This window comes from Vigna angularis, chromosome 3, assembly GCF_016808095.1.
Source record: "Vigna angularis cultivar LongXiaoDou No.4 chromosome 3, ASM1680809v1, whole genome shotgun sequence".
In the NCBI taxonomy this organism is placed as follows: domain Eukaryota; kingdom Viridiplantae; phylum Streptophyta; class Magnoliopsida; order Fabales; family Fabaceae; genus Vigna; species Vigna angularis.
The window spans coordinates 19,299,386-19,368,943 of NC_068972.1; the positions used below are offsets into that span (position 1 = coordinate 19,299,386).

Below are 69,558 nucleotides of genomic sequence, written 5' to 3' on the forward strand. Positions count from 1 at the left end.
TGAAGTCTCTTTAACAAAGGATAAAAGGGTTATTTTAAAAAATTATGGGGTACCGTTAGAAATTATGGGTGACAGGTAGAAAAGGTTTTGTACCAATAAAAATCTTCACGTACTTCTGTTTTAACTTAGGACTGTATATTTTAGAATGTAACATATAAATTTTACATTTCAAATATTTAAGTCTTTAAATATAAAAATAGAGGAAGATTATAAGATACAAAATTTGGGATGAGAAAAAAAAATCTGATGGACAGATGGACGAGTCAAAGAAACATTAAAAGCTGTAGCTATCAAATATCTAACTCTTTAAAGCTATACCTTTGACTGATTGGTTCTTCCTTTGACTAAAATCCCCAATTCCCAGCACAACCAAACAACCCCATTTGTCTTCCACAAAATACTAAATAATGAAACTGTGAAAGAATTGGAACAAATAATGGTGCTAATTAAACTAATTAATCAGAATATACAATGCTAATTGATGCTAAGAAGAAGATGATGGTGTTGATTCAAATTTATAGTGCTTATCCACAGCAACTGAAACATCCCAAGTGCAATGGAGTCCCTTTGGGATGGTCACTAGGTCTCCAACACCAAACTCCACAAACTCTGATGACCCTTTTGGGTATGCCTTCACCTTCCCTTTCAACAAATAGCACGTCTCTTCAGCATCAAACTTTAATTGGTACTTCCCTGGAGAGCAACCCCATCTTTCATTTTTCGTTTTTTTTCCAACCCCACCAAAAGAAAAGAAGGAAGACCATAAATAATCATACATGGATGTTATGAATCTAAATGGAGACAGAAGAAAATATCATAAGAAAGAGGTGGAAAAGAGAAGAGAGCATGCATGCATACTTGGGCCAACACTTGATATTCAATTCAGCTAGACGTGACTCGGGAGGATTGCTTTCAATGGTGATTCTAAGATTTGAATTGGAATCGGAAGCCATGGAAGAATTGGAAGAGGTCGAGGAAGAGAATAAATATTATAAAGAACAAAGTTGACCACAGTAGAGCACTGAGAAAAACTAGGTTTGTGTTGGGTGGTGTTCACTGGGATTTTGAAGAGAAAAATAGAATATTTGGGATCGGAGAGATTCAATATTATGATATGAGGAAGTTGGGTATCCATATTTAACAACTACCAATCAAATCATGCCAAATTGTTTTTCAACGATATCATTTATTGCACTTTGCCTCAATGGAAATGAACCATCCAACTAGGGAGGTTTCGATTTGTTTAAAAAAACAATCATTAAGCACGAGAAATTAAAAATACTTGTTAATTAAAAATTTTAATTTCTAAGTAAAAAAAAGTATTAATAATTAAAAACTAAAAACTAAAATTACAGAAAATAACTTAGGAACTAAAGATTGCAGATTTTATAAAATGTAAGAATTTAAAGTACAAATAACATAAATCTTCTTAAATAAAATGTTTAAGGAACTCGTTGACAAAACTTAAGTGAAATTTATTTAACTTTCATAGGATAAAATCTACATTCTTAATTTTACTACAAATTTTTTCAAGCTTTTAACAAAATTAGGAATCAGATCCTTCATTTTATGAATGTTCAATCAACAACGCTGCGTTCCAAACAGTCGAGCTAATAGCATTCAAAACCTAATTTGCAAAAGTACTAGAAGCATCAAATGTACATAGCAGAACATGAGCTCCAATTACATGCCTGCTGCCAAGAACTTTTAGGTCATTAAACTCTCCTCAGCATGACACAAGCAGCTCTTGTCAACTAATACCAATGGAATGAGATGTAACCATCTTATCAGTCCGAACCAGTATGAGCAAAAAGTAGGGACGCATTTGTGCCTCCGAAACCGAAAGAGTTTGACATGGCTACTCTAATTGGCATTTCTTTTGAAGCAGACAATGGCATGAAACCATCATCGAAGACAGGATCTGGCTTAGTTAAATTAAGAGTTAATGGAGCAATTCCCTGTCATAAGAACATCATAGAAACAGTTATAATAGATTAAACATACAGGGTCTGGCTCTAGACTATGCGTAAAAGCAACAGTACGTACAAAAATACTTCCCCACAACTTCTTGAAAAAAGTGCATAAAAAAATTGCTTACATGTCGTATTGCTAAAACTGCGAAAATCGCTTCAACAGCTCCAGCTGCACCTAGGAGATGACCAATAGCCCCCTGAAAAAATTGTGTTAATTAATCATAGATATCCCCATCAAAATAAAATAAAAACTAAATGGCATCTGCCATAGGTGAGAGCTCACATCGAAGAAGCAACCGACACTTAGATTATACAGACAATCAGATAAGTAAAAAATCTGCAGCTTTACCTTTGTGGAGGAGAAGGCTAAAGCAGATGAGCTTGTTCGGTCAGAGAACATGGTTTTGATAGCATGACCTTCTATGGTATCGCCTATATAGAGAATTCTGGTGAGAAAATTTACGGCAAAAGCACAGACACACAGAGAGGTAGTATTAAAAAATAACAATATTCAAGCTTAAATTGCTGGAATCGGCATAGGTTCACTTCACTTGCCCAAAGGTGTAGATGTAGCATGTGCATTTATGTAATCCACATTAGAAGGATGGAGACCTGACTGCGTATCATGAAAATCGTTTAAAATTAGTATATCCGGACACGTCTAAGCCAATGCACAAAGCAAACGAAAATACAACATGGCAGAAGAATTTAATTCGTAATCATTAAGACTAAAGTTTTGCTAAAGAGGCGTGCAGATCTCTCAAATAATAAATGCTAAAAGCACCGAAGTATCTAGCATATGCTGATTATAATAATGGTTTGGCTATTTAGTGTGGATACTAACATAACAGAATCTTCACTTACATAATTTTGGGTAGCGCAGGTGATAGGACCCTAAGGGTATACGAAAGGAAGAAGGGAATTATAAACAAGACATGAGGGTTAGGAGGAGGGAAAGTTAGTTAGGTTGTTCGGGTAGGTGTGTTTGGGTTAAGGTGTTAGCTATAAAAGGGGGGGAGAGTGTCTCAAGGTTTCTGTTGTTAGTTGTTTGACAGGAATATTACATCCTGTGTGAAGGAAGAATTGCTTCCTTGGTGGCTATCGAACTTGTCCTTGTTCTTCAGAAATCAATACAGTTTACTGTTTTTGTGAGTTGTGTGTGTGTTGTGTGCTTAACCAAGGGTATCTTGGGTTTCTTGCTGCCAAGAAACCTATCAGCAGGTTTGGGCTTGGGTAAGTGTTCTACGATAATCGTCCTTAAACTTATATTTCATGGGTAGCTCCTAGTACTTGAATATCACCGACAACCATCGTGGGTAATTTTGATGGCTACCAATTTGACTGTCATCCCTACTCAGTGTCAATGAAATGAAACAGCGAGTATACCTTCTCATTTATATGCCAATACAATGTAAAAAACAAGGGGAAAGGTACACAGAATATGTTAGAACATGGAGAGTCTATGAGAGGAGGAAGGGGAAACAGAACACTTAACTACTTAACTGCTAATCAGTTAAGTGAGGGGGCGGGAAAAGGGCCTATATATTAGGACCCTTAGTGTTTCAGTTAGTTAGTTGAGTAGTTTGTATGTGTAGACCGGTCTTAGCACCAGGTGGAGGAGGTTAAGCTCCTAAGATACATTGTATTCTTGATTCATTGCTGTGAATACCATTCATACTATTCTTTCTTCTCCTATTCTTGATTGTGGTGTTTGAGTTAGAGAGAGAGCTGGTTAGGAATTCCTTTCAGAATCCCTAATAGAATAACAGCTCACACACCATCAGGACAGGTGTAGATCAAAAGTTGGCAGCTCAGCCGACAGAACCTCTAATGATGCATAACAAATGCAAACAATACAGGAAGATAAACGATACCTGTCTTATAGCATGAGTCATAGCCATAATGGCACCTCTTCCATCACTAGGAGGTTGAGTGATATGGTATGCATCACCTAGTTAAATTCCACATGAAAGAAGTCAACCAAATTTAAAATTAAGGCTAGAAGAAAATCCCATATCCTGCAACAAACTACCTGACATCCCATAGCCACGAATCTCTGCATAGACATTGGCTCCTCGATTTTTTGCATGCTCAAATTCCTTAAAGATAGGAGAACAAATAATTAAGAAAGGTCAAATATTATAAATAAAATATGAAACACAATAAAGTTCTTAACCAACCTCCAAGACCAAGACTCCAGAACCTTCACCTATCCTGAGTAAAAGTAACTTTGATATAAGCAGCAAGGCAAACAAACCAAATGAATCAATCACAACAAACATGATTACAATCAGAAACAAATGTTCAAAGCAAATATACTTACACAAACCCATCTCGACCACAATCAAATGGCCGTGATGCTTCCAGAGGGCTTGAATTATATTTTGTTGACAGAGCCCGAGACCTGCAAGTCTCCATAATCAGATTTAAAATGCAGAGGGAAAAAAGGACAACTGATTACTAAAGTTGTCAATAATAACAGAGGACACAGGGCATTGATCATAATTTACCTGCAGAATCCTGCAATTGATAATGCATCAATGCTGGACTCTGTGCCTCCAGCCAACATAACATCTGCATCCCCAAATTGAATCATTCTCATTGCATCACCAATAGAATGTGAACCAGTGGCACATGCAGTAACTGCAGCATGATTTGGTCCCTACATTCAAGAATTCCGGAATAGGAAATAACTTCTTCCATTGCTCAGGATTATTAAGGATAGAAAAAGTCATAGCATAACAACATCCTAATAGCTCCGAAACATTAGCTTTACTACTCCTTTTACTGATAATATTGTTGACATATGTTATAAACTAATAATTGTTCTACAGGGAGATATAACATTTTTCTTTGAGAATTTAAACTCTCAAAGCTGATGAACAGACAATTACTCATCCAAATTAACATGAAGGAATTTTTTGTCTCAGAAGGCTGTTACTTTTCATTGGATAATGATCTTAGAAATCATTATAACATGAAGAAACATGGAAGCAAGAAGATATATTTCCTACATCCATTCTATAGAAGGGAAAACAATTCTATAATATAGAAATAACTTTCATCTTAAAATTCACAACACACGTATTTATAAGCTAGCAGATGAAAATGTGGTTGCGTGTCCTGCGCTCCAGCAATTGAAGGAGGCCAGGAGCTCATTAATATTTGCACTTTGTAGTATAGAATATAACTCAGCAGAAAGTAGTCTCTTCACCTGGAACCCATATTTCATGCTCACATGACCCGATGCCATATTGATCAATATCCGTGGGATAAAAAATGGACTAAGGCGACGAAGACGCTGTATTCAGGGTAGAAGAAGTAAATATCAAATGCAGTATACTTTATTTAAATTACTAAATATTTCGCTGCCATAACTAAAAACTCTTGTTGAAAAACTTTGACAGGGAAAGATTCAAGACCAGTGAGTTTCAATTAACTGACCTTCTCACAGATCAGTTGAGCAGAATCTAGGACGTCACTAACGCTTCCAATTCCCCCACCAATAGACACTCCCTAATAGTTTTTGAAGTTTTAACACAACTTACAAGGCAAAATTAAAAAAAAAATGATTTGTTATTAACCAAATTCCAAAAACGCATACCGTTCTTTCCTTGTCTTCCTGCTCAGTGGGACACCAATTAGAATCTTTGAGAGCTTCATCAGCAGCACACAGTGCATATGCTATAAACCTTGCTATTGATCGATGGTCCTAAGGTAAATGTCACAGTACTACAATGACATCAATAAGCATAAAAGAAGTTCATCCCAGTTAAAAGTACAAAGTGTTGTATCTACGAAAAGTCATCTCATCAGGCAGTGTAGGAGATAACGATAACGATGATAATAAAAATATTACCTTAGAATTAAGCCAGATTTGATCGTTGAATTCACCTGGATTGGTTCCAGTAGGAACAAGAGCAGCAACTTTCGATGTCAAGTGATCGAAGGCACTCAACTGAGTTTCCTTATCAAAAGAACTCATCTTGAGGTCTTCCAAAGACAATGCCCTTACCCCACACTCCCCATCAATTAGGCGATTCCACGTTGTGCCCACTCCACAACCAAGAGGAGTCACCATACCTAAGCCTAAAACATCGTCAATTGAAATGGAATCTGAACTCAGCACCGAAAAACAAACATGATATGAAATGAAGGAACAGTTAGCTAGTTAGTTACCAGTAACAACTACTCTTCGGGAAGAAACAACGGGAGGAGGTGGAAAAGTTGCAGAGGAAATGGTTCGGTAAAAGGAAATCAAAAAATTTCTCGCAGTTCCACGCATAGTTGCCATAAATATATATAGCAAGAATCTGAAACTAGAACTTCGACAATCCTTTTCTTTCTACTACAACGCAGTAATCACTCTCTGTGGAAGAAACCAACCACTTCCAATGGCGCTGTGATATGAGGAATCTAAATAAATCCAATCGAATTAAACCCTAAACCCACTGTTTCAGATCATCTAAGAACAGACATTCACATTCACAATCTCTGTAATGTATGTGCTCTCATATTGTAGAAAAAAAAATTTTACAGACCTAAATTTTTTACTTATATTACCTTTTTTACTTTTTTTTTTCTTAAAAAATATAAAAATTTATATTTTTATAATTATTTTCCTTTTATATTCTTTGTCAAATAAAATATAAAAGCATCTCATGATACTTTTACTCCATATTATATAGTTCAGGATAGGTATTTTTATTTTATCACTTTATCAATCTTTAATTGCTTAAAATTAATAAACACAGCCATTTTGTTCTTCAAGACTTCACGTTCTACAATTTTAGATTTAATTTTTTTTTTACCTTTTTTTTTATTGAATAATGTTGATCACGATTAAATTATAGTATAATTTTTAAGAAGTTATCGGTGTGATGAACATGTTAAGATGAATGCATGTATTGGTGTGACAATGACCAAGCTATTAAAATAGATCGGTTTATACTATAAATTAGTCGTTTTAATCTAATTAATGAGTCTTTAAAATATTCACTTAATTTCTGAATATTTTGTAATTACTAAAGTAAATTTGTTTCTATTATGGATTGATTTAATAAGGTAGGTTATACACAGGCTTCTTTTAATCTAATATTTTATAAAATATATTTTGTATTCCATTCGATTTTTATAAAATAAATAAAAATATTTATTTTGTGTTTTCTGAATTTTATACTTAAATATCATGTGATATAAAATACTTTGTTACATTAATTCTTTTTACTTGTTATGGTTAGACTCAATATATATTTGATGAAATTGATGACATTGTTATAAAAGAATTTAAGAGAATTCATGAAAAATCTATTATATGTAATATTGTATGATAAGAGTGAGATGTCTGATTTTCACTAGGGAGAATCATGATCATTCTTCATATTTGTTCACTTTGACTTATCTACATTATTAGGAGAAAATGTTAATTAATGTTATAATTTTATTCTTGATTGACTTCCTTAAATCATATTTATACATGATATGATATGCGACATCAAATATATCATTATGTATTATCAGATCTTAAGTTCTTTATATATTAAGATTAAAACAAACGCAGATCTATGTATAATAAGAACGTAAATATCTTTTATATAGCAGAGTTAAAACAAGCATAGATCTATGTATCATTGTCATTGGTTTTGATTATTTAGTTCTAATGTCTTTGTCTAGAGTTAGTTTTTATAATTGAAAGTTTTGAAGCTTGAATTAGAAAATTGTGTTTTCATGTGCAATTTAGAGTTAGATTGGAAAATGAGTTAAATATATAAGTTTGTTTTTAGAATTTGTTATGTTTTTAGAAAGTTTAAAGATTGTTTCATTGTCTTGTCCAAGTGCAATAGTTCATGTGTAGGGATGTGATAAGTTCTTTATCTTTGAAGTTTTTCTTGAATAATTGCATTCTTTTGGGTAGGTTTAAGTTGTTAATTGTGAGTTTTTAACTTAGATTTAGTTTAAGGAGTATTTTAGGTTAGTTTTATAAGTTTAGCTTAATTAGGCTATTTTAGCGCATTTTTAGTGTAAGTCTTAGAATTAGCTTTGGAATATCCTAGGATCAGAGATTTTTAATTAAGATATTAGTGTCATAGTTTGTCAACTAGTATTCTAGCCTAAATAGATAGACTTGGATGTAGTTTTTAAAATAGGTCTAGTGTTGTTTTAGTTCTTAAGTGACATAATTAACTGAGTTCCTTAGTTTAGTTTAGTAGTTTAATTAGCATAAGTAGTCCTACAGTACATAAACCCCCTAAGTCTGAGCACGATTATAATGTACGAAGGGATTTTAGGTAGTATGCTTCCGATGTGAATTAATTTTACCTTCGACATGTGTCTTTGTGAGTTGTTGTACGTTTGACCAAGATTTTGAACTTCTTTGACCACTCGTTGCAAGTAAGGCAGGAATTGAAAAAGTTCATTGACCACTTTTTGAATGGGTGGACATGAGTTGAAAAACATTCCATGTCAGCTGGTTGAAGTTAAGTCAGGAGTTGAAAAACGTTCCCTAACCTCCTATGAAGGGCTCGACAAGAGTTGAAAAATGTTTCCTGTCGGCTAGTTGAAGGTAAGTCCGAAGTTGAAAAATGTTCTCTGACCACCTATGAAGGGCTCGACAGGAGTTAAAAAACGTTCCCTACCGGCTAGTTGAAGGTAAGTCAGGAGTTGAAAAATGTTACCTGCTGGTAGGTTGCTCAAAGTTATCCAAGTGGTTTGTATGCAGGATCTTGTCATTTGCACTGAAGAATAATAATTCGAATTTAAACGATAAAAAAAAATGTTAGACAATCAGACTAACACATTTATGACTTAAACAATTAATATTAATGTATTTTGTTACAAGTCGGACGATCAAGCAAGCGAGACCATTCGGTCTTAAGTTGAACGTTTGAAGACAAAAATGATAAATCCATATTAGGATGTCATGGCCGAGATATTAGTGCTTAATGCCTTGTGACCGAGCGGGAGAGAGACCAAGGTCTGTCTAGGCTATATCATGCACAAAAGAAAAATTGTTTACCATGAATGGCCTAAAACCATGAGATATGAAGGCTAACACGTTTTCGAGCAATTAACATTGGAGCATGTCCATGTTGAGATAATTGCATTAGGATGCGTTGAGACCGAAAGGTCACAACCATTTGAAGACCCCATTCTTGGAGGGTGCTTCTGGTGAGGGACTCCAATCACGGAGCCTTTCCCGTACTCAAGCCTTAGATTGACTATATAAATTATTTTAAGATATCCCTTATCATGTATGAATATTCCCCCCGCAGATATGAACATTAGAATGGAGACAAATAAGAAAGCATTTCGTATGAAGTACATTGAAAATCTTCCAGCATTCACTATTGAATTTAAAAATACCCTTTTTTTCATGAGGAAAGTAAGTGGCCAGTTCATCAATTAATTTATCATTTTTTTTTGCACTCAAACATAAAGGTTATTTAGTAGATGGAGAGGAGGATGGCGGTGCTACCCATTCGGAAAATGTAGTTGTAGAGGAGCATGGAGTAATCGTCACCGAAGTACTAATTGAGGGTTATGTTCTCTATATTGAGCACCAGGGTGTAGGAGTTAGGGTTGACTTTGAGAAGGTCCTTAGCCAGGTCAATAGAAATGAGTTCTGCACTGCATCCCATGTCGCCCAGGTTGTAGCTCTTGATGTTGTTCCTCAGCTTGTAGTGGTTAACAATGAGTTATGCACTGCATCCCATGCCACCCATGCCGACGAGATTTTCCGCTCCTTCTCCGACATGTTGTGAATTAAAAATGTTCTGATAATTTCTTCCAACTGTAGCTAAGGACAATAAAGCAAACTAAATCTCAAAAGCAAAAAGAAAGGGATTCATTTTCTCCCCTTGAAATATATATATCAGAAAAAGTTCATCCATATTTTGAAAGCAAATATAGAGTTTTGGACTTATCTGTTCTTATATTGGCTTTTGTAAAAACAATTTTTTATAACCTTGCACTTAGTGATAAATAGTATGAGAATAAGATGTAGGTGATGAAATTTTTATAACCAAAGCAACGATGTTGAGACCAAGCGCTCATCTGGTTCCTCGTGATTACACGGGATGTAGCTCAAGCCCCACGACGAGCGCCAAAATGTTTCTGCTGAATGGGACGAGGATGACTCCTGCTCAACTCTTCTTCCTAGATGATTGTCTGCTCTCCTCCGTGCTCTTGGTGTCCGATCGATTTTTAGGAGCGACCTGCATAATATACTCTGACGCTCAAGTCAGAATTTTTCTTTGGAGGATGTCTAAAGTAATGCAATTAGGAAAGCATAATTTATCTCTTAATGGTCACTAACACCGGTCAACCAGTCATCAATAGTCGCTAACATATTAATTACACTTTAACTCTATCTAATTGTTGTCGTAACCGAATGACTATGGAGTTATTTTAGATAACCTCACTGTTTAGTCTATTAAACGTGCCTTACCGAGCAATTCTAACATTTTCTAACCCTATAGTAATATATATATATATATATATATATATATATATATATATATATATATATATTAATTTTAAAATTTAAATAAATATAACCATTTAATTGGCTAATCCAAACCAAGCTAATATTTTTTCATTTACATCATAAGTGAGTCTAAACAGACTAGACTCACTTTTACAACTATATTATTACTTCTCTCCATTATTCCATTTACTTAACATGGCCGTATAATAAAATAATTAGTCATGAGATTTTTAAACAATATATTAAACCTCATTTTTAAAAGTAATTGAAATAAGTTTAATATTCTTTAATTTATAGTACCTATATATATAAAACAGAAGAATAACAATAAAAAACTTAAGTTTTTAATTCTTGATAAATTTGAGTATATTTATTAGGTTACAATTAAATTATAAATAACAAATTAGAAATAAAATTATGAATTATGAATTATGAATTAAAAATTATGAATTATTAATTAAAAATTAAAAATTAAAAATTGTAAATTATAAATTAAAAATTAATATAAATTATAAATTACACTGCCTAGAGCTTAATAAAACCTAAAAAGATATGAGTGTTTTTATTGTTTACATTATGTGATTTGGTCAGAACTCCCACTGTCAGTATCTGACTATATAAACCTGGTATATATAATCTTCAAACAATCTGATACCTCGTATCATAGACTGCGTTAGTGTCCATATCTCATTGAACCAATCTCAGCTCTTTTCTCTTCTCCTCCATGGCTACTCAAGGACAAGTCATTACCTGCAAAGGTCCCATTCTTTCATCTCAATACATATTTCAAATCCTCTCTCTCTCTTGTTATTATTAACATCTTTACATTTTGTGTATTCATACCTGAATCATTGATTGAAACTTTTGATTTCATGATGAAGCCGCGGTGGCCTGGGAACCAAACAAGCCATTGAGCATTGAGGACGTTCAGGTGGCTCCGCCGCAAAATGGAGAGGTCCGAATCAAAATTCTCTACACTGCTCTGTGTCACACCGATGCTTACACGTGGAGCGGCAAGGTACCTTATTTTTATTCTGTCCCACTATTTTTTTTTTCTTTTGGCTTGATTGGTGTTTTCTTCTTCTGGGTATGAACTTGATTGGCAATGTAGAAAAAAAAATTATCTTTTTGGTATTCACCTAAGTTTTTGCACTGCTAGGGTTAATTCAATGATATGTTTGATTGTGTGACATCCCAAAAATACAGCATAACACCATAAAATCAGAAAATCACATTTAATAATATTTCAATACAGTTTTCCAACTAAAAACAAAATAAAACCCGAACGAAAGCTCAAGGACGAACGTCCTTGAGTACAAATCCAACATAACGGACGAATGTGCAAAAGTCGCACGCCACACATAAGAGTTTTACAAATTTAAGATAAACGTACAAGAAACCTGACCGAACGGTTTTAAACAGGATAAATACCGAACGGTCGAATTAACTCAAAAGAAAACAAGAGATGGTCGAACGACCACTCAATTCAACTAAATACAATACTGGCCGAGCGATCTCACTGCTCGATCTTCACTTCAACATCAACCAGGCTCTCTTCATTCAATGCTTCTTCCAAACGCTCATCTCCCTCTGCTCACACCCACACGGATGATCATTGCAATGACAAGACGGACGTACAAGTACAATGGACAACACAAGGAAACGAAAGGGTAAGCTTACGTAATTTAACTCATGCATCAACATATAATTTCTAGCAAACAGTTCATTTCACGCATACATATCAACGTACGCATTCATCATACATCACATAATTTAACGCATGTACAAAATAAAACTCAACACGACTGACTGTCCGGACTGTATGAAATCTGCGTAGTTACAGGCGTTCACGCACCCGGGTGGTGTGGTAACTGGCATCCTCATCAGCTGCCACCCGAGGTTAGTCCGTTCTTACGTCGCCCATGTTAACTTATGGACTAAGGACCTCCTGCCGTTCCCACGCATGACGTGCATCCTCTACTTGAGAACGAGCACTCACGGAACATCAGGATGAACAGCCAGCATTAACTATCCACAGTCATACTTTACAACTTTCAACATTCAACCATGAGTCGTTCCTGCCTGGAACGCTCGTTCAATATTCATAACTTTCATATCATCGCAAATACTGTTCATCATTCATTATTCATCAATCCATGATCATTTTCATTATTCATAACCAAATCACCAAAAGCCGAACGTTCTGTCCCCAAAGACCGAGGACGAACGCTGTAAGTGAGACCAAAAGACGCTCGTTCGGAACGAAGACCGAACGTTAAAATCTGCAGAAAATTCCAATAGTACTGTTCATTGGACGAACGCTATTTAGTGGGAAAAGAGAACGAGCGCACAAAATAATACCGAGCGTCATTTAGGACGGACGCTCAGTTTTCAAAACCGAGCACTATTTGGACGAACGCTCATTTCAGAACCGAGCACTATTTGGACGAACGCTCATTTCAGAACCGAGCACTATTTGGACGAACGCTCTTTTCAAAACCGAGCACTATTTGGACGAACGCTCAGTTCAAAACCGAGCACTTTTTGGACGAACGCTCAGTTCAAAACCGAGCACTTTTTGGACGAACGCTCAGTGTAAGACCGAGCACCAATTTGATTGAGCATTCGGTTTAAGACCGAACACCATTTTGAGCGAGCGCTCATTATGAAACGAACACCAAACAGAACGAACGTTCAGTATAAGATTAGGACGAACGCTCAGTTGGAGACCGAGCACCAGGACGAACGCTCATACAAAGCATTTTAACATGAGGACGCTCGTCCTCGAACAGGGATCGATCCAAATGAACGAATCCCATTCTGCTAATTTATCAGGAAAACCGAACGGTCAAGGACCGTTCAGCAATGAACGCACATGATCATATGGAGGGTTCTTATTCAATATTCATTCATATTCCAGTTCATTTCTCATCATACAATATCATAGTTACGTTCGTTCATATCATCATTAACTTTCACATTTCATACGATCCATATCATGTAAATTCATATTTCTCATTTCACCAAGAAAACGAACGTTCATGCAGTTCAGTAAATCAAATATCATGCGTTTTACTCATACCATCAAATAACGGACGTACATATCAATTCATTCATAGCATCCATCATGCATTAATTCCATACAGTAAAATAACGAACGTTCACATACAGCATGCATCAAAAACAGTTAAATTAAATAAGCTTCCCTTACCCGGAAATGACGAACGTTCACAGATTCTCTACTCAAATTCCAATAACAAGCGCTCGTTAATCTACTGTTCAGACGAACCCCAATAATGAAAAATCAGAACCGCTCTACTCTAAGAAATACGAACGTACAACTCAAACACAGCTAAGGACGAACGTCAGAGAGGAAGGGAGAACCTACCAGCTTCACCAGTCGAACGTTCTCTCTGGAACTCCTACGCCGAGCGTCCTTCAATCTTGCCGGAGTGTGGAATGGAGGAGGTGCAGTGGTGATTTCTTAGAGAGAGAAGGGTGCAGAGAGTGAAGAGAGAAGGAGGAGAGAATTGAATCTGAGAAACTGAAGGAAAGAGGGTGAAGAGAGAGATCTATCAGAATTAAATTAAGAGGTGAGTGCTCCACTCAGCCGAACGCACGTCTCCACTATACCAGTGCGCGCTCGGCCGGACGCACTACACCAACCCACTATGGACGGTCGACCACTGTACTTTTGCCACGCGTCTTCCACCATCGCCGATGCTCGTTCAGCTGGCCGACCCACTGTTCCCCACTACCGGACGTGTGGCGGCTGGCGTCCAGCAGTGGCTGTCGGGCACTGCTGTCGGCCATGTACACTACTGACGTGGCGCGCTCTCCTGCCGCCACGTGGACGCACGTTTTTTTTTTTTTTTTTTTTTTTTTTTTTGAGTCCTCACAGATTGCTGCATGGAGATTTTTTGTCTCATGAATTTATTTTATATTGATTTTGCAGGATCCAGAAGGTCTTTTTCCATGTATACTGGGTCATGAGGCTGCAGGGTATAATATATAATAGAAAAAGTTTTGATGGACAGGATAAAATATTATAATTTATTGTTAAATATGTTTTGGTGCAGGATTGTGGAAAGTGTTGGAGAAGGTGTTACTGAAGTTGAGGCTGGTGATCATGTGATACCTTGTTACCAGGCTGAGTGTGGAGAGTGCAAGTTTTGTAAATCTGGGAAAACGAATCTGTGTGGGAAAGTTCGAGCTGCAACTGGAGTAGGGGTGATGTTGAGCGATCGCAAAAGTCGCTTCTCTATTAACGGAAAACCCCTCTATCATTTTATGGGAACTTCCACATTTAGTCAATACACTGTTGTTCATGATGTTAGTGTAGCCAAGATTCATCCCAAAGCTCCTTTGGACAAAGTTTGTCTTCTTGGATGTGGTGTTCCAACTGGTATGTTAATTATTTTTATAATAAATACTCTTCACTACAATTTATAACTTGTTATCTGCTCATGTGTTAAAAATAATTCGTCACTGTCTGTCACCGTTCGCTATTCGCCACCGTTCGTCATCATTTTTTTGTCGTCGGACGTCTTGGACTGATGCACCTCAGCGCGACCCAACCCCTATGAGAATGTCTCCTAGGCTGCCTTTCCGAGGTCAAAATTTGAGAGCCAAGCACAATCCTTCACTCATTCTATTTTTGTCAAAAACTTGCATTTCTCAAGCCTTGGAGCGTAAAAATTCATGGATAATTAGTTTAGGTGCTTTGATCATATTTCTAGTGATGTTTCATTACTTTCTTTCTATTTCTTATTCTAAAATTCCTCGAGTAATTACTTTAGCCGATGAATCTAAAGTTACTTTTTAATGATCAAATCTCCCTTTCTCCATCCTTAAACCTAAATCATCTTCTTATTGTCTGTAATTGTCCTTTCAATCTAATTTTTCTAAGTCAATTAAACAAATCCTTGAATTGTTCCATTACCTTTGATGCAAATTCTTTTGTCTTACAAGAATGTAGTATTGGTCAATTGATTGGGGAAAGGATAAGAAGACTCTACTATCTTGGTTCTAGAACATCAATGTCTTGTTTAGTATCATCATTTCCTAAACTTTTGCATGATTACTTAGGTCATCTACATTTGTCAAAATTAAAAAAATAAATAAAGATTCTTGAACTTAGAAAAATTCAAACCTTAGAATGTGAGTTAAGTAAATTTGGAAAACATGTTCATTCTTTTTTTTTTTCAAAAAGAATTGAAACATGATGCAATTCTATCTTTTCTATAATTTATTCTTGGGGTTATAGTCGAGTCATTTCCTTTGAGTTTGACTATATTATCACTTTTATTGATGAATATTCTCGTTGCACTAAGGTTTACTTAATGAAAGTAATATCTGAATTTCATAATATCTTTGAGTCTTTCCTTAATAAAATTAAAAACCAATTTGGCAAAATGATATTAAAGGACTGATAATGCCAAAAAAATATATTTTTCTTCTTGTGTTTCTACTCTTTTACATTAGTCTACTTATTCTTATACACTCTATGAAAATGTTATAGCAAAAAGAAAGAATAGACATTTAGTTGAAACTTCCCGTACTTTACTGATTTTGGCCAATTTACTTATCTATCATTAGATTGATGTTATCCTTATTGTTTGTCATCTTATTAATCAAATGTATTCTTTTTATTTGAACAATCAAGTTCCATATTCCATTGTATTTCCAAATGAACCTCTTTTATCAATTACTCTTCAAGTCTTTGGTTATGTTTGTTTTTGTACATGATGTGTCTCCATGGACAAACTTTCAGCCCAAGCCATCAAATGTGTCTTCTTACCGTATTCTTGTCTTCAAAAATGATATCAATGTTATTCACTGAAAAATATTACATGTATACAAGTGTCACATATTTTTAAGAAACTTTTTTATTCTCTTCATCTACACAAGATGTTAACTTTGTTCAACAAGTGTTGTCTATGCCTTTAGTTGAACCTTTTATCTATCCAATTACAAATATGGTTCCAACTTTTCCTACTAATTCAAATACTATAATATAGGGAGCAAATACTAATTAAGCCAGAAATTTATTTTCTTTAATGACAATCCGAGTGTAATTTATTTTTTACTAAAGATCAAGGTCATTGTGAATAAACCAAATGCATTGATGTTAGATATCATTTTCTTCATACTAAAGAACGAATTGAAGTGCTGAAGAATCTTATGAAGGAGAATCTTGTTACTATGTTCACCAAGTTTGTGAAGCAAGTTCATGCCGTGTTTGAAATTTCTCAATGGTGATTGTTGGTGGTAATCTCTGACAACATTGACGTAGAAGAAGAATCAAGTCAAGGAGGATATTTATTGAGTTTTTTCTTATTTCTTATTCGTCAGGTAGATTGTCTAATGGCAACGTCTAGTTGATGCTTCCAATAGAGTGTGTCGTGTCTAGTAAATATCCTTTAAGAAACATTGTCTAGTTTATCTTCTAAAGTATTAGCATCTGCTTGTAACTGCTATTAGATCATTTTTAAATTTTGTTGGGTTCAGATTGTCATTATTTCTCTCTCTCTCTCTCTCTCTCTTTTTTATGTAGTTAGCTATATATGCTAACTACAACTATATACATATACTTGATTACGTGTGATTGTATTCATGTTAATTTGTTATAATTTTTATTTTATTTTTGTCTAAGTGTGTACTCTGAAATTATTATCCGTTATTTATGTATTCACAAAACCCTTCAACAGAGAACCATCTTCATATTCTCTTCCTAAGTTTTCATATCTCTCTTTTATCCAACGAAGAGATTATGGATGAACAAACAAGTTTCATCACTAAATACTAATCGTGATATTACTCTCCTAGTTTGGTTGAACTCAAAATTATCCATGTCCGTTTTGTATGAGTTCTAAAAACAATATTGCTTGCTTAATATTGTACCCAATACAATTATTATTTTGTATGAAATTTTAGGTCTTGGAGCTGTCTGGAACACTGCAAAGGTGGAAAAGGGGTCAATTGTTGCTATTTTTGGCCTTGGAACTGTTGGGCTTGCTGTGAGTTTGTAAAATAACAGTAGTCAACTTTGGCAAATTTTTTCTTGGAGTCAGTGCTACCATTATGAGATGTGACTCAAAATTTGCACTTGCAGGTAGCAGAGGGTGCAAAAGCTGTTGGTGCATCAAGGATTATTGGCATAGATATTGATAGCAATAAGTTTGAAAGAGGTACACCTTAAGCTTATTGACATAGTTTTGACATGAGTGTGCCTTTAATGCTGTAAGTATCTCTATTATGTATTTTGACTAATACTTGTCAAATTCAGTGTATTAACCATCATCTGTGGATCCAATCATACAAAAACCACATTTTTTTTATGTTGTCTGATAAAGATGGTTTCATTTTTACAAGTGGGATAATTATAGCCCCAAATATGATCTGAGTATCTTTGTTCTTTGGGTTTGTAATTGTATTTATCGATTGTTGCTTCATGATTTTTCTTCTGTGTGCTACTTTAACCTATTGTTTATTTTCAGCCTTCGTTTTATTCATTTTCTACATAAAAAGCTGCATTTCTTCTTTTATTTACTTGTCTTGCTTCACTTGCAGCAAAGAACTTTGGAGTGACCGAATTTCTTAATCCAAAAGAACACGAGAAACTAATTCAGCAGGTCATAGTTGATCTCACAGATGGTGGAGTTGATTACAGTTTTGAGTGTATTGGAAATGTCACTGTGATGAGAGCTGCTTTGGAATGCTGCCATAAGGTGACTCTGCTGCATTCCTTCTAGTGCTATACCTCAATTTTTTGGCTCAATCCCTCATGCATAATACCATCATGGATGTAAAAAATAAGTAGATTTAATTAATTATTTAGTCTTTAATCATTTACAAATTTACGATTTAGTCCTTGTTCAAGCATTTTTTTTTTTTATCTTTTAGCTCTTACCGTTTGCCTAAAGTGTGTTTTAGTATATATGATAGTGTCAGAACATCTTATGTTAAGTAAAGTAAAAGTATTGAAACATGTATATAATTAAAATTGATACTGTAAAACCCTTATAACTTCTTCTGATAGTTGTCTAACAATCAAAGTTGGTTTCAGAGTTAACTGAAATTAAAAAGTGAAGATGTTTCTGACATATTTTGGGCATGGTGAAACCATTTTAGTGCTGAAGGTTTTACATTATCAAACTGAAATTAGTGACAGTATTAAAACATCTAAAGTTAACAAAGTTAGTTGAACATTGATAGCAGAAAGTAATACATAAAACAAAGTTGTTAGTAAGTTTAAGGTCTAAGTTTAAGGTTGTTGAAAAATTGCAGGGTTGGGGGACATCAGTTATTGTGGGGGTTGCAGCATCAGGTCAGGAAATATGTACTCGACCTTTCCAGCTGGTGACTGGACGTGTATGGAAGGGAACAGCATTTGGTGGCTTCAAGAGCCGATCACAAGTGCCTTGGCTTGTAGAAAAGTACATGAATAAGGTAAAGGTTTTGAACCAGTGTTTGCATTAAGCTTAAATGTAAATATGAAAGTGAAAATGCATGATTAGTTTTATGGACAAAATATATAAGCTTGACTGAATCATTTTGCAGGAAATCAAGGTTGATGAGTACGTCACCCACAGTTTGACTCTTGCGGAGATCAATAAGGCATTTGACCTCATGCATGAAGGAGGATGTCTCCGTTGTGTGCTTGCAATGCATGAGTGATGATGAAATCAAGTAAAATCAATTATGACTATGTAGACTTCATAAAGACGTGCATGCATGCATGCCTTGATAATAATATGAATGTTATCTTCTCATGTCAGTTGGCATGAAAACTAGCTAGCTATCAGAATTCTTTTTGCGGTGGATTTAGTTTTAACTGTGCCAAATGTTGATACTGAATAACATTCGAATGTATGCTGTCACGGTAGCAAATATCTGCCAAAAAAGTGTGGAGTGAGTTATCACCCATACCAATTCTTCTTAAATAATCCTAGAGTGCAAACAGAGACACTGGATGACTCATGTCATTCTCCTTCTGTCATAAAGTACAAACTGTTTATAAATAAATTTTTACAAGTTTAACTAGGAAGGCCAAATCTTTACAAAGTTTCGAAATTAAAACACCAAATGGGAAAGTCTAGTCCTCTTGCACTTCTTTTTTTCCTTTACCAAATCATGCTCACACAAAAAGTGAATAATTTTTTTTCAGAAACCTTGCCATAATCAAATTTGATTAATTACATATATAATGGTTAAAATAAAAACTTAGTGATCACGTTATTTATGTACTTTTTTTTTCAACTTTTAATTATGTGAATAAAATGTAATAGTTTATCTTTGTTTTCATTTTTTAAAATAATAGGTTATTCTGACCTGAATAACTACACTATATATAATCCATCATCTCTTTGCTGCTAAATTAGTCCCTATTGCACTGTTTTTATCTAGTTTTATATTTATTGATTGTACAAAGGATTATAAGGAAGATGACGAAAGGCAATCGAGTGGAAAACAAAAATAAACAAACCACGTATAGCCAACAGTGGTGTGCTTAAGTGAAAATATAACCAGGACATTCTGCATAATGAAAACTATTATGCACCAAGAACTTATAAAAGTCTATAACAAAACTTATCAAATTATACATTTGTGCCAAAAAAATACATGCTACATAACATTGTACTTTGTTGACTACGTAATAAGGGAGAAGATTTGGACTCATTCAAGGGAGATTCCTCGTATTTTAGTACTATCATTGGCCACTAGACCTGCCTAACATCTTTCACTAACCAAACAATTTCAATAATGGGAAGGTAACTCTAGTTTAAAAGGAAGTCCATACAGTTGGAAGAACTACAAGCAATCTTCAAGACTTTCAGTTTGAAACATTCAACCTTTAAACCATGCTTGTTTCTTCCTTCATACATTTGGAGGAGCCCACTTTCCAGCTTTGAACTTGTTGTAAAAGCTGGATCTCTTCGATATAACATAGAAGACTGCAAATACATCACAGAGGAAATTCTAAACAAAACCAATGATAAAGGAGACAATACATTTTCGTGCACTATATTTTACCTGGGATTCCAAGAATGATGAAATTAGGCTCTTTGAGAACATCATGGAGTGTCCTCCTTTCATTCACTTTGATCCATTTTGGGGAACCTGTGAACATAAAAGATCACATCAAGTTTTCAACTGATCCTGATGTTTTATCTCGCAGGTTATATTTTGAAAAATCAAACAACAAAATCCATGTAATCAAATGGTTAAAATTTGCTTATATATATATATATATATATATATATATATATATATATATATATATTCTGCTAATCTTACACAAGCACTGCTTTATTTTTCAGACAAACTACTATTAATAATCACTTAACATTGATATGGTTTGAGATATCCATTTTAGAAAACATATAAAACCATTGGCTTCATCTGACAGCTTAAGCTTTTGGAATAGTTTACATCTAAAGCCTTCATGACCAATCACTGAGATGATTTTTGTTGTCCTCATTCCTCTAACAAAAGGTTGAGTTTTAGTACACAGTAGATGGGTCTGTGAATTATCCCCGCTTCAGTCCTAAAGGGCTCTTATGTGGGGTATCAGCAAAGTAATATAAAAAGCATTCAGTCGTCTTCACACTTTGGGTACGGTTGTTTCATGACAATATCATTCAAGAATTATTTGATCAATCCAAGAACATAAGACCTAAGAATTTAGACAAGGGAGGAGGATTCACCATTCATGTGCATATAATTAATCATAATTTTAACAGTTGACTTTTCAATCAATAGTTAGAAGTCCTCACTTTTCTCTGGGTATTCAATCCTTACTCTAAGAGAAGTCAAATAGAAGTCCTAATTTAGCCAAGGATTAATTATTTGATCAATCCAAGAACATAAGACCTAAGAATTTAGCCAAGGAAGGAGGATTCACCATTCATGTGCATATAATTAATCATAATTTTAACAGTTGACTTTTCAATCAATAGTTAGAAGTCCTCACTTTTCTCTGGGTATTCAATCCTTATTCTAAGAGAAGTCAAATAGAAGACATAAATTTGGCAAAACAAAAGAAGTTTTTAACGTACATTATGCAGACGTTTTGCCTTGCTAAGTGTGATGCGGCTGTTTTCTTTAAGTGTTATGTATTGTAATCACTTGAGCTTTTAAATAAGTTCTTATTTGATCAATTTTGCAGCGACCAGTTAAATATCCATTATAACATTGGTATTAAACTAACTATGTTTATTTTAACTGAAAATTTCTTCGTTGTTGCTTTTTAATTTATTTGAATTTTAAAAAAGGATTAACCAAAATTTACCAAAGATATTGAACAGTTCAAAATCAAATTTAAGAAAAGCCATGTATCAAATATTACAATGTCAGTTTGAACTCAAACATTTCCGAAATACTTATTTCTTATCCAAACCAAACACCTTCTGAAGCATAATTATAAAGATTAGACAAGTTCGAAAAGTTTTATCATACATCACAAAAATGGTTCACCGAAAATTAGAGCAATACATGCTTTCCTCGTATTTAGATTGCAATACTTCATACATTATAAATCACTAAAGAAGGAGAAACTAGTAAGACTCAAACATCAACAGCAAAGGAGGAAAAGTAGTTCAGAAGTAACATACCCGTTTGTTGCTTATAATCCTCAACAGCATCTTTCTCTTCATCACCAAGACTATCACTGTGAGCAGCTGCAGTTCCTTCTAATAGACAACAAAGAAGTTTTTCCTTCGATAGACAATGTCCAGAACCAGCCTTATAAATCAGAAACCAAAGGTGAGAAAAAATGCTTTGAAATTGTCAAACATCCGATACATAATACATCAAATTAGAACTATGCTCCCAAAAATTGATGTTGCAAATATAATCTTAGTAGTCCAAGTTAGTAACAGAAAAAAAATGTTTATAAAAGAAAACGTGGAATGTGATGATAACTACTCAACAAAGAGTCAAAATGAATTGAAGATTGGGCTTATGACAACAACAATTATGTACTTAAGTTGTATCCAAAGCCAACTTTTACTTTCATTTACAATTTCCCATTCAGATTTGATCACCATTGGGACCATTTGACACATTTTGAGATCTATATGTGCAAACTGAAGCGACATTTTTTTTATTTTTTTTATTTTAAGATCCAGAACACAAGCTTGAGTATTTATGTAAATAACCACAAATTTTGCATGCCCAAAGTCCCCAAGTGCTGATTCCATAAAGCATCCCCTGCAGTATCCCATCCTTAAGTAAGACAAAATACAGATGAACTGTTTACAGTTGATATATACTACATACTGATATGATCTTGCCCCATGTGAAATTCAAAATTACAATTTACATTCAGAAAAACAAACACAGTCAAACGGCAAAAGAATTTCAAGAGCTTACCTCATAGTATAATTCAATAAATTCACGTTTGTAGTTGTTTTCAACATCCCATGACAAAGGCTGATCTTCTGCAAATATGTTTGATAGCTAAGGGTGCATGTAACACATTCATATTCATAAAAAATTGCTTTCCTATCACCCAATTCTCAGAAAAGGATATCATATCAAGGTGAACCGAAAACATGTCAGTCTCGCAGAAATCCTCAATGAAGTCACTAGACATAACCTCTGCATACAGAAGTACAACAGGCCAATGAAGGATATTACTTTTATCCAACACAGGTTTCTTTAATCCAGTAAGTTCTCGATACATTGCCTTTCCGATCTTCAAGCCTCTATATTCTATAGCAGACACAAGGTCCTGCATGTTTTTTGTTTAGTAAACAAGGGCATTGGCATTCATACATCCAAAACAGATATCAAACACACAAGAAAACAATTCAAAATTCAAATTCGATACTTTTGCCTCTGCAACAGCCTTCAAGACTTGAGCCTCATGTTTTTCCTTCTCTGATATCTTCAGACCAATCTGTCTGTCAAGCTTCTTCAAATCCTCATTATTGGGGTCCAACTGAAGACCCTTCAGACAATATTCTCTTGCTTCAGCCAACATATTTAGTGAAAGGGAAGCTTTGGCAGCTCTATAAATTGCCTAGTCACAGTTGGTAACACTTTCAGACAACAAACCAGGCAATTATAATCATAAAGAAACAATCAAACAACCACAAACCTTCAACAGAAATACCTTAATATTTGAAGGGCACAACTTGAGGGCCTCTTGAGAATCTACGAGAGCACGTCTAAGATTTCCTAGCAGCAAATTAACATGGGCTCTATTTGAAAAAAGAATAGAGGTCTCAGAGTCACCCAAGGCCTTCTGATCAATTGCCCTTGTGTAGCAATCAATGGCATCAGAATAATGCTTCTTACCCATCTTCACATATTGGTTACCCTTTTCCTGAATTTGAAGGTTGAACTGGAATCAAAAGCCAACAAGAGAAAAATAATGTTTATTTAGCATTCCCAAAACATTAATATATACCTTGAATTCAAAGGCAGCAGACTCTTTGAGTGCAGCAATGGCTTCAAGGTCAGCCTTCTCGCTTTCTGTTAAGGGCTCCGAACCCTTTTCCATCCACAGCGCCATCTTCAATTTCTTCGGCTACTGCCTCTCAAAGCTTAAAGTTTAAAGTTCAACTCTTTCTGCAGTTTCTCTGTTGGAGACGAATTCTACGGTGTGGACGAGTTTTCCTGCTCCGTTAGATATGTCATTAGAATATTCTGTGGTTCAGATTTATCAAGGGCAACTTGTATGTATTAAAAAAGTTGTTATTCTTCTTTTCGGCTTAATTACATTTTAAACATAGGCTATTATTATTACATTTTGGATTTGGGGTAACAATTAAAACAATCCTTTATATTTTTTTTTTCTAAGTTCTCTGACATTGAATGAATACTTGTAAAAAATATTTGATGATCTATTTATAAAGTAAAATATTAAATTCATAATAAAGATATAAATATATTTTACTTGTAAAAATATTTAATTTATGATGTGATCAACTAATATATATTTAACCGATATGTTGTTTATTTTTCAGTGCACCCATTCGACCTAAAAAAATAAATAAGATTGAAAACGTTAACAGTCATATATCAAAGATCAATCGGTCATACAATATATTAAGATTTTTGTATCAAATAAATAAAGTAATAACTAAATGGTATTTTATCATTAATCTACAAAAGTTATGATAATTAATCTACAATTACATCTCAACCCTTGTTCAAATCAAGTATTATACTGAACAACCACTGCATTATGCTAAATTAGAAAGACAAATGTTAGACCAAGTGTAAATACGATTTCGATTAAATTTATTTATTTAAAATAATATAAAATAATACGATTTCGGTTCATCTAAAAAAAATTGAAACAAGCTGTAACAAAGTGAAGAATTTTAAACCTTCAATAAGCTATGAACATTGCATAGCTTCTTCACAAGTCAGATTTCATTCTTCAAAATTTCCATTCGTTTGGTTTTAGGTGTGGATGCTCACGAAGGTTATTGTTTTGGTTATGGGCTGAGTTACTACATTCTTTCATAATTTGTTTTTTTTCGTCCGGTTTCATTCTAAGCTTTATTGTCTTACTCTTTCGTTCGGGAAAGATCCTGTCAAAAATTCTCGGATGTTAAAGTCAGTATACGAACCGTTTGACAATTCAATAGAACAGTAATAAATATGCAGTAAATGCAATCTATCTACCACTTACATTTGACATGTATTTATAATTTTCGTTATGGGCTTAGGATTAGTGAAAAGTTAATCACGACCCAATGGTTCTAATCGATATTTACCTTAATCATGATCTTAATGCCCAGAGAACCTACCGGTCGGTCTTAGTCTCCGTCTGGTTAGGTTGATTCGACATTGTCCTCTTTGGACCGTCCGGTCCGTATGGTACACAAGCCCCCCAAGCTCTAATGCACATAGTGAACCTTGGGTTTAAGGCCGACTAATATCTTGGTTATGGGTGTGGGGGCTCCTGTTGTCGACCGTCCGTCCTCGAGGGCGTGCAACTTGGCTACTGGCCCAACTCTGTTGGGCTTCTGCTCACCAATTTTTGAAAATGAGTTTAGGCGGGAATACAAGTATCGTACGCATAGAGGCGGAAGTTGAAGTGTCCCCGCATCTGGACCGTTAATCGTGACAATTTTTGACGGTGAAGATGCATCGACGGTTACAAAAATTTTCCTATAAATAGAAGCGTGAAAACGATGTCATTTTCACTCTTTCCTCTTCTTTTGTCCTTAGAGCATTCTTTTTTCCCTTAGGTAATAAATGGCAGTCATCCATGTTGAGTCTTCTTTGGAGTCGTCAGGCAGAAATGGCGGGGGGTTGACGAGCGGTGAAGGCGAGCGTAGTTCTTCTCCGAGCTCGGTGTCGTCCTCTTTTTTGGAAGCGTCCGACCGGTCACCGGGATTACGCTCTGTTGTAAATAATGACGATTAGTCGCTGGAGCCTAACTCCCCCATGAGTGTGGATAAAAGGATTATCTTCGGGATACCCATCCATCTTCTCAAGGGTGGTATTCCTGTAGATGATGCGCCATTGGAACCGGACGGTGACAGGACCGTTATTCCGGGGTACGACTGGGCACCACACGATGCCAGTTTGTTCGCATCAGAGTATGGTACTGAAAAGGCGTTAACGTGGAGAATCGGTCGGCTCTACATTGTCAAAGACGTGGAGGATTCCCGATTGATATGGGCATGAGTCAGCCTGAGGAACGAGTAGGTTTATCACGGGAAGGGGTCGAGTCCGGATGATTTCTTCTTTATGTACGTCAATTTTTTCGATCAACTCTGTATTCGGGTGCCTTTTACTAAGTTTCAAATGGTCGTTCTCCAGGAGTTGAACGTGGCCCCTGTACAACTACATCGAATGCTTGGGCAGCCGTCCAGGCATTTTTGGCGATGTGTTCGGCGATTGGAATAACCCCAACGATCCCGATTTTCTTTCATTACTTCGACGTCCGCCCACTCCAGAAGGGTGGTTGGGTTTCTTTGACGTCCATCAAAGATAAGACCCTATTCCGTCCTTATTCTAATTCGTAAGGGAATTTTAAGAATCAATTTTTCAAAGTCATCATTGACGAGGCCGGTCGTCATGAGTTTCATGATGCGGCGGGAAATCCTTTGTTCCCTTTTTATTGGATAAGGAACACCAAGAAAATAAAAGCCTACTCAGTTGGTACGATGAACCCGGTCGATTTGAAAGTCGTTCGAACCATCAACGCTCTCCCTCGCTGCCTCTCTGCCCGCAACTTAGTTCAATGCCTTAGTCATGTGGATTGTGAACGAAAGACGTTCGGTATGGTATTTTATGTTCAATTTGTCTTTTTCAATAGGTCGATGTTAACTTAGCTTAATTTTCATGTTTTTGTCAGATATCATGTCTGCTCCTCTTCCCCGCAAATCCAACTTCATGGCTTCGAGGAAAGAAGCTGGTGCTAGCTCTTCGAGCGTCCAGGAACGGGTTCCCTCGACCACTCTCCGTCCTCCTATTATCAAACGTGCATCTTTTACCAGTCGGATACCGGCAGTTCCTCCGGCCGGCTCCAAGGTCGCTCCAACCGTTAATGTCCCTGAAGGCGTTGCTGCTGCTGCGGGAAGTGAGCCCCCACATAGCCTTTTGGCCGTATTCGTAGACCCTTCTTCTGAAGCGGCCACCACTTTCGCTTAGCCCTTTGTTAGGAAGAGGAAGGTGCACAAAGAAGAGAAATATGCCTCCAAGAAGGGGCGTAAGGAGAAAGAAGGGTCCTCCTCCCGATCATCCTCCAAGAAGAGGCGCAAAGGAAAATAGGGGTACTCCTCCCACCCGCTTCCGGATGGAGTTTTTAGCCATGCGTTCAACATGAGTGAACCAACGAAATTTCATGAGTTCAACACACCGGGTGTTAATCGAGCCAATGTCGGAGGCAGAGTTGACTAATGCTATGCTGGAAATGTCTACTCGGGCAGCTTCTATGGCTTGGTATCTCAGGGAGTTTGTTGATCGTAGGGGAGCTGGGGACGTCCGGGCCGAGCTGCTCGTCGAGAAGAAGGTTACTGAGGATCTTCGAGCGGCCATGGAGCAGGTGTTGATGGCTTAAGACGAGTCCGATAAGAAGAATGACGAGCTCCAAGCCGAACTTGATGAAATCAAGGAGGAGTTAGCCGAAGCATGAATCGGCTTCGCAACACTTGGGCGAACTACGACCGGTTGGTGGATGAGTGCGGGCAGTTGAAGGTGGTAGTTGCCCGCCATAAGAAAATGGAGGACAGATTCCTCTAGAAGAACCGAGCACTAGCGGACGACTTGGCGAAGGCCAAAGAGAAGATATTTGAGTTGAACGCGGGTATCGTGTTTGAGCATGAGGAAGGTTTCAACTAGTGTCGTCAAAATAGGTTGAAACCCGTGAGCCAACCCGGCTCACCATGGGTTTGAGCCGGGTTGGGTTGGAAAAAAATGCAAAATTTTTTATGCGAGCCAATTTTGACCCGGCTCACTAAGAACCCAGCTCACACGGGTTGAACCCGTGGTGTGTCGGGTTGGCTCACCAACCCACCTAATTTTTTTAATTAAATTAATTATTCAAATCCTATTTTTTTATTGAAACCAAATTAATTATTCAAAATGCACAACCTTTACTTAGTAATAGAGTCTTTCGTGATGTTGTCGTTCCAAAAGTTCCCCTCTACAAATGAAACCCTAAGATTATAGATTGGATAATATTATAGATGGAGATAAGGAAGAAGATGTTTCAGGAGAGCATAATATTGTGGATTTATCCATTCAGGACTCAAATTTAATAGATGGATAATATTATAGATTTGATAATTCAGGAATATATCATTTGTTTTATCTTGTTTTTAGACCTATGTACAAACATGACAATTTTATCTTGTGCTATATATTTTTGTTAACGGCTATATGTAGTTTCTTAGTCAAATAGTTGTGTATGTATCATTAAACTAAATTGGCAAAATTTTATGCTTGATAGCTTAGAATATATATATATATATATAACAATATATTTCTTTTCTTTCATTTTCTTTTATATCAATTGGTCCAATTATTACTGTTTCAATTTGATCGATCAAAGTAACATGTTATAAGAATTTGAGAAGAAGAGAGTGAAAAAAAGTTAATTAAGTGAGTCAATGAGCCAACCCGTTTAACCCACCAACCCGTGGTGGGTCGGGTCGAGTTCGATTTTTTTTGGCTCGCTAATAAATGAGTCGGGTTGGGTTGGCTCCCTAAGTGACCACCCCGTGGTGGGTCGAGTCGGGTCGGGCCGGGTTACCCGTTTTGATAGCTCTAGTTTCAACAAAGCTCTCCGCCAAGCGTCCGTCCTAATGGGAGTCAAGGAGTCGTTCGCCCTGGGTTTCGACATGGAAAAGGACGTGTTCGATGGGGTCTTGGTCCCACTCGAGTCGCCAGCCGCCGAGGAGCATCAACCGGAGTTGGAGAATGCTGATGCTGTAGAGCAAGGGGTTGGGGTTGAAGACAAAGATATCGGGGATGCCGAAAGGGTTAATGCTGCCGACAATGTTGACGGCCGTGGTGCCAGATAGGGTTTTTAGTTTTGTTAGGGGTTGGTTTTTGGTTAGAAACAATTTTTTGATGTAACCATACATGTGGCCGGGCGACCAACATCATAATGTTTGCTAGGTGTTGTCTTTACCGGTCCACTATTGACTTTTTATATACCCTCTTTGCGTTAATATAATTTCTTTCCGATTAGCTTGTTATTATTATTTTCCTACCGCTCGTTTGATTTTATTATCTTGTTATCTTTATCAATAACTTTTATCGATAGAAAGTCATCAACTCGGGATTTTGTTTGGTTTGGGCGACAGTGGTTCTTCAGAAAGAACTCGTTGTTCACCGCCGATCAAGTTGATAGTGGTTCAGTTTCGAACTCTCCGTTCATCAACTTGGACTTTCACACAATCCGGGCGGCAGTGGTTCTTCGGGAAGAACTCGTTGTTCACCACCCAACCAAGTTGACATTGGCTCCGTTTGGAACTCTCCGTTCATCAACTTGGATTTCTTTTTTATTAAGCGCTTACAGGATTATGTCCTTATCGTAGAAATCTTTGCCAAAAGTGGGATGCCCTGTCACTGTATTAACCATCTCCTCCACCCTTATCTCATCAGCTACCCTCTCTCGTAGTTCTTCCATGGTCTTGAGCGCTCGTCGGCAGACGCTATCCTTGAATGGTCCGGGCTTGAGAGCAGGTAGGATGTACTACAAGGCAAGTTTTGGCCTCAAACCTTTCACTCGTCGGACAGTCTTCTGGTAGCGATCCATGAATGCTCTCAAAGTTTCTTCCTTTCCCTGTTTCAGGGTGACCAACTCGAAAATGGTCAAGTCCTGAGTGCTACTGCCAACGAACTGACGATTGAACATACACTACAGTTCAGCAAAATTCTCGATGGAGTTGGGAGGAAGTGAGTTAAACCACTTAAGCGCCTCCCCCTCCAATGATAAGGAAAACGCTCGGCACCAGATGGCGTCGTTGCCCGTTCGAAACGCCATTGTGTTCGAAAAGGTCTTGATGTGGGCCTTCGGGTCCGTCGTCCCGTCGTATATATTAAACTGTGGCGGGATGAACTGCTCTGATATCTGGACATCCATGATTTCCTAAACGAAGGGGAGTAATGTTGACGAGGTCTCGATTCTTACTACCAATTGCTTGTCCCCCGCGACACTCTCCGTGTGTACTGATTTGACTTTGCTTCCATCGACCTCCGATTCTGTGGGTTTCCACGTTTTGTCCGGCCCACTACTGTGTTCGGCTTGATCTTCCAGTACGGCCTTGCCGTGTTCCTTAGCCAGTTCTCCTTTCCCTTTCTCTCTTGCCCCCTCTCGGGTAATCCGCGTCGAACATTCAACCCTGACGGCTATGAATTCCGCCTCATGGCACTGCTGCATCTCCTCCATCTTTTGTTGTAGCATCCGGATCATCTCCACTAGGTCGTCAATGCTCATGTTTCTCGTGGTTAGCATTGGGTTTTACAAGTAACTCGGCCCCACGGTGGGCGCCAAAATGTTTTGGTTATGGGGTTGAGTCACCACGCTCCTTCACAATTTGCCTTCTTGTCGTCCGATCTCGCTCCAAACTCCGTTGTCTTGCTCTTCCATCCGGGAGAGAATCTGTCAAAGATCCTCCGATGTCAAAGTCAGTATACGAATCGTTCGACAATTCAATAGAACAATAATAATGTGCAGTAAATGTAACCTATCTACCACTTACCTTTGACCTGTATTTATAGTTTTCGCCATGGGCTTGGGGTTAGTGAAAAGTTAATCATGGTCTTAATAACCCAAAGAACCTACCTGCCAATCTTAGTCCCCGTCCGGTTAGGTTGATTCAGCGTTGTCCTCTTTGAACCGTCTGATCCGTATAGTACAATTATCATGATAAAGTCGTACAAAATATGAAAATTGTCTTACCTTGAACTTGTATACAACTTTTTTAGTTATATTATTATAATTAAACTGATTAAGTTTTTAAAATAAATTTAACTAAAATTGTATTTTCAATTTTAAAAACAACAAATTTAACTGAAGTGGTATTTGATTCTTAAAAAAATCCTTAACTGTACGCTAATTTAACTTCAAATATGCAAAGGATAGTTATAATGTTCAAATAGGGGTGTAAAGATAACTGTAAAAAGCAACCCCAAACTTAAAATTAAAATTCTTAACTAGTAAAAAAGGCTAGTGTCACCATGGTTCACAATACACCAAATCTTTCTGATAAAAAACAAAACAAAACAAAACCAAAAAACAAAAAAACAATACACCAAATGTTTATCTTATTTCGTTTTTTCTCATTTACCATAGAAATTTCTTTGGTCATCTATATATTTTTAACTTCTTCCTACATCTCCGTACATTACATTTTTAACCCTTTTAACCTGCACCTTCGTAAAGTGTACCCTCATAGAATTGTGAAATTATTTGCTCTTAACTTCTTTCATCTCCACCCTCTTCCACCAACATACCCTTCTCCCCCTTCTTCCTCCTCCACCACCGCCTCCTCTTAGTCCTTCCTCTTTTCCCTTATTCTTCCATGGGCGTTCCTTTCAACAGAATATATATATATATATATAGCCAACAAGGGAAATTTTATTTGGACTAATATTAATTATAAAACTCCTAGTAAGGACGAAGACCAGAACACAGGAAACTTCATGAGGGAAAATGTTACTCAGCTTGTAACAATTATGATATGCTGTCACCTAACAATACAAAATAATTTGAAATTATAGTTGAGTTAAATTTGGAGACCAACCTAAGGAATATTACTCGTGAAACAAAACTGCTATGAAATTTGCTTTAGTATTGCTCAAACCACTACTAATGAATAAAAGGTTGTTTAATACTTAACTTCAATTGGAAACATAGTTTTGTACCTGATTCTATTGCTCAGAAAAAACATTTTAAGAATTTGACTGTCTATCGTTTTTACAATGCGAAGCAAACCAAAGCCAGGCGTCACTACTTATCCCGTCTTTGTCCAGTTATATCTGTCACTCTGCATCTTCCGCAATGCCTAGCTTGTAACATCCACATAATTATTTCATAATTTTCTATATATAAATGAATAAAATAGACGAGTCATTGGTTGCAACAAGAGAAAATGTGTTTTTAATAAGCAAAACAATACATCAACGATGAGAAGGCTAAAATTTAGCCCATGAAGTACCAAACCCAAGACTTACAAGGCTGACACATCAAAGAAATGTGAAAACAAAAAGACGTGTTCCTATGCTGAGGGTGTTAATGACAGTAACCCAATAATTCTCTGCGTCCATAAGCTCCATAAAACTAGCCAACCATGGTGCATCCACCAGGAAATGTGTGAATCCTTCCATCATTTTATAGTATATATACAGATAGACATGCATAATAGATTTAGATAACCGGTAAAACAGGGCAAGTGAAATTAACAATAAATGCGGAACACGGGGAGAGGTTTTGCAAATAGACCCACCAACAAACGGCTGATATTTAACTGGAGCCCAATTCCAGAAGAAAAGAATACTATGGTCTCTAATTTGTTACATGAACTTGTATTAATTTCTACAAAACTTAGCAGCCAGTCAGTTTGGATATAAGACAACAATCTCTGCCAAACTGGAAGGATCGAAGGTTGCCTAACTTTCACCGTGCGAATTGCATCAATGACGCAACATCTGCTGTAGCTGCAGCACTTGGTTTCTTTGCTCTGGAGGCAGGAGATTTATCTGCTCTGGTGTGAGGCTCATGACCTGTTGAAGCAGAGCTTTCTCCATCTCTGGTGTCAACTGAATGTACCAAGAAAAGAATATCAACAGACTGAGCAGAAATATCTACACAAACTAAACTGTAATTCAAAACAACTACCGCAGGAGGTCGAAGAGCCTGATTAGCAGCACCCATCGGACCAGAAACTACATATGGAGGTCCAGGGGGACCAGAAAGATGTGCTAGGTTATCTGAGGGACCAGGTATCAAAGAAGACCCTCTGTCAACTTGCATAGCATTTCCAGCTTGATTGCCAAAATCAGGCCCTAAAGGCATATTCCCAACCTAACAAAATAAATATAGATTCACTTTCTTATAATCAAATAACCAAAATAAATTTACGATTAGGTGAAATGCCAGCGCGTTAATCAATTAACCAAGCTGATTAAGTACCTTCGAATGAAGCAACGATAAATATTATCAGTTATGTACAGAGAAGGCTAAAAATGGCAGGAAAAAGAAATGATATCTGAAAAAAAAAACGTTTCAAGTGTGGAAAATCTTCTAACTCCAAATAAAAAATAGTTGTTCTAGAAACAATTGTATGAGAAAACTAGGATAGAAAACAAACGAACTACTTTCCTGTTCTACCATTACCACCATAATTCGATTGTCAAATATATTCTTTTTAAGGGTATCTTTAGAAGTTGAATATTGAAGAGAAAATAAAGACAGGGAACATTTTATTTATTTAAATTATAATTCAAAAATAAACAAAAAAATTTGCAAATTTAGTTTAACATAATTTGTTATTTTATTTCTTTGATTGTTAAATTAAAGAATGCTTATTAGAAATCACAAACTTCTCATTCCATTTCCCTTCAATAACACTTCTAAATGTAGCCAATAAAAATAAAAATATAATTTTTCTGATGTAAAAGCTAGTCTATAAGACAGCATGGGAGAAACAGTGCTATTCATTAAAACTAGCAGATAGTTTAATGACTAATAACTTAGGGGGGGAAGGCCTATATTTAAAACAAAAGACTAAGCTTTAATGCAGACAAGTTAGGATTAACTATTCAATGAAGCAAGGAATCATACATTCATAATAGTAATAGAAAGCCCTACACAAACCAATAATGCAGGTGCACTAGTGCCTAGTTGTTCCCCCTCACAATTCAAGGTGCCAAAACGCAGTCTTTAAGTCTTAATCATCAGGAAACCTCAACATACCTGATAAGGTGGCCGAGATGATTTTTGACTTGGAAGTTGTGTCTGACCCTGTGGGAATGCAGATCCAACACTAGCAGTGGGTTTTGAACCTGGCTGAAAATTTAATCAATAAACAATATTCAACTTACATGAAACATCTCATTCAATTATGAATTGTTAACTGAAGCTCATCATCTTACATGAAACATAGACTGTGAAAGGTTGTGAGATGCACCAGCATGTTGAAAACCTAAGTTTGCACCCATTTGGGGGGGATATTGGGGATGGAAGGTTGGCACTGCAGGTGGTGGTCTAATCTGCGGTGGCAGTTGTTGTTGCATAGGTATATGGGGAAATCCAGGTGACTGCAATGGTTGCTGTAACTGACTGGAAGCAGTTGGCATTTGAGTAGGATGAAGAGGTTGTGACAATGAATGAAGTGAAGGAGGAGGTATGTTTGGAAGTTGTGATGATTGTGGAAGCGATGCAAGAGCCACTTGGGGAGCAAGATGTCCTTTAGGCTGTTGTGGCATTGGCAAAGAATGTGCAGAAATGGGCTGAGATTGATGACTCATTGCAGGAACAGCAGATGAAACCGGCACTGAAGATTGATTATGGTGTTTCCTCATAGGAGTCTGTGTTTGAGATACACCTGCTTGATCCTGTGCCCCACCATGCCCGGGCAATAATGGAGCAGGCTGAGTATTTGGTTGTTGTACTGGTTGTACTGACTGCTGATTGTTCTGCAAAACCATTGGCTGGACTTTTGGAACCTAGAAACAAACAAAATTTATCATCCAAAATTCTATCGAGGGATGGTAGTGACCACATCAAAAGAAAGTAAGTGCATACCACTTGAGGAGCTTGCACCATTCCAAGCATAATTTGGGCCTGATTGAACAAACAAAATAGACAAAAATGTCAAAGAGCTTTGAGTAGCCGAAGACCCTCAATTGAATACTACGGTTACTGAACAATAACTCCAAATAAAAAAGACACGACTACTGTTTTCATTAAAGAATTCCGAACTGCCCCAGAAACAAATAAGTTGATTCTCCTACACTTGCAGATATTAATGCTTCAGTGAGACCACAACTAGAACAGTTCTAAAACAAACAAATACAAATCTGATTGTTCTGAATATAATTCAAATGAAGTCCAAGTAATAGATACACTGACACACGTACATGAAAAATTACGACTTGATGATGACAAAACATTAGGGAAAATATCTCATGTAAATCACCAGAAAATAACTGCATGACCTTACCTAACTAATAAGTATCAAATACAGACGTGCCTTGGTAAATGAAATGAACTCATGTTTAGAAGTTATATGTGTGAAATTCGAAGCATTCAGTGAAGCAACAAAAAGAGAAAAATAAAAGCAAGACATTCAGAAACCCTAAGAACCTGGAAAAGCGCTTTGGTCAACGTAGGGTTTTGGATTAGGATCTGCCTGGCCTGTTGCTGGTTCTGTTCTATCAGACTCTGAGGGACGACAACAAACAAAACGGTTAGCATGGTGTTCTCCATGACTGAAGAAGAAGATGAAGAAGAGATATATGCACCTTCATCTGAGACACGATATCGTAGAGCTGGTTCTTCGACATTCCAGCTAGGTTAACCGACAAGTCCTCGCCGCCACCCTGTTTTCCAGCCATTGCTTCACCAAAATGCCGCAAACCACCGGGGCCAATTAGCCTTGATTAAAAATAATTGTTCAATTCTTCGTCTAAATAAACCACCATTATCAAACATAAGTTTTGATACATAGTCTAGAAAAGTGGAGAATGCCATAAGAAGCAATTACAGAGCCATTTTGATAAGCCCTTTTGTTTTGCAAAAAGCAGATTCTGAGTTCTTACATATATCTCAGAATACATTATTTGGGTTGCCGTTTGCCCTAGTGCTCTAGGTTAAGAATTATAACATGATGAACAAACTTTGAATTTTTATATTAATTTAACAAGTACCTGTAACACTTGTTGCTACTGATATTAAATTCGTACTAGGTCGCAATTAAAGACATACGCATGAAGAGGACGGACCCGCTATGCGATTCGACGATTCTGCGAACAGAGGAGAGAAACACCAGGAGGACCGACTACCTCCGGCGACGAGGAGAAACGGTGATGGCGGTTGCCGGAATCAGGGCGTAAGGGGATCGACGACGCGACGGTGACGGTGGCCTTGAGGGGATTAATGAGTCGCAACGACAACAGAAAGGAAGAAGGAACTAATTAGGTTTTCATGTTTACACGATCAAACGTCAAAACCGGCGTCGTTTTATGCTCAATTAAAATGGTAGGTTTCATACATTTCCTTTTCAAACAACACATTTGAATTCGCATTAGATATTAAAATCTAAATAGGATAAGTACACATGTCTAATTCAAAATCTATGGCAAAATTTAAACCAACATAATATATTATTAATAAAAATTTCAAGATTTAAAAATAAATTGGTATTTTATCTCATTAAATATTCATTAAAACTATAAGAATTAAACTTTCAAATATACAAACCATGCTATAATTATAATTTATTAGAAAACAAAAGTACCATTTTATACTATGTATAAAAGAAAAATAATAGAAATTAATATGATTTTATTCCTTGAAACGTAAAATTAGAATTTATCATTTAATTAAATTTTAATACAATTTGATATCCAACCTTTATAAATAAATATAGTTAGTTTAATTTAATAACATTAATTTATTTTTATGTTTTAAATACAATTTTTAATTTTAAAATACAATTTAAGTAATTTGAAATATAATATATATATATATATATATTATTTCTTTTTAATTTTAAAATATAGGCTTAATACCTGTTTTTGTCCCTCTTTTTAAGGGAAATGTTCACTTTCGTCCTACCTTTTTCAAAAAGTTCAATTTGGTCCCACGTTGTGAAAAAAGTGTCCAAGTTAATCCTTTTTGGTCACGGCGTTAAATATTTAACGATTCTACTGCCGGCTAGGAGTGTGGTGTGCAACGTGGCTTTTTACTTGCGTAACGTGGCAGTGACAGTTTAGGGTTTAACTGAGAACGTGGCAGTGGCAGTGAGATTAAAATTCTGAGTGTTAGGGTTTGATTTGGGAGCCTATTTCGAAATTGGTCTTTGAGGATAAGCATTTTGGAGAACCTGCAAATCAAATTTGGGTGATCTTGAAGGTGAAATCTGCAGAGGATATCGAATTCCGCAAATCAAATCTGCGTGTTGGAGGGCATAGGAAAAAGTGTAGCATTTGCCGTCAGACAAAGCACAACAGGAATAACTGCCCTTTACGGCCCCAACCAGCAGAAGCAAACCACCCACCAGAAGCAACCCAGCCACCAGAACCAACTCAGCCAACACAAACAACCCAGTCATCAGAAGCAACCCAGCCAGCAGAAGCAACCCAGCCAGCAGAAGCTGTAAGGACCGAGCGTCCGTCCTTAGCTGGAAAGGGGGAGGAACGGCTGCATCTTGAAGTGGTGAGGAAGGGTTTCAAAAGGGGGCTGCATTTTGGTAGTGGGAGAAGAAGCTTAGTGGGCGGCTGCAGCTGAGGTAGTGGGCGGCTAGTGGAGCTTTAAGTGGGCAGCAGTGGATGGTGGTGGGTCTCCCCACCTTGGAGTGTTCCAGCCACCAAGAAGTGCTCCAAGCACCATCATCACTTACCTTCATAGTGGGATTGAGCACTGAGGATGGAGAAGGGGACGGCTGAGCTGGCACCAGCAGTGGAGTACACCAATTCCTTTCTTCTTAAAGAGAGAACCAGGGATTGAAGGGAGTTTTGGATTCTGCATCTGGAGGAAGGAGAAAACTTACTGCACGTACGGGAGAAGGAGAAGAGGAAGCTTGCTGCATCCAGTGGTGAGGCAGAGAACGTTTGGAATTTCACTGCATTCAAGATTTGCTAGGAGGTCTTCAAGAGGTAAGGGGAGTTGGATTTTCTGGATGTTGATAGTGGTTGCATGAGTAGGATGCTAGAAAATTGTGGTTGTATGTATGGTTGGACTGAAATTGATGTGTTGATTCATGTATGTAATCTTGTATGTTTTAGAATTGAAGGAAATTGGAATTTCATAGCTTTTTAGTCTTTTGGAGAGGAAGTGAGATAGTGATTTTGAGTATTTGGGGTCTAGAGTGTTATTGAGCCTTGGGAACAGTTTCACCCACTGTATTGTGACTTGTTAGAACCATCAAATTGATCAAAATAGGTGTAAAGTGGTAGAATTGGATTTTGGATATCTAAGTTGTGAAAATTGGTGTTTTATGGTTGAATTTGAGTATGAATCCCTTAAGAATTGAATATGGAACGTTTATAATCAATTAGATAAGTTCAATCTAGTATAAAACATGAATTTAGGGTGTTAGAAGTTAATAAAAAAGGTTGAAAATGGTAAAACGAGGTTCTGGCCTCAAATCTGCAGAATTCTGCATTCTGCAGAATTCTCGCCCGGGCGCCCCTGTCGCGCCCAGGCGCCCCAGCCTCTGGAAATGCCGCGCACAGCATCTCGCGCCGGAGCGCGAGATGCAGCGGAACGCGTTCGTTCGAGCTGAATTGGACGTTCGTCCAATTTGCTCGACCAATTCGGCCTTTATTCTAAGTCGAGCGTTCGGTCTTTTCTTCTGTTGAGCGTTCGTCCTTAAGTTGTATATTGAGCGTTCGTCCTTAAGTTGTATGTTGAGCGTTCGTCCTTAAGTTGTATGTTGAGCGTTCGTCCTTAAGTTTTATGTTGAGCGTTCGTCCTTAAGTTGTATGTTGAGCGTTCGTCCTTAAGTTGTATGTTGAGCGTTCGTCCTTAAGTTGTATGTTGAGCGTTCGTCCTTAAGTTGTAAGTTGAGCGTTCGTCCTTAAGTTGTATGTTGAGCGTTCGTCCTTAAGTTGTATGTTGAGCGTTCGTCCTTAAGTTATATATTGAGTGTTCGTCCTGATGAGTGTGGCGTTCGGTCAGGAGAGTTAGTACCGTTCGGTTAAGTTGAAATCATTTGTCCTCAGTTCTAAGACAATCGGCCAATATTTAGGTGTTCGGCAAAGTGATCTAGTTATCTAACTAGGCTCTAAACGTCCGTCTTATATAGCGTTCGGTTGTTGAGGAAGTTTAATCTTTGAGCGTTCGTCCAAGACAGTGAGGAATTCGATAGGGTGTTCAATGGTCTAACGTTCGGCCTAGGTACTTGATATTAGCGTACGGCTCAGTAGTGTTGAATCCAACTTGGTGTTGCTGTGATTATGATCGTTCGGCCTAGGATCTAATAACGTCCGTTCTTATAGTATTCTGGAATTAGCGTTCGGCAGAGAGCGTTCGGTCATTTTGTTAAATTTCTTAGCGTTCGTCCTAAGTATCAATATAAGCGTTCGTCCTGATTGGGTGATCAGTAAAATAGCGTTCGGCCTGTTAATAAATAGCGTTCGTCCTAAGTATCAATCAGCGTTCGGCCACATAGTGTTGAATCCAATTTGACGTTCGGTTTTAGCGTTCGGCCTAGTTGTGTTCAAACTTTGAGCGTTCGTTCAATTGGCATAGTTTGCGTTCGGTTTATAACGCTCGGTGAATAGTGTTCGTCCATCCAATGGTCTGCAAATGGTGATGGGTTTTAAGTTCATTTCTCTTGAATTGAATTATGTGCAAAATGTTTGAAAAATATATACTGTGATGGGATTTATGTGAATGTATGAAATACGTTGGATTTAATGTGATATTGTGGAGGTATCTAGTCATTCATAATTTGGGATAAGGTTTAACGTAACAGTATAATTCATGGACGTAATTCCATGATCCTCAAGGAGAGGATACATGGTGGTGTTTTGGGGTTGTATAGAATGATTACATGGTAGCTCAGTTTTGGGGGTCATCCTGAATCTCCAATGGTCTTTCTTCTCATGTAGAGAGGATTGAACATGTGGTGAGGAGTAGCAGGAGGTCCTAGTCTTGGATGCTTCCATATGATCCAAGGTGAGTAATAACGGATTAACCTCGTGATTGTGGCCGGGCAGGAGTGCCCAAAGTTCCACCGGGCGGGAGTGCCCAAAGTTTCACCAGGCGGGAGTGCCAGAGCGGTAGTGCTCAAGTTCCATAAAGCCATCACGAGTGCAAGACCCGCCATAGCTCGGTAATCATTCTAGTCCGGACGAGTCGGGGTATAAAGTAACAAGTCTTTAGATGTCAATTTACCATGTTTGGATGACTTTTGCATGTTGTATGAGTGGGTGGAATTATGGTTAATGAACATGCTATAATTGCTCTTTTATACGAATCTAAGTATGATAACATTGAATTAACTGTGTTATATGTATAACATGCTTTTATATCTAGCTCACCCTTGCATTGTTTTTGTTATGTGTTGTTTGGGTATGTTTCTTTGGCGATGATCATCCACTTGGATGGGAGCAGATGTTGTCGCGGAGTTTCCCTTGAAGCAAGAGCTGGAGGTTGCTGATGTGGCGGAATAGTCTTCTTATAGTTTCCTGATTAAACACTTGTAGTGTTAAATCCTTTCCATTGTTCAAGTTTAAATTTTCAGTTTCTGTTATTGATGAATGACTGTAATTTCATATTTAATTACACGTCATACTCCGACTGTTCTCTATATTTGGATGTTAACGTCTTTATTATATAATATTGGTTATTATATAATCGGGATGTTACATTAATGGTATCAGAGCAGTTCGTCCTTAGGATGACCTTTGTGTTGTGGGTTTGCCGTGTCTTCTCTGTGAAGACTTGGGTGTAGATGGTATGATTTACCATTTCTTCAAGTCTATATTGTGAGGTGTGTATCTGACTAGAAGTTTTAAGAACAGAAAACGTCTTGATAAGAGTAATGGGGGTGCACACTCATGACTTTTATCGTAGATGATTTTCCTTTCTTAATTCTGAAGGTTTGAGGTGAGAAAGAGTTAGAGTTTCAGTGTTGTTTCCCTTAGAAATTCCTGTCTTGTTCTTGTTTTGTGGTAGTGTTATGTGCTCTATAGTAGTATTGGAATGCATATTCGAGGACGACTTGAGTTGTATACCTTTATTGGAATTGGGTTAAGCCTTTGAGACAAGTTCTTGCCTTGAAGATAGGAGATTGAAGACTAAAAAGTTAAGCTTCGGAGGGCTAGTGAAGATATTAGAGTTTGGAAGTAATGTTATGGATGAAGAAAATTTCAAGAAAACAAAGTCAGAAGGTCAGATACCGTGTATTCCACAAGAAGAGTTGGGTTTGAAGGTTAGAATAAGATGAGCTTTGGGTAAGCATGGGTGTGACAAAGTTTGAGAGATCAGTTTAAGTTCAGTGTATCAATAACGTCAGAGGTTAGAAGAAAAGGGTTTGAGGAGCAGTGTGTAAAACATAGAACGAATTTAGGGAGGGTGTAATAGAAGCCGGATCTCCAAGTTAAGGGAACATGAAGTGTGTGAGGAGAATTGGAGTATTATAGGACTGTGAGTTGAATAACCAAATGGAGTGGTTAAGCATTAATCGCTATTGGAGAATGCATAGTCAAGTTCAGAAGAATGTTTCAAGATTAGTGGTTCGTATAGAATAAATGTTTGATCATTGGCTGAGATGAGAGATTTCAAAGGTTAAAGGAAGGAGTACACCAGAATGCCAGTTTGGTAAGAAAGTATAAGGTCAGAGAATTAAGAGCACAGTGGATGGAGAAAGGTTTTAGAATAGATGATAAAGGGTGGCTGTAGTATAAGTTGCTAAAGGAGGTATCGAGAATAATTAGAGAAGTTTGGGTTGGTTGAGATGTTTAGAGTTATGAAGTTGCAGATTGTGATAAAGTTAATTTTCTTCAGGTATGGTTTTATAGTGATGTTCAGTGTTCGGCTGAGTTTGATCAAGAGAGAAGTGGATGTTGAATGATGGATTGTAGAAGGCAGTGAGTTGGTAAGTTCAGATAAGGTCAGAGTATTGGTGTTGTTAGTTAAGAGTATCTTGAGGTTTAGAGAATTAAAGATAGGGTTGGTATTTTGATGATTCCGAGTTGAAGAGGGCAATTCTTGACGAAGCAGGTTTTTAGTTAATCTGGACGGGATGAGTGCAAGAAGAATTATGAGTGTTGTGGCGTTTGTGGAGTTAATCTAAGGGCTCAAGTTTGAAGTTTATTTGGAGTGGTTTCTTGACATGGAAGGAGAACGAAGGTGGTGCATCAAGTATAGTTGAGCGAAAGGTGGAAGCAAGTGTTATGAGAATTCAAGATGTCTGTAAATTGCAAATGAAGAAGAGATGATGATGTTCTTTCGTAAGTTTGAGGTGTGATTCAAGGGAGGTTTGTTGTTTCAAACAAATTCTCTAGTGCTTTATAGTCTTTAATAGAAGCTTCATATTTCAAGAAGAAAAATCACCGGTTATATATATATCAATTGTGGATCAAATTAGAAGTGAAGAAAAAGGGGTGTGGGAATCAAAAGAGATTAGCATGGATATGTGAAAAAAAGAAGATAAATCTTTATGGTGTAAAGGTTTTGGTTGGTTTTCTGCAACAAGTAATTGAGCGTTCGGCCTTGTGATAATTATGAGCGTTCGGCTTTTGGGGTATAACGAGCGTTCGGTTTTTGAGTATGAGTGAACGTTCGGTTTTTGGATATAAGGGAACGTTCGGTTTTAAGTGTTCGGTGTGGATCTTGGACGTTCGTCCTTGGTTTCAGTGAGCGTTCGTCCTTGTTTTATGGGAGCGTTCGTCCTTGGTTTCAGTGAGCGTTCGTCCTTGTTTTCTGGGAGCGTTCGTCCTTGGTTTCAGTGAGCGTTCGTCCTTGTTTTCTGGGAGCGTTCGTCCTTGTTTTCTGGGAGCGTTCGTCCTTGGTTTCAGTGAGCGTTCGTCCTTGTTTTCTGGGAGCGTTCGTCCTTGTTTTCTGGGAGCGTTCGTCCTTGATTTTGAGAGCGTTCGTCCTTGGTTTTATGAGCGTTCGTCCTTGGAGCTCGGCAGCGTTCGGTTTTGATGAGGATTGATTTCAGGACGTTCGTTCAGACAGCATCAGAGTTGGAAATAGCGTTCGGTAATAATGCATGAATCCGTGGGAGTATTTTGAAGCAATTATTGAGAATTGTTGGTTATTTTCCTTGATCCAATATTGGTTTAGTTATACATATTATTGAGAATATGTATGACTTCGTGATTGAGCACGTATATTCTAGTTATACATATTATTGAGAATATGTATGACTTCGTGATTGAGCACGTTTATTCTAGTTATATATATTATTGAGAATATGTATGACTTCGTGATTGAGCACGTTTATTCGGTTGGAGGTGGTACATACACTATGTTATTTACTTGTAACTTCGTCGGTCTTTTTAGCATTTTTGCTAGTCTCATGCGTGAGACGGAGATTCGAGTGTCACCTTCTTCTGCACGAGGAGGTGAATGTCTCGCCCACTGACTTCGGCTCGTGTTGAGTATAGTGCATCGTTACGCGTAGTATCGATGTTTTTACTCGTTAGTCCTTGAGGAGTCGGGGAGATAGGTCTGAAGTCGCGATGGATGACGGCTCGGGTCGCCTGTTATTGAGAGCAGGTTATGACGACGAATTACAAGTAAACGACATCAGTTTATGAAAGACTAGTATGCAGTGTCATGTGAGTCGATTTATCATGGGAATTATTATAGTATATGTAGTGGGTTTATAATGTGATAATTCTGGTTATTCATTCTTGCATGTGGTGGCTGTGGTTTCTAACCGTGATGGTCGTACGGATACAGGAGAGATGGTAGTGCAGATAAAGTTGGATTTGGAATACTTCGAGAGAGAGACGGGAAGTAAACTTGTTGGATCTATAGGTAGTAACGAGCGTTCTTACTAGTGACGTTCGGTCTTGGTGTTATTTATTTCCAGGTAGCGAGTGTTATTAGGTAACAGTTGATCTTGATGTTAGTGGATCTGAGGTAGCTAGCGTCCGATCTTAATTTGGTAACCTGAGGTTTAGTTTGATTACGTTCGGTCAGTACTGAGGTGTTCAGTAGAGTACTCTAGGCGTTTAACCCAGACTCAAGCGTTCTTTATTATAGTGTTCTGTCTTGTAGCGAGGGTTCATAGGGAATGATCTTTATTGGTGATGTTGCTCTGAGGTTGTAATCATTTATAGGGAGTGACCAGCCTTGATAGTCGTTGAGGTAACGATTGATTAATAAATAGTGATTAGTTGTGATGATGCATGATTCAGGAAGTGATCATTCATAGGTAATGCTCGGGTCAGATGATGATTGTCTCAGGTAGGGATCATTAATAGTCAGTGGTTGTACGTAGGGAACATCCAATCTCGATGAGGTTACCCTCAGATAGAATTAAATCCAGTAAAGTGATCAATAAAGTGTTCGTCTGAATGGTACTTAATCTGTGGTGTGCGAGATTTGATCTTTGAGCAATCGTTCGAATAGTGTTTGAAATAATAGTAATTGTTCTAGCAGAGTACACTGTTTTAACGTGAAGTCTAAGTACTTAATCTTAATCAGCGTTTGATCTTTTGGTATTCGACCTAATGGTAATCGGTATAATAGCGGTTGATGTTTAGTTTCGAGCTTAAGTGATCAATCTTAATGTTCGTGTAAACAGTATCCGATGTAATATAAGTTCGTTGTTTTATCGTTTGATTCAGTAATGATATGATATCTGGGTATGTATTGAGGTTGAGGGTACTGTAGTAGGATGTCTTGATTTGTGGTTGATTGTGGACATATTGAGGGGACTAAGAATGAAATTACAAGTGGGGCACTTTCCGTTGATTTGTTCATCAACGTATCGTCCGGATGAGAGTTTATTGTGTACTGGGTTGATTATTAGGTACTATGGAATGAGTGTCCAACAGGAATTGTGGTACGTTGGCTTGAGGATGTCTGATTTAATTATTATATGATATTTGTATTGAAATAACTATGCACGTTTTATAAATGATGTGTTTCAGGTTAGCTCACCCTTACTTTGCTTGTTTGTGCATGTGAATGCGATGATCGTATAATGTGTGATGTTATACGGGAGCAGTTGAAGGATTGTCACGTGATCCTGTGCAAATGGAGGAAGAGATGGAAGATCGATTTAGAAGGATTCAAGGTTATCTTTGCAGTTGCGTCTGAGCTTAAAACTGATGTTTAGATTTTAGTTTATGTTCGCGATGTTATGTATTATTACAACATTTAAGTTTTGAATATAAATTTTAATTTTTAGGGTGATTTTTTTGGGATGTTACAATATCACTCAAGGGCAGAAGGGTGGTTGGCTATAAATAGGAGTGGGCCTTCCACATCAATTTTCACCATTCTCTTCAACCTTATCTGCCTATTGAGTGATATTCTTTCCTTTAGGTAATAATGGAAATTGTTAACCCCTTTTTTCTGCAATCGTTGTGTCGACGTCAGGATAGTGCTGGTGAAGAGGGTGGTGGTTGACGGATTACATTGTTGCGAGGGGGCTGTTCGAAGGTGTTTGTTGACGAGGTTGTTGTCGTGGCGTTACGACGGTGTTGTGGCGACCTGACGACGATGTTGTCGTGGTGTGACGCCGGTGCTGTGGCGACGTGACGACGGTGTTGTGGCGGCCTGACCAGGGCTTCCACTATCCGGGGTGAGGCCAATGTAGGGGGTTTGTGACGAGGTAAGGTCCTTCTGTGTGAATGAACAGTGTGCAAATGTATAATGAAAACCCTTAATTCACTTCCATTCCAAAAAACATAAGGTTAGGTTGAGAAGGAATTGGAATTGCAGCGGGGAAGGGAGGAATAGAGTCTTGGGAGCAAACGTGACTAGGCAAGGAAAGCAAAGCCCAAGGTATGGGTTGGTGCTGCAAAGTCGTGGTGAATTTGATGTGCTCTGTCATTTTATTTTGCTATAAAGGCTAAATTGAATTTGCATGATGTGATGTACTTTGTCATTTTATTTTGATTCTTGTTTCCTGAATTTGACGTTGTTCTAAAATGTTGTGAATGTTCATTTTGAGTTTGAGGTTCTGTTGATTGGAGTTTTATCATTTTGTATAGTGTGAGGTTTGACAAACTTGATTATGAATGGTTTGAAACTGATTATGATAAATGAAAGAGGTGTGCTCTGAACTTGAAATTCACTGAAACAAAGATTAACAAAAGTAATGAATTAGGCATTGGTGTAATTGCATTGTGGTTGGTGTTGTGATTGCATTAAGCATTGATGTATATATTGCTTATATGATGTTCTTAGAAACTTTATTGACTCTTGTAGACGTAGGTCTAAAAGTGAAAAAAAAAAGCTTAACAGATTTCATCCGTCACAACATTACTCGGGTCATTGCTTGTTGCTTTCTTATATTGCCCTATTCCTTTTTTCCATGCCTTAATTATGTTCAATCAGGTTTCAAGAGTACTTATATCATATGATTGTTCCTATTATAGATAGATTATAATGTGGAGATTTCTCTCATGTTGAATTATCAACATTATAATAATTAGAATAACTTAATCAATCTTGTACAACATTATAATGACTATGAACAAAATTTAGTATCAAACATAGTAACCTATAATAATATCATGCAGAATTTGGAAACATTATAACTATATAGTTTGTGAATGTTTTATCTACATTCTATAAATTGGACTCACCAAGTGTACTCATTCTGCTAGATAATGATAGACTTGAAATGGGAGATAAGTAGGTGTGAGATACTTGAATTGTTGTTTCTAATAGTTTTGATATTGTGAGAGCTTTATGAGGCTGACTTGGCCTATTTTCTTTGGTAAATTGAGAGATAAAATTTAGTTTTTAGTCTAACAATTTTGTTGAATGTTATTTGCTTGATCAAGGAATTGAAAATTGTGAACGTTTAAGTTGGAGTGAAATCAAGAGAGAAAGTTGCTCCCACATTCATTGTAAGCTTTAAATTGATTACTGCAGTCCTGTTTCCAAATCTTGGTTTAAGTCAATTTGCAAATTCTGTTTCTGAATGCATTAGTATCATTGAATTCTTGCTTATTCTTGAATGCCACCTACTTGATTCATTGTTAAATAGGTGTGTGTGTATGTGTGTGTGTGTGTGTGTATATATATATATATATATATATATATATATATATATATATATATCTGTTGTGGTGGCATAGTTGTGCACGAGGTGATCTGTTTGGAGTAATTAGGCTTGTGGATGGATAAGACCAGTTGATTAAATATGATGCATGATGATGATTGTCGTTAATAGGCACATAGTTGATTGGGAGAGGAAATTGATCATTGGTTTTACTTTGTCCCAACCAATTTAAGTTAGATTATGTTTTAGTTGGTGCAACAGATTTATTTTTAAATGCTTTTAAGTTGAGCCCCTATTCTTGGTAACAGAGTGTTTGATGAATAATCTTTTGTTGTTGTTGTTGTGTTTTGCTAATTAAAATTGTTTATTATTGTACAAGGTTTTGGGGTTTCGATCAGGGGCACAAAACATTTGGAAGCTTCGAACACAATGGGTTAAAGCTGGTTGCAAAAGTCTCATTGTTGAAGGGCTACACTCAAGTGTCGAAGACTTCATCATTTCTAGGTAGGTAAATGATGTCTTATTCTGTTTCCCTTGCTTTATTTTGCTCCTGATTGATCTTTCTAAAAGCTAATAGCCATGCAACGATTTGATAAATAAACATGTTGGCCCCTCCTTTTGATAAAGAAAATTCAAGAGGAGGTACTCTGAAGCACCAACCTTCTTCTTCCACCACTACTATTGACAAAGCCATTGAGCGCTTGACACAACTACTACAACAACGTGACCAGGAAAATCGTGATTTGAGAGAAGAATATAGTGACTTGAGAAACGAGTTTACAAACTTCAAGTCCCTAGTCATGAGAGCGTTTCCTGATGCTTCAGACATTCATTCCACCATCCCTCCGACCTAGCCACGACCCTCCCTGTCACCCACCGTCCCTCAGTAGCCCACATCAGTCCAACTCACATCAATCTAGCCCACACCAGTCCAGTCATCTACAAAGTAGCAGGATGATGAAGATCATTCTGATGATGACTATATAGATTATTAGTTTTATTTTGTTATTGAACATAGTTGTTAGAACATTTGGATGTTAGAACATTATGTTTCATGTCTAGATGATATTGTTTTATGTTTCGTGTTTCATTTATAAATAGAAGTTCTTAAATTTGAAGAATACAAATGATGTTATAAAGTTGTTTTTGTCATCAATGATTGGATGATTTTGGGATGCATATTATGGAGGTCTGTCTGTGGTTTGAAAATGTTATGCAGGTCTATATGTGCTGTGAATATTTTATGCAGGTTTGTTTGGTTGGATAACTGTCGCAACCGGAATCGCGACGGGACGACGATCCGAAAAAATAACGAAACAAAGGGTTTTGAAAAAGAGATTGGAGTCGCCACCATAGTTTATTCTGGAAAACTACGGAAAAACCATAAAATGATAAGGCATGGTCTATTAAAACCAGATTCTTGGTTCGGGAGTCGGTTACGTGTAGGGAAGGTATTAGCACCCTACAACGCCTGCCCTAAAGCAGTACCTTTAACTAAATACGCGAATATGATGTGGTTTTTAAAATGTTTAACTTTCCCTTAAAATAAAACTCTAATGAAACAAACAATATTTTTTAGCTTTTTGGGCCCGACAAGGATTGACCTTGCTCCTACGTATTCTCATTCAGAATGAGAAATCAGGGTTCCGTAGTTCGTTTAGAAACTGCTTGAGAAATTTGTTTGGAAAATTGTTTAAGAATTTGTTATGGATAAATTTGGATTTTTGGGAGAGTGAACCTGACAAGGACTAGCCTTGCTCCTACGTATCTCCATTTTTGATGGAGAATCAAGGATCACGTAGTTCTAGCTGAGAAATTGTTTGTTGTTTGAAAATGTGGATGTTTTTAGTTTTTGAAGATTTTTATATTTTTTTGGTATTTTTTGATGTAATATTTAGATTTTTTGCGTAATGAGCACTAGGCTGATGCGTACGATCGCACGAGCACTCACACGGCTTTTTCCTCTTATTGTTTTGTGTAATGAGTACTAGGCTGATGCGTACGATCGCACGAGCACTCACACGGCTTTTTATTTATTTTATATTTGGGCAATAAGTACTAGGCTGATGCGTACGATCGCACGAGTACTGATACCGATATTTATATCATTAAATGTTTTTTAAAGTTTTATATGTTTTTTATTATTATTATTTTTTTTGTAATTTTTATGCAAAACGAAACAAATTAATCTAATAGATATAAATAAAACAAAGGGATGGGAGTTACTATACAAAGGGGTTATATGCAATAAAAACATAAAAATAAAAGCCAAAGAGACAAAAGGGTACAGAGATAAAAACCAGAGGTGCGTGCATAATAAAACTGAGGTTCCTCAATTTCGGTCCAAATCCGCTTTCTTCAACTTTGTATCTGTCCAAGTGTAAATATGAAAACGGAAGTGCATCCTGAAATGTGTGTTCGGTCCAATTCTTCTCCTTCTTCATTTTTTTTTTGGCAGAAAAGACCTAAGCCCAAATTGAAGGGGAGTACAAGTGAGAAACGGGGTGTGTGAAGGAGAAATGATTTTTATTTTATTTTATTTTATTTGTTTTTTTTTTTGTTTTATTAGTGAGAGTTGGGTCAGAAAAAGAAAAGGGTCCAAGGCCGTATTATTCTTCAACTCTTAGGAGACGGGTCTCCCTCATTTCATTCTCATTTTTCATCTCCCCAGACCCAAATCTCGCTTCTCCCTCTGCTAGGAATTCGAACCAAAGGGTGCATTCCCTGTGTGCTACCGAACCTGCCACCACGCCCAAACCGGCCACCGCACCATTACCCTCGTTCAGTCTCCGCGCCACCACTTCCTCGAGCCAGCCACCGCACCACAGCTTTCTTGGTCTTCTCTCTCCGACACCGGCAAACCAGGACGCCACCCGTTGCCGCGCCGAGCTTCTCCCCTCCTTCTCTTCTCCGCTTCACACTGTTATCTTAATCTAGGACTCAAGATGGGTCTGGAGGTGGTTGCGATGAAGGAATGGGTTTCTATGTAGCTGTAGGTGGTGATTTGGGAATGGGTTGGGTTGTCTGTTACATTTCTTGCAGGTTTGATGTGGTTCATGGTGGTCAGAGGCTGAATTGCATGGTAGCTTGCTGGGGAGGAACTGGATTTTGCAGTTAATCGTATGGGTTGTGGATGATCAAGGGGTTCTTAGGGTTGGAGTGTGCTGAAGGAAATGAGATTTTTTGTTGCGCGTGAGAGGGATACGGGTTATTGGTCACGCCGTGGTATAGGGTGTTGAGAATGAAGAAGGTAAGGGATGAAAATGATGGGTTGGTCGTGAGGTGTTTATAGTAGTGTTGGAAATGATGATGCTGGAGGTGATAGAGTTTGAAGTTTGGCAGTGGCCTTGAGGTGTTTGATGAATGAATGAAAGTGAAGAAGAAAAGGTACTGATCGTGAGGCGTAGGGATGAAGAGATGGATCTGGGTTGTGATGGAGAATGGTCGGAGGGATTCTCATGCCCCCCCCCAGAGGGAGCCAGTGCCATGCCCTTAAATTGGCAGAAGATTGAGAATTGTCGGCAGCTCTGATTGGAGTTCGTCTGTCGGCAGCTTTAATTGGAGGATGCAAAAATTATTGGGTTGGTGACAGATTCTGGGAATAATTGGTGGGGAATAATTAGAGGGTTGGTGAAGTGGGGGAAGGTAGAAGTGGACCGTTGGAAGATTATGCGAATCATTACAGGGGCCAGGAGCGACCGGTGATTAAGACGAGCGGTGGGAATGATGGACGAGCGGTGGGAATGATGGACGAGCGGTAGATGAGTAGAAGAGTCAGGACGAGCGGTAGAAAGGGCAAGTGAGTTGGACGAGCGGCAGAAAGTGGAAGAGCTGGACGAGCGGTGTCTGAGGGGTAAGCTGGACGAGCGGTAGAAAGGGCAAGTGAGTTGGACGAGCGGTAGAAAGGGGAGATATTAGGACGAGCGGTAGAAAGGGGAGGTGATGGACGAGCGGTAGACGAGTAAGAGAGTCAGGACGAGCGGTAGAAAGGAAAAATCATGGACGAGCGTTAGAAAGTGGGAATGATGGACGAGCGGTAGATGAGGGGGAACGAATTGGGCGAGCGGTCGCACAAGGCATAGGACGAGCGTTCAGAACCGAACGCTGGAAGAAAATAAGCACTAGTACGAACGCTGAAGACAACCGTCATTGAGACCGAGCGTTCGGTGCTCCGTGAAATGTTCTCCACCTTCTCTCTCTGAAAACATTTCAATCTGAAATTTTCGAAATAACCCTACAATTTGAATCTGCCCCCAATTCTCTCATTGCCACGTCATTCTTTCATTTTAAAAAACAATTCCACGTGCACCAGTCACATTTAGACACGCGTCCAGTGTCTAAATGTTGTCAAAACAGGTTGTTCAAGTATCATTTTCTATTGAGATATGGAGAGATATACGCACGTTTAAGGACGAACGGTAGATGTGTAGAGGACGGACGGTCCGGCAGCGTAAAAGACGAACGGCTGAAGATGAGGACGAACGTCCTAAAGGACGGAATGGCCGAACATGCAAACAAGGCAAAGGACGAGCGGTCGCACAGAGCAGATGACGAAGCCGAGCGTCAGAGGACGAACGCTCTTTTATTTTTTTATTTTCATTTTTAATTTTTATTATTTTTTTTTACTTTTTTTTTTGTTATTTTTATTTGACACTCATGATGACAATAAAAAAATCTATTGGTCAATCTGGACGAAATTGGGTGTTGACAGCTGCCCCTCTTTACTTAGATATTGCTCAATAATATGAAAATTTTGAATTTTCGTATTATTGGAGTAAAAGCTAAGTAAAGAAAGAAACACTAATTTCGTCTGGATTTCAAAATGGACAATGAACAACAGGAGAATTTAAAACAAATATGAACAAGGCTAACAAAATTGAGGTGCGTAGACATTGTGGAGGGTGTAACAACCCTATGGATGAAGTTGATGAGGTGTAGAAACCTCGTGGAGGGTGTACCAACCCTATGGAAGTGAATGATGAGTTTGATTGCTGGGCTCGACCATTGCCTTGCAGAGGGCCGAGATGCCAATGACAGAAAGTAAAATTGGGCTCGACCATTGCCTTGCAGAGGGCCGAGATACCAATAACAGAAAGTAAAATTGGGCTCGACCATTGCCTTGCAGAGGGCCGAGATACCAATGGCAGAAAGTAAAATTGGGCTCGACCATTGCCTTGCAGAGGGCCGAGATACCAATGGCAGAAAGTAAAATTGGGCTCGACCATTGCCTTGTAGAGGGACGAGATACCAATAGCAGAAAGTAAAATTAGGCTCGACCATTGCCTTGCAGAGGGCCGAGATACCAATGGCAGAAAGTAAAATTGGGCTCGACCATTGCCTTGCAGAGGGCCGAGATACCAATAGCAGAAAGTAAAATTGGGCTCGACCATTGCCTTGCAGAGGGCCGAGATACCAATGACAGAAAGTAAAATTGGGCTCGACCATTGCCTTGTAGAGGGCCGAGATACCAATGGCAGAAAGTAAAATTGGGCTCGACCATTGCCTTGCAGAGGGCCGAGATACCAATAGCAGAAAGTAAAATTGGGCTCGACCATTGCCTTGCAGAGGGCCGAGATACCAATAGCAGAAAGTAAAATTGTTTGATTGTTTTGAATTTGAAATTTGGATTTTGTTTTGAAATTTTGAGATGTTGATTTTTTTTATTTTTTTTTCTTGAGATAGGAATGAGTGTCCATTTTTATTTTTTGAAATGAGAAGCATGGTTGATGTAAATTTGGAAATTGCAGGAGAAAGCTTTGATGCATGTTGATTTTTTTTTTGTCTTTTTGAAGGAAGAAGATTTGATAAATATTTACGAAAACAAATTCAAAGTTTTTGAAAATATGTACATGATGTTGACTCTGATGATTTTTTTTTTTTTTGAAAGTTTTGAAATCAATAAACAAAGTGTTGCATTTTTGTACAAGGATTTGAAATCTCGATATGGAAGAGAGATATGGTGGATGTAAATTTGAAATTTGAGGAGAAAACTTTGTTGTATGTTGATGATTTTTTTTTTTTTTTGGTCTTTTTGAAGGAAGAAGATTTGATGAACATTCATGAAAATAAATTCAAAGTTTATGAAAATATGTACATGATGTTGACTTGTGATTTTTTTGTTTTTGTTTTACTGGAAGATTGTGTCAATTTGTTTTCTTTGAAATCATCAAATTTATGAAGATTTAGACTTTCATTTTCCTTTTATGCAAAGGATGTCAAATTTTGAAGTCAAATGTTCAAAATGAAGCTTCTGTGCTAGAAATTTCTTGACGAAATGTTAGTGCGTACATGCTTGATATCAAGGGTTGGGACAAATGTGTGGAGGCATTTGGAGAGTACCGGGTTGGCTACTTGGGCCTCTTACTTTTTAAAACAGTTACAAATGCCAATGTAAGGTAGTAGATACTCAGAAGCTGCTCCAGTTTGAGGGCATGGTAAAAAGATAGGTATGGACAACTGTATCTGTGAATTATGAGGGAATCAGGGAGTGTGAGATTTACAAATTGCCCCAATTTTGGTGGTGATGGATTTTTGAAGTTCGGGGCGAACCAAAATCATGCGAGGCCCAACAAGGGATGCCCTAGTCTTTGTACGAACTTCGAATATACAGATGAAAGATTAACAAATTTTCCCGATATTTTGAATGGGCCAAAACACATGACACTCACAGAGTTGTCCCTAGTTTTGGGTAAGAGTCAATTAAGCGAGGTTCAAAAAGAGGTTGCCCCCACTTTGGGTTTGCAAATGGTAAGATGGACTCAAAATCATACAAAGCCCCAAAGTGTCTGCCCCTGTTTTGAGGGTGGATTTATGAATTTCAGTGCGGACAAATCTGAGAGGCCCAACAAGGGATGCCCTGGTCTTGGTACGAACTTCGAACAAATTTGAGATTAACAAAGTTGCCCAATATTTTGAATGGGCCAAAACATATGAAACTCTGAAAGTGGCCTTAGTTTTGGAGAACGGGTGAAAAGGTTATGAAAAGCTTACAAAGTTGCCCCAAGTTTGGGACTCGAGGGAAGGGTTTGAATGGGATTTATATGTGTTCAGGAATTTGTGATGGATATGGAAAGGATTGGCTTGAAAAGATTGCCCCAATTGGCTTGATTTTCCCTTGCTCCAAGGACATTCATTTTTCATCATCATTTTTTTTTACAACTGCATTGTTGGTCATTTTTGCCTTGTCTCAAAAATAAGCTTCATGAAAAATTAAACAACCATTGTTCAATCTGTGTGGACTTTTATTAGGCTTGTAATGTGGCTTGGGCTAAAGGGTGTTGAAAGAAAAGATATAAAGGCTCAAATACATGTTTTTGGGTTATTTGAAACAAGAGTTACCATCTACACTTTGTATCAGCTATTTGTCAAATCTATTTCGACTATTTTGCCCTTTCTCAAATTTCAATCTTTGTTTGCCATCACTTTGTGATTTTTCCATTTTGCTTCACTTTTGAGGAATTCTCTTCATTTGATCACTAAGTGTGTTTTTTTTTCTGCAATTTGAGTCGACTTTTATTGTGATGGTAACTCTTGTTTGGGTAAAATTTGAAAAGAAATTTCTTATTGGCTCAAATTTGGTATCAAAGGATATATTTTTGTTTTTTGGATGAAGAAAAATGGCCACACGTCATTTCAAATTTTGGTTGTTTTATTTTCAAAAGATTAATTAGGAGACAAGACTAAATGATCTCAATAAGAGTCATTTTTCTTTTTTTTTTATAACGGATTCCAAGATCTCCCTAATGAAAGCCAGTGGATGTAATGGAAAATCTGCCCCAGTGTAAAACTTTGTGTTTTATTATTTGGGCTCAAGAACATGATTGGGTCAATCTATGGTTAGGCGAAGGTCGAAGGATGATGTTTTCAAGCAATGCACACACAGATATCTCTTAAGAATATGTGACTCAAACATTTGACTTCAGGAGATTATGACATCCATTACATTTTTTGAAATCTCATAAAATGGATGATTTGCATCGAAAATAATTGACTCAACTTTTGCGTATTTTTGGTTTTATGCATGAAGAAAAGTAATATAGAATGAAAATGATGATACTAGTTGAAAAGCAGATTTTTTGTTGTTTTTTTTTTGTTTGTTTTCTTTTTGTTTGTTTTTTCTTGTTTTTTTTTTTTTGAAAATTGGTGATGAATCATTATTTTCTTCACTTCAGTTAGTTTATTGTGCTAAAATTAATCGGGGAATTGTGCTTATTTGTCCAGTATTTTTCTGTTTTTGCTAATTACGCTCAATTTAATCAGAAATTCTTATTTTAATTAATTTGAATTGTTTGAAAGTAATTATTTACATTATCAATTGCAGATAAAATTTTGGAATTATATTTTGGGACATTTGGAAATATCTCACTTCTTAGAATTTTTAAGAAGTAAAATTGGTTTGGGAAATATACACTCCACACACCCATTCACGGTTTAGTGAAAGCAAATAAAAAAATAAATGTTGAATTCTATTGAAGTTGGTCACGACTTGTGCAGGTTTCTTTAAGCATTTAATTGTGGATCTTAGATTTGGAAAAGAAACTCACGGAACAAGGAGCTCACTTACTGATTTCTCAATTCAATAATTGGACACATGGGATCCCTTGCTCAGTTTTGCATGTCCAATTGCTTGAAGAATATTGCTAAAAGAGAAAGGGAAATCATGGGGCCACCACTCACGGTTTTATTGAAATGCATTTAGTGAGGGCTTGGCAAAATTCATGCGGTCCAATTCAAAATGTAGAATGCATAGGGCTGCCACTAAGAAAGGAAATATTATTATAAGAGCATAAAGGATGACATTAGGGGTCACGATGAAGGAAAGAAGTTCACGTTTGGAGATGAGAGAAAAGATGTTGGCCACAAAAGAATATTTTATTCTAGCTTGAAGTGGTACACATGAAAGGGCTGGACTTCCACGCTAGCAAAGAGAAGGTGAAGAACTTGTTACGGCTGAAAAAAGATACAAGGTGCCTCAGCTTGGAGCATGTCCAGCAAGCAACGTACAGCACGTTGGCAGCAGCATGGTGATTCATGGAAGTTGATCTAGAGGCATGGCACTTCACGGTAGACGCACCAGTCATGTCCAGCAGTAGAAGCAAGAACATGGACAGCAGCTTGGAAGCATGGAGGCTACGGCTGATTGGAGAAGAAGAACATCCAGCTTTGAACAACCACCGAGAGCTGGGAAGTGTGGAAGCTGCCAACGAGAATCATCTTATCCCAGTAGCCATCTTCAACACGGTCCAGCTTCAACATCCAGCACATTTGGAGAAGTTAAGAAGCTTCAAACAGAAACAACATGCATCCATTGAGAGCTTCATTCACGGCTGATTCCAGGAGCTGGAGTGCACACGGTGATTCACCAACAGCAGCTGGTCACGGCTGGGAAGAGAGCACGGAAATGGAAGGTTTAAGGGTACACTCGGAAAGAACAAGCTGCCACGTCCAGAGGAGAGCTCTCCACGGTGGGCATTTAATTTTTGCTGGAAGAAAAGCAAAGCACATGGTGATTGATGAAGAAAAAGAAGAAGCATCCAGCAAAGACGTGAACATCCAGAGTGGGCAGCAGCTTTTGAGTGCAACAACTGGTTCAGTTTGGAGAAGTGGAAAGATGAGAGAAGCTCACGGGATTCCATTTAGGTGTGTGCTTGGAGAGAATACAGCAACAACACCATCCATAATACAGAAGCAACATGGACGTTCCAGCAAGAAGTGAAGACCCCACGGATGCCACATGAGAAGAAGAGTTGGCACACGTAAAAGAGGAAGTGCTGATGAGTATGGAGGGCCCCTTTTCTTCCTTTTGTTACGTCCATGATGTGCATTTGGATGAGTTTTTCTTTCATTTTGGAGCAATTGGGGAATGGAGAGAATAAAGAGAATGGAACGGTCACGGACAAGCAATTAGGAGAGAGCCCCACCCATTTTCATATAAAGGGATTGGTGAATGTTTGATTAAGAATTCAAGGGCTGCCAAACAAAATCATGAAATTAAGAGGTCACGGGGAGGCAGCAGCAGTAACAGCACAATTCTGAGGTTTGGCTATAAATTGGACCAGCAGCAGAGAAGCAAGGCATCAGATTTTAGGAGTAGATTAGGAAGTACCATTTACGTTTCTGTTCTGAAGTTCATTTTCCCCCTCCCCTTGGGAGGTTTAGGGGTTTTGTTTCCAGTGATGTCCAGTAATGAATTTGGTTTTATTTCAGTGAAGAATTTTTGGACTCTGTTTCTTAGTTGATGTTGTTGATTTTCATCTGCAAATTACCTTTTGTTTACAATTCCATTGAATGTTTAAATCTTGAATCCAATCTCTGTCATTTTCCAATTCACTGCAAATATCATTTTTGCTCATTTAATTCACCCAATTTCCTGATCGGTTTTCAAGTTGCAAATTTTAATTATGCCAAAATATTTCATTTTCAATTTATGTTTTCAAATTGTGATTGATGGTTCTCAGCTTTATTTTTTTTACTGCACTAGTTAATTTACGTTCAGCTTTATATTTAAATTTTCACTTTTAATTTAAATTTTATTTTTCTGCATCCAAAAACTTTTACAAACCCCCCCCCCCCACTACGTGTTTGATCTGAAACTGAACCATAAATTGGTCCTCGAGAGACGACCTAGGAGTCAAATCCTAGACTATACTGCATTAATTTCGTGTATCAAATTTGTATGACCGCGACAGTCGTACCAAATTTTGGCGCCGTTGCCGGGGATCAATGGAGGTTTGGTTTTAGATTTTTGTTGTATAAAGTTTTGTTATGTTAATATGTTTGTTTTGTGTGTTTTGTCTTGTATATTTTTGTAGGCGACAACGAGATCTTCAGCAAATTTTGGCGGCGTTGTCACTTCAGTCCAGGTTCTTGTTTTAGATTTTTACTGTTTTTGTTTTATTACGTGGTTGTAATATTTGTTTTGTCTTGTTTGTGTCTGAAGCATGTTTAATTGTGTTGTGTTTTATTTTGTATTGTGATGTGATGTTCTATTTTCTGTATGCGTGTCATATGTATTTTATCTGTTAATTAAAAAAAATTTGTGTTTTATTTTGAATTTTTCTTTTTAGATGTCTACCTATTTTAATTTTGTGAACAGTGTTTATTCTGCCAATACCTCTAATTATGAATCTCCTTCTGCATGGTACTTTAATTATTCTGCTGATTTTTGTAATGAGAACAATATTGCGCATCCTCTGGTGAGGGGCGTACATGATGATGTTGCCCAGTCTATATCAGATTTTGAAAGCAAGTTGGACGATAAGATTGACTCTCTTGAGAAGTTGGTGACACAATTGACTACCAACAGGAGATCTACATCTCCATCTGCGTCTGTTGCACGACTATGTGCTATTTGTCTTTCCAATAACCACTATACAGATGCATGTCCTTCTTTGCAGCACCCTGTTGCCTCTGATGCGCCTCAAGCTTATTCTACGAACATCTACAACAGGCTACAAAAACAGCAACAACAGCATATGCAATTTTATGATGCTCCCTTTCAAATAACTCCTCAACCTTCAACTTCTGAACCTACATTGAAGGAGTTATTAGAGCAGATGACCATGCAGAATCTCAAGTTCAAGCAAGAGAGCATGAAGATCCAGCAGGAAACTCAAGCTGCCATGCAGAATCTGAGTAATCAGATCAGGCAGATGGTCACTCTTGCACCTGAGGAGAATGCTGAAGTTTTTGAGGACCAGGCAAGAATAAGCAGTACTATGGAGCCAGGTAGACCATTTTTATCTTCCACCGTGGAGGTAAATGTACCTCAACTTGAATGTGCAGTTGATGAATTGGAAATTCATGAGAAAATTTCTACTAAGCAAAAACATGTTTATTCTGAAACTGATACAGATTTGATTGACAATTCTGAAGTTTTTGATTCAGTATTAGTTTTTGAAACCATTGATATAAATGTTGTGTTGAATGAACATGATTACAGTGATGAAATTTCCATTGATAATAGCTTTAAACTGAATGTGGATTTTGTTAATAATGCATATGTCAATATTGATTTTGAGACAGGAATTTTGCAATCGCATAACATGATAGAGTTAGAACAAAATTTCGATCTGACTCAGTTTTCTGAGAATTGTGAATGTGATTGTGAATCTGGTTCTTGCCCGATTTGTATTGAAATTGATTATGTGTTACAAACAGATTCTGAATTCATAACAGATGTTATTGATTATGAGTTTGATGACCAGGTTACAAAAGTAAATGAGAATACAGGTATTACTCCGGTGTCTCAGACTCAACAACTGCTGGTGGACAGAAGGCTCCTCATTTTATTGATACAACAACTTGCTCGGAGAAGAAGCAAGAAAACTCTTGATTTGAGTAAGAGGGCAGTACTGGGCGAGCTGCTCCTGAAGACATCTTCGCCGGATCCTGAGGTGGAAGATATATCACTGATGGCCCAGAATTGGCAACTGCCACCATGACCAGGGAGCACTCTTTCTCCTTATTATGTACATATTACTTAGCTTTTCTAGTGTGTTTTCATGGTTGTATTTATTTCATTTTAAATTATTTTTTTTTAAATTGTGCGCATGAATTAAATTTAAAAAAAAAAAAACTTTGTGATAAAATATTTTGTTTTAAGCGTATCAAATCTTTATTCTGATATGTGTATTTATTTCTTAGTTTACGAATTATTATCTTTTAAAAAAAAAAAAAAAAAAAAAGAGTTTTTGTGTTTTGTTTCAAGTTTGTTATTTTGTTAATGTATGTTTTGTAAATATGTTCTTTGTTTGCTGTTTTTGACATATGTGTTTTATCCGCTTTTATATTTTAATTCTGTATTAGGTCTTTTGTTTCGTTAATATGTGTTATGTTTTTATTTATTTAGTTTTTGTTAAAAAAAAAAAACAAAAAAAAAAAAAACAAAAAAAAAAAAAAAAAAAATCTACACAAGAGCATAATTAACATGTAAGGCAGAGAGGTGTAGTCTGAGCAGATTTAATATGAGTGCATTTATTGAAATTAAACCAAATTCACCGAAAATATATTGTCTTACTCTCTTAATTATAATAATAATAAAAAAAAAACATAATAAAACATGGGTTGTGATCGATCAGTAATGATCGTTAAGGATTACAGTCCAACAAAAAAAAAATAATAATAATAAAAATAAAATACATAAAAAGCATAATAAAGATGTTCAGGGTTCGATCATTTCTGATCGTTAAGTATTACAGACCATTAAAAAAAAAAACAAAAAAAAAAATTAAAAACATATAAAAACATAAATAATAATAATTGTTCAGATTACATGTCCCATTAATATTCTGGCCACACTCGGCCACCGAAAAAAAAAAAAAAAACATAAAACATTAAAATCGAAAGAACTCTCGAGCTGGTTGTGGTGGTCTAAGGGAGAGCTCCGTTGAGGGAGCTCTGGTACGAAAAGTCACGAGCGGAGGCGGAGGAATCTCTGTTTCTGGATCGATTATGATAGGAATGGGGAAGAGGTCCAACAGCCTCGGTGCCCTCATTACCACCCAGCCATTTTCTTTCAACAAAAAAAAAAAATCTTGTTAATAAAAAAAAAAAAAAATTCAATAAAAATTGAGATCTGATGAGAGTTCTTACCGTACATATACAGCGGCAGTTGTGAAAATTGAGTGCCAGTGGGGTCTATCTCCGCTTGCCAGCGCCTGACCCGATTGCCGTGGTTGTTGAACCAGCAGTGCACGTTGTATTCGCTGGCATCTCCGTAGGTCCTTAGTCGAGACGTGATCTCGACGACTTGCGCTCTGCTTGGATGGGTAACCCCGTAGTTGAAGATGTTGGTCATCATCTTGACCTGATCTTCGGTAGGACGCCACCGCTGACTGGTGTATCTCTCGATTTCCATCTCACTCATCATATTTTCTAAATAAAAAAATATATATAAAAATAAAAAGAACAAAAACATAAAAAAAAAAGAAAAAAACAAAACATAAAAAAATAAAAAATAAAAGGAAAAACAAGAAGCATAAAAAAAAAATTAGATTAGTTCTGTGTTTTCTTTATTTGTTCTTGTTTCCTTTTAGATTTATTTGTCCTGTCTGTCTTTGATTATTTTTGTGTCTGGTCTCAGATCTGTTTCACGGTCCTTGCAAAAGGGTCCTAAACGGATCTACGTCCTGTTGTCCTTGTCCGTGTTGTTCTTGTTTTAATTTTGTTTCTGTGTTTTTTGGGGTACGTGGCGTTGTTCTACCCGATTGTCTCTGCCATACCTTCAATCGAAGGGAGATTAACGTCTGGTTTCCAGCCGATATACCCCTTAAGTTTTAAGACAGTTGTGTTTTATGTGTTTAAGTGTTTTAAGTTTCTGAAAAAAAAAAAAAAAAAATTTTTGAAAGGGAGAGAAAGAAGCAGGACAAAGAAAGAAAAAAAAAATAATAAAGGAAAGCAGGAAATGGAAAATAAAAGGCAGAAAATAAAGAAGAACGAAGTGCATAAAGGAAGGGAACAGGCAGGAAAAGCTTAAAGGGGAGTATGGAAAGAAATTACTTGAAGGAAAGCAGATCCAGGAGCAGAGGACTTACCTGGAGTAGTAGGCTGGCAGAGAAGCTCCTCGGGGTTCTCAGACTCTTCAGATGGCACCGGGGCAGAGGCTCCGCGCAGACTCCAGATGCTCAGAAGAGAGAGGAGGAGAGAGGATTAGAGAGAAGAGAGGAGTAGAGAGAGAGAGCAGGGAAGTCAGAAATGTTGCTCGACGCTGAGGAGGTACCCTTTTATAGCCAAATGTTCTGCCACTGTAGCAACAGTTCCGGTTGTTGCCACCGAAACTGTTGTCACAGTACCGGTCATCTCCATTTTCAAAAAAAAAAAAAAAAAAAAAAAATCTTTTTAGCATCTACTGATGGGTGCTAGGTGATTTAGACATCTGCTGATGGATGTCAATGATAACATCTACTGATGGATGTTACTGAAAAATTTCTTCCCATTTTTCCTACTTTTTATTACACTTGTTTATCTTATTTCACTGCTCTGAAATTGATAATCTGATGATTGTGACACACTGAGGACATTGTGTGATTTAAGTGTGGTCTACTGGGAAGAAATTCTGATTTTTCTGTTAGTTTCTGTTAGTTTGTATTTTGTGTGTTAAATTTTTTATTTTTGAGCGTTAAATTTTTTTTTCTGTTTTAAGTTGTTTTTAGTGTTCTTGAGTTCAATAAATTTTACATTTTTCTCTTGATTTCTGGATTATCTAAGTTGTAGATTTTTCCTTCACTTACTTACTACTTATAGATTGTAATCCTTGCTTTTCTTTGCTTGGAAAGATGATTATACGTTTGAGAGGTTGATTTGATTGTGACGAATACCCTATGTGAGATTTGAGCCACTTAATTTTCTTTCTTGTGTGTGATATGTCTCTTGATTGCTTGCACATATGCCTTGGCTTGATTCTTTTTGATATACTTGATTTATATGCATTTTTGGAAGTGATAAAGGCATTTTTGTTCTTGAGCCTCTTTAGCCAAATAAGCCTACCTTGTTATTATCCTTTGATAACCCCTTTGAGCCTATACTGTATATATTTCTTTTGTTGAAGCTCATACACTGATCCTAAGTGAAAAACAAATGATTACCTTAACCTTAGGAAAGTCTGGAGCTATAGAAGTATTTTGTGAATAAGTGTGGTCTCCTTGGGAATTCTGATGAATTGGCTAGTTGGTTCCTCATCATGTTTTGAAATGAAAATTTATATCCTGTTGTGTGATAAAAAAATAAAAAAAAAAGAGAAAGAAGACAGGATAAAAAAAAATGATGAGAAAAAAAAAATTTTGAAAATTTTTTTTTGTGAATAATGGAGTCGAGAAGAGGATTGAATTAGAGGTTTGAGTGAGATTTCACTGTGTTTACATTTTTTCCTAGTGCACCTCTATTTCTTCTGAGCTATAACTACTTATCCCAATTTATCCTCCCCTGTCCTTGGCCCCATTACAACCCAGTAAAGACCTTTTGATCTGAACATGCATATGTTTTAAGTATTGATAATTAGAAGCTTGCCAAGTCTACTTGTGTTTGTTTTCTTGAGTACATTGAGTTGAAATTATTTACCCTAGACACTTGAGAGAAACACTATAGTGCATCTGTGAGGTTTTGTTATTTTCAAATCACCTCTTGAGCTGATTAATTATTTTACCAAGTTTTGAATTGTTTGGAAGATTTCTATAAGTATATGCTTTTCAGCGATTCTGTGATTGGATATGGTCTACATCTTTTCTCTGTCTAGACTTCTTGAGAATTTTGTAAATTCTTTTTATTTTCTTGCGAGTTTTTATTTTTCTGTCTGCTGAGTTGTGTCACCTCCCTAAAAGTCCTTTGAACCATTCCCTGATTTGCGTCTTAATTTTGCCCAGGAGTGCAAAAGACTAAGTGTGGTCTATTTTGATGAATCATTATTTTCTTCACTTCAGTTAGTTTATTGTGCTAAAATTAATCGGGGAATTGTGCTTATTTGTCCAGTATTTTTCTGTTTTTGCTAATTACGCTCAATTTAATCAGAAATTCTTATTTTAATTAATTTGAATTGTTTGAAAGTAATTATTTACATTATCAATTGCAGATAAAATTTTGGAATTATATTTTGGGACATTTGGAAATATCTCACTTCTTAGAATTTTTAAGAAGTAAAATTGGTTTGGGAAATATACACTCCACACACCCATTCACGGTTTAGTGAAAGCAAATAAAAAAATAAATGTTGAATTCTATTGAAGTTGGTCACGACTTGTGCAGGTTTCTTTAAGCATTTAATTGTGGATCTTAGATTTGGAAAAGAAACTCACGGAACAAGGAGCTCACTTACTGATTTCTCAATTCAATAATTGGACACATGGGATCCCTTGCTCAGTTTTGCATGTCCAATTGCTTGAAGAATATTGCTAAAAGAGAAAGGGAAATCATGGGGCCACCACTCACGGTTTTATTGAAATGCATTTAGTGAGGGCTTGGCAAAATTCATGCGGTCCAATTCAAAATGTAGAATGCATAGGGCTGCCACTAAGAAAGGAAATATTATTATAAGAGCATAAAGGATGACATTAGGGGTCACGATGAAGGAAAGAAGTTCACGTTTGGAGATGAGAGAAAAGATGTTGGCCACAAAAGAATATTTTATTCTAGCTTGAAGTGGTACACATGAAAGGGCTGGACTTCCACGCTAGCAAAGAGAAGGTGAAGAACTTGTTACGGCTGAAAAAAGATACAAGGTGCCTCAGCTTGGAGCATGTCCAGCAAGCAACGTACAGCACGTTGGCAGCAGCATGGTGATTCATGGAAGTTGATCTAGAGGCATGGCACTTCACGGTAGACGCACCAGTCATGTCCAGCAGTAGAAGCAAGAACATGGACAGCAGCTTGGAAGCATGGAGGCTACGGCTGATTGGAGAAGAAGAACATCCAGCTTTGAACAACCACCGAGAGCTGGGAAGTGTGGAAGCTGCCAACGAGAATCATCTTATCCCAGTAGCCATCTTCAACACGGTCCAGCTTCAACATCCAGCACATTTGGAGAAGTTAAGAAGCTTCAAACAGAAACAACATGCATCCATTGAGAGCTTCATTCACGGCTGATTCCAGGAGCTGGAGTGCACACGGTGATTCACCAACAGCAGCTGGTCACGGCTGGGAAGAGAGCACGGAAATGGAAGGTTTAAGGGTACACTCGGAAAGAACAAGCTGCCACGTCCAGAGGAGAGCTCTCCACGGTGGGCATTTAATTTTTGCTGGAAGAAAAGCAAAGCACATGGTGATTGATGAAGAAAAAGAAGAAGCATCCAGCAAAGACGTGAACATCCAGAGTGGGCAGCAGCTTTTGAGTGCAACAACTGGTTCAGTTTGGAGAAGTGGAAAGATGAGAGAAGCTCACGGGATTCCATTTAGGTGTGTGCTTGGAGAGAATACAGCAACAACACCATCCATAATACAGAAGCAACATGGACGTTCCAGCAAGAAGTGAAGACCCCACGGATGCCACATGAGAAGAAGAGTTGGCACACGTAAAAGAGGAAGTGCTGATGAGTATGGAGGGCCCCTTTTCTTCCTTTTGTTACGTCCATGATGTGCATTTGGATGAGTTTTTCTTTCATTTTGGAGCAATTGGGGAATGGAGAGAATAAAGAGAATGGAACGGTCACGGACAAGCAATTAGGAGAGAGCCCCACCCATTTTCATATAAAGGGATTGGTGAATGTTTGATTAAGAATTCAAGGGCTGCCAAACAAAATCATGAAATTAAGAGGTCACGGGGAGGCAGCAGCAGTAACAGCACAATTCTGAGGTTTGGCTATAAATTGGACCAGCAGCAGAGAAGCAAGGCATCAGATTTTAGGAGTAGATTAGGAAGTACCATTTACGTTTCTGTTCTGAAGTTCATTTTCCCCCTCCCCTTGGGAGGTTTAGGGGTTTTGTTTCCAGTGATGTCCAGTAATGAATTTGGTTTTATTTCAGTGAAGAATTTTTGGACTCTGTTTCTTAGTTGATGTTGTTGATTTTCATCTGCAAATTACCTTTTGTTTACAATTCCATTGAATGTTTAAATCTTGAATCCAATCTCTGTCATTTTCCAATTCACTGCAAATATCATTTTTGCTCATTTAATTCACCCAATTTCCTGATCGGTTTTCAAGTTGCAAATTTTAATTATGCCAAAATATTTCATTTTCAATTTATGTTTTCAAATTGTGATTGATGGTTCTCAGCTTTATTTTTTTTACTGCACTAGTTAATTTACGTTCAGCTTTATATTTAAATTTTCACTTTTAATTTAAATTTTATTTTTCTGCATCCAAAAACTTTTACAAACCCCCCCCCCCCCACTACGTGTTTGATCTGAAACTGAACCATAAATTGGTCCTCGAGAGACGACCTAGGAGTCAAATCCTAGACTATACTGCATTAATTTCGTGTATCAAATTTGTATGACCGCGACAGTCGTACCAATTGGGCTTTTGCGGACCAGCCTGGAAACTGGACCTTGCTGGCCGATATGGGAAATAGGCTTTGTGAGCCATTGGGGAAAATGGGATTTCTTGGCCAATGGAAACTGGGCCTTGCGGGTCAGCATGGAAGCTGGGCTTTGCAAGCCAGTATGGGAAATGGGCTTTGAGAGCTATTGTGGAAATTGAGATTTTTGGCCTTTGTGGAATCTGGACCTTGCGGGTCAGTATGGAAACTGAGCTTTGCAAGCCAGTATGGGAAATGGGCATTCTGAGCTAATGTGGAAATTGAGATTTTTGGCCATTGTGGAATTTGGGCCTTGCGGGTCAGCATGGAAGCTGGGCTTTGCAAGCCAGTATGGGAAATTGGCTTTATGAGCTTATTGTGGAAATTGAGATTTTTGGCCCTTGTAGAAATTGAGATTTTTCGGCCAATGTGGAATCTGGGCCTTGCGGGCCAACATGGAAGTTGGGCTTTGCAAACCAGTATGGGAAATGGGCTTTATGAGCTATTGTGGAAATTGAGATTTTTGGCCATTGTGGAATTTGGGCCTTGCGAGCCAGCATGAAAACTGGGCTTTGCAAGCCATTATGAAAAATGAACTTTCTGGGCTAATGTGGAAAATGAGCTTGGGAACCAGTGCGAAAACTAGGCTTGGTGAGCAATGCAAAAATTGATATGGGAAAACTTGATTTAGAAAAACGTTTGAAAAATAAAAATGTTTTTTTTTGGTTTTATTCATTTACACAAAGTGAAAAACATTAAACATATTAGAATTTTTTTTTTGTGTTTTATCTTTTAGAAACAGGATTTAATGAGAAATATGCATGTAATGGGCTGAGTTGGGCTAAAAAAGGTTTGAACATTTTCAAAAAAATTATTTTGATTCGATTTTTTTTGTTTTTTTTTTACTTTTCGACACGGGAAAATCCAGATCGGATTGAACCTATGGAGAAGTAACACAGAAGGAAGTTGGACTTACCAGGCACATTGACCCAATGGATCAGATGACTTGAGCCGTGTGAACTTGACACAAGAAGATGATCAAGAAAACATTTTTTTTTCATTTTTCATAGTTTATGGAACAGGCTAAAAGAAATTTATTTTTTCATATTTTTGAGAGTATTTCACAAGATTGAACTTAAAGAAAATTTTGTAACACTACTAGACTCAATGGGCCCAACACTATTCTTTTTACAACCATGACAAAATCTTTAGACAAGGGTCTGAATTCCTTTATTTTTATTTTTTGCACAAATACTTGTTCACACAAATGAAAAGGGAAATTATGAATTGGAAACACAAAATCTACATAAACATGTACTTTTTTTTCAAAAATTCAGATGCACCAGTTCAACAGAAACCACATATGACAAAGGGGCCTAATGGGCTCAAAAACTGTTCATCTTTCATTCTCAGATTTTTCTTTTTTTTTAACTACAAATTCAACGAAAATCACACAAGACAATTTGAACAAATGTACAAAAACATCATTCAACAACAAAAATGTGAAAACAACATATTTTCAAAAGAAGTAGACTCGAGAGAAAACCACGAAGGCCATTGGGCCTAATGGGCTCAAGCACTGTTCATTTTTTTTCAATATTTTTGTTCTTAGATTTATTCAAAATGTAGAAGAAGGAATAAAAACAAACAAAATGGTGTGATGTGAAATTATAAACATGCCAAAATAATTCTTCACTCAAATTTATATTTCAGAAAGAATTGGGTTCAAAGAAGGCTATCATGACAATGAGGCCCAATGAACCTGAAAAATGTCCTTTATCATGCAAATGAAAAAACAATTTTGAACACTTCAAATTTTACATCACTCCACTTATTATTTTTTTTGAAAATTTTCTATTTATCATATTTTTTATATTTCGTTTTATTATTTTTTTGGTGAAATCGGATCATCTAAGAAGCTGAATTGGGCCGGATTGACCCAACAAAACCCTACCCATTTTCAGATTTTCAAATTTTTTTTTTTTTGAACTCAGAAAGACCGGGACCGACACCAGACGGTTGCAGTGACTGGAACTGTAGCCACAGTGGATTTGCTCGGCTATAAAATGGGTATCCCTTTGGCGTCTGAGCGGCATTTTCCCGATCTCGCTCTCTCTACCCTTCTCTTTCTCCCTCTTCTCTCTCTTCTCTCTCTTCTCTCTCTTCCTTGAGCGTCTGGATTTCTACGAGGAGCCTCTGCCCCTGCGTGCCTTCGAAGGCGTCTGAGTCCTCTGACGAGCTTCTGTGTGCCTTCCACTTCCAGGTAAGTCTTCTGAGCTCTAAACCTCTCTTCATTAGTGCTTTTCTTCTCTTAAGTTTTCTGCTCTTCCGATCTCTTTATGCTTTCCCACTTTCCTTTTCTTGCTCTTCTTGTCTCTCTTTCTTTCCTTTAAGTTTTTCCCTGCTTTTTTTTTTCTGTTGTTTTCTTCCTCCTTCCTTTACGCTTTCTGTTCTTACTTTTCCTTTTACTCTTTAGCTTTCTGTTTCTGCTTTTCTTCCCCCTCTGCTTTCTTTGTCCTTCGATGCTTTCTCTTTTTTCTTTCTTCTTTCTTATGTTTTTCTTTCTTGCCTTCCTTTCCGCTTTTCATTCCTACTTGCACATTTATTATTTTTTTGTTTTCCTGCTTTTTGTTCTTTCTCGCTTTCCCTTCTTCCTGCTCCATCTTCTTTCTTCTCTTTTTCCATTTTTTCATTTTATAAACTTAAAACACTTAAAAACACAACTGTCTTAAACTTAAGGGGTATATAGGCTGGAAACCAGACGTTAATCTCCCTTCGATTGAAGGTATGGCAGAGACAATCGGGTAGAACAACGCCACGTACCCCATAAAAACGGAAAACTTAAAAAGAGAAAAATATTTGTATGAAACAGACATGGACAAATGGACAAGGACAAAAGGACATAGATCCGTTTAGGACCCTTTGCGAGGACCGTGAAACAGATCCGAGACCAGACACTGAAATAACAAAGACTGACCGGACAAAAAAACTAAAAGGAAACAAAAAAAAACACTGAACTAAGAATCTAATATTTTGCTTTGTTATGCTTTTTATTATGTTTTTGTTCTTTTTATTTTTATTATTTTTTTTGTTTTAGAAAACTTAGAGAGGAAGGATGAGCGAGATGGAGATGGAGAGGTACACCAGTCAGCGGTGGCGACCTACTGATGATCAGGTCAAAATGATGACCAATATCTACAACTATGGAGTCACACACCCAAGCAGAGCGCAAGTCGTCGAGATCGCGTCTCGACTAAGGACCTTCGCAGATGCCAGCGAATACAACGTGCACTGCTGGTTCAACAACCACGGCAATCGGGTCAGGCGCTGGCAAGCGGAGATAGATCCCACTGGCACTCTCTTTTCACAACTGCCGCTATATATGTACGGTAAGAACCCTGATCACCTCTATTTTTGTTTTGAATTTTACTCTTCCTTCTCTAATTATTGACACAATTTTTTTTATTTTTTTATTTTTTTTTGGAAAGAATACGACTGGGTAATTATGAGGGCGCCGAGGCTGCTGGATTTGTTCCCCGTTCCGATCATCATCGACGACGACAGAGACGAACGACAAATCCCTCCACCCATGCTTCTCACATTCCGAACCAGAGCTCCCTCGATGGAGCTCTCCTTTAGACCACCACAACCAGCTCGAGAATTTTTTCATTAAATTTTTTTTATTTTTTATTTTTTATTTTATGGTCTGTAAAAACATCTGAATATTATGTTTGTTTTTGTTTTTCTATTTTCTTTCTTTGTTTTTTTTTACGGTCAGTGGTCGAACCTGGACGAATTTCGT

General features: G+C 37.3%; 6 protein-coding genes and 2 long non-coding RNA genes across 18 annotated transcripts; 2 read left to right on the forward strand and 6 right to left on the reverse strand.

The window, feature by feature from the left end:
• Window positions 1-268: 268 nt before the first annotated feature.
• LOC108326292 (uncharacterized) lies at window positions 269-1,140 on the reverse strand. The gene is made up of 2 exons (XM_017559701.2): window positions 859-1,140; window positions 269-710 (listed from the first exon to the last, which is right to left on the reverse strand). Exons 1-2 carry the CDS (start codon window positions 951-953, stop codon window positions 485-487), a joined length of 321 nt encoding a protein of 106 aa, XP_017415190.1. The 5' UTR covers window positions 954-1,140; the 3' UTR covers window positions 269-484.
• A 314-nt stretch (window positions 1,141-1,454) lies between these two features.
• On the reverse strand, window positions 1,455-6,490 carry LOC108326290 (3-oxoacyl-[acyl-carrier-protein] synthase, mitochondrial). Its single transcript, XM_017559699.2, has 14 exons — window positions 6,153-6,490; window positions 5,833-6,062; window positions 5,578-5,685; window positions 5,418-5,489; window positions 5,188-5,274; window positions 4,484-4,635; window positions 4,297-4,377; window positions 4,154-4,187; window positions 4,006-4,072; window positions 3,848-3,924; window positions 2,529-2,589; window positions 2,323-2,405; window positions 2,099-2,170; window positions 1,455-1,958 (listed from the first exon to the last, which is right to left on the reverse strand). The coding sequence occupies exons 1-14, from the start codon at window positions 6,265-6,267 to the stop codon at window positions 1,788-1,790; spliced, it is 1,410 nt and encodes a 469-aa protein (XP_017415188.1). The 5' UTR covers window positions 6,268-6,490; the 3' UTR covers window positions 1,455-1,787.
• Window positions 6,491-9,259: 2,769 nt separating this feature from the next.
• LOC128196009 (uncharacterized) lies at window positions 9,260-11,292 on the reverse strand. Its single transcript, XR_008248044.1, has 2 exons — window positions 11,114-11,292; window positions 9,260-10,200 (listed from the first exon to the last, which is right to left on the reverse strand). It is a non-coding gene; the product is annotated as an uncharacterized LOC128196009 (long non-coding RNA).
• Window positions 11,293-11,668: 376 nt separating this feature from the next.
• On the reverse strand, window positions 11,669-14,118 carry LOC128196008 (uncharacterized). The gene is made up of 3 exons (XR_008248043.1): window positions 13,847-14,118; window positions 13,670-13,733; window positions 11,669-12,048 (listed from the first exon to the last, which is right to left on the reverse strand). It is a non-coding gene; the product is annotated as an uncharacterized LOC128196008 (long non-coding RNA).
• A 272-nt stretch (window positions 14,119-14,390) lies between these two features.
• Window positions 14,391-19,406, forward strand: LOC108324969 (alcohol dehydrogenase class-3). Of its 2 annotated transcripts, XM_052875399.1 has the most exons (7): window positions 14,391-14,460; window positions 14,538-14,863; window positions 17,395-17,477; window positions 17,573-17,648; window positions 18,031-18,188; window positions 18,748-18,909; window positions 19,021-19,406. In XM_052875399.1, exons 2-7 carry the CDS (start codon window positions 14,692-14,694, stop codon window positions 19,135-19,137), a joined length of 768 nt encoding a protein of 255 aa, XP_052731359.1. In that variant the 5' UTR covers window positions 14,391-14,460; window positions 14,538-14,691; the 3' UTR covers window positions 19,138-19,406. The 2 variants fall into 2 exon arrangements, with proteins under 2 accessions (XP_052731359.1, XP_017413420.2); XM_017557931.2 differs by lacking the exon at window positions 14,391-14,460 and having other exon boundaries at window positions 14,474-14,863.
• Window positions 19,407-20,017: 611 nt separating this feature from the next.
• Window positions 20,018-24,097, reverse strand: LOC108325146 (uncharacterized). 2 transcript variants are annotated; one of them, XM_052875400.1, is made up of 8 exons: window positions 23,876-24,097; window positions 23,579-23,791; window positions 23,294-23,485; window positions 22,990-23,194; window positions 22,834-22,907; window positions 22,074-22,203; window positions 20,494-20,580; window positions 20,018-20,414 (listed from the first exon to the last, which is right to left on the reverse strand). In XM_052875400.1, the coding sequence occupies exons 1-8, from the start codon at window positions 23,978-23,980 to the stop codon at window positions 20,338-20,340; spliced, it is 1,083 nt and encodes a 360-aa protein (XP_052731360.1). In that variant the 5' UTR covers window positions 23,981-24,097; the 3' UTR covers window positions 20,018-20,337. The 2 variants fall into 2 exon arrangements, 1 of the variants encoding a protein (XP_052731360.1); XR_008248045.1 differs by lacking the exon at window positions 20,018-20,414 and adding an exon at window positions 22,620-22,671.
• An 8,216-nt stretch (window positions 24,098-32,313) lies between these two features.
• Window positions 32,314-36,131, reverse strand: LOC108326502 (cleavage stimulating factor 64). 9 transcript variants are annotated; one of them, XM_017560040.2, is made up of 8 exons: window positions 35,812-36,131; window positions 35,407-35,570; window positions 35,249-35,326; window positions 34,688-34,726; window positions 34,036-34,608; window positions 33,857-33,949; window positions 32,780-32,965; window positions 32,314-32,700 (listed from the first exon to the last, which is right to left on the reverse strand). In XM_017560040.2, the coding sequence occupies exons 2-8, from the start codon at window positions 35,497-35,499 to the stop codon at window positions 32,575-32,577; spliced, it is 1,188 nt and encodes a 395-aa protein (XP_017415529.1). In that variant the 5' UTR covers window positions 35,500-35,570; window positions 35,812-36,131; the 3' UTR covers window positions 32,314-32,574. The 9 variants fall into 9 exon arrangements, with proteins under 9 accessions (XP_017415529.1, XP_017415535.1, XP_017415531.1 ...); XM_017560046.2 differs by having other exon boundaries at window positions 35,407-35,501; window positions 35,887-36,128; XM_017560042.2 differs by having other exon boundaries at window positions 35,887-36,128.
• A 20,080-nt stretch (window positions 36,132-56,211) lies between these two features.
• On the forward strand, window positions 56,212-59,243 carry LOC128195811 (uncharacterized). Its single transcript, XM_052874491.1, has 3 exons — window positions 56,212-56,450; window positions 57,907-58,538; window positions 59,018-59,243. Exons 1-3 carry the CDS (start codon window positions 56,212-56,214, stop codon window positions 59,032-59,034), a joined length of 888 nt encoding a protein of 295 aa, XP_052730451.1. The 3' UTR covers window positions 59,035-59,243.
• Window positions 59,244-69,558: the final 10,315 nt, after the last annotated feature.

What these genes read in the sequence shown, in the direction of transcription:
- LOC128195811 (XM_052874491.1), top strand. Translation starts at nt 56,212, where the DNA reads ATGGAAGGTTTAAGGGTACACTCGGAAAGAACAAGCTGCCACGTCCAG. An exon ending in GCTCACGGGATTCCATTTAG is followed by an intron (nt 56,451 to 57,906) that starts GTGTGTGCTTGG and finishes TTTTGTGAACAG; the next exon opens with TGTTTATTCTGCCAATACCT.
- LOC108326502 (XM_017560038.2), bottom strand. An exon ending in ATATCGTGTCTCAGATGAAG is followed by an intron (nt 35,327 to 35,406) that starts GTGCATATATCT and finishes GTCGTCCCTCAG; the next exon opens with AGTCTGATAGAACAGAACCA. An exon ending in TGACCAAAGCGCTTTTCCAG is followed by an intron (nt 34,727 to 35,248) that starts GTTCTTAGGGTT and finishes TTGTTCAATCAG; the next exon opens with GCCCAAATTATGCTTGGAAT.
- LOC108326290 (XM_017559699.2), bottom strand. Translation starts at nt 6,267, where the DNA reads ATGGCAACTATGCGTGGAACTGCGAGAAATTTTTTGATTTCCTTTTAC. An exon ending in CCGAAGAGTAGTTGTTACTG is followed by an intron (nt 6,063 to 6,152) that starts GTAACTAACTAG and finishes ACGATGTTTTAG; the next exon opens with GCTTAGGTATGGTGACTCCT. An exon ending in CTCAACTGATCTGTGAGAAG is followed by an intron (nt 5,275 to 5,417) that starts GTCAGTTAATTG and finishes CCCTGAATACAG; the next exon opens with CGTCTTCGTCGCCTTAGTCC.
- LOC108324969 (XM_017557931.2), top strand. Translation starts at nt 14,488, where the DNA reads ATGGACAGGATAAAATATTATAATTTATTGTTAAATATGTTTTGGTGC. An exon ending in TGGATGTGGTGTTCCAACTG is followed by an intron (nt 14,864 to 17,394) that starts GTATGTTAATTA and finishes ATGAAATTTTAG; the next exon opens with GTCTTGGAGCTGTCTGGAAC. An exon ending in TAGAAAAGTACATGAATAAG is followed by an intron (nt 18,910 to 19,020) that starts GTAAAGGTTTTG and finishes ATCATTTTGCAG; the next exon opens with GAAATCAAGGTTGATGAGTA.
- LOC108325146 (XM_052875400.1), bottom strand. Translation starts at nt 23,980, where the DNA reads ATGGCGCTGTGGATGGAAAAGGGTTCGGAGCCCTTAACAGAAAGCGAG. An exon ending in TGTGCCCTTCAAATATTAAG is followed by an intron (nt 23,486 to 23,578) that starts GTATTTCTGTTG and finishes AACTGTGACTAG; the next exon opens with GCAATTTATAGAGCTGCCAA. An exon ending in AGGCTGTTGCAGAGGCAAAA is followed by an intron (nt 23,195 to 23,293) that starts GTATCGAATTTG and finishes AAAAACATGCAG; the next exon opens with GACCTTGTGTCTGCTATAGA.
- LOC108326292 (XM_017559701.2), bottom strand. Translation starts at nt 953, where the DNA reads ATGGCTTCCGATTCCAATTCAAATCTTAGAATCACCATTGAAAGCAAT. An exon ending in AATATCAAGTGTTGGCCCAA is followed by an intron (nt 711 to 858) that starts GTATGCATGCAT and finishes GAAAAATGAAAG; the next exon opens with ATGGGGTTGCTCTCCAGGGA.